This window comes from Nymphaea colorata, chromosome 6 (assembly GCF_008831285.2).
Source record: "Nymphaea colorata isolate Beijing-Zhang1983 chromosome 6, ASM883128v2, whole genome shotgun sequence".
In the NCBI taxonomy this organism is placed as follows: domain Eukaryota; kingdom Viridiplantae; phylum Streptophyta; class Magnoliopsida; order Nymphaeales; family Nymphaeaceae; genus Nymphaea; species Nymphaea colorata.
Genome location: NC_045143.1, coordinates 24,175,873 through 24,236,820, shown reverse-complemented (window position 1 = coordinate 24,236,820; position 60,948 = coordinate 24,175,873). Strand labels below are relative to the sequence as shown.

Here is a 60,948-nt window from a genome sequence, read left to right as displayed (position 1 = left end):
AAACTATTTCTCTTACCTACTTTCCAATTACTGATTATTTCTTTTTACTATCACAAGCCATCCAACACTTATAGCAGTAAAGATTGCAAGTCACAGGCCACCACCACCATTGTTATTAAGGAGGACGCAAATCTTGCATCATGGCTAACAATTCAAAGTTCATGTGTAAAAGTCTCATCAGTTGTGATTTTTTTTAATAGAGATGACAGATTTGAACTCAATTTGTTATTACTATTATTATTGTTGTTGTTAATTAACAAAAAAGTGAGGTTATACAGGCTGTCAACCAGTTCAACAGAGATATCAAAATCTCAAGGCCTCGAGGTATGATATTTCAAAATGACACTCTGAAATTTTATTTGGATTCTTTCATAAATGCCGTAATCGAGTTGATAATGGCGATTAGTGTCAGTTCTTGTCTGAGATGGACATTTTTTTTTTATTGATTTTATGTACTTGTCATCTATTTGGAGAGATATATTACGTTCCAGACTCTTTTGTTATACTCAGTGATGTTTCTTATCTTCTTTATTGACAGCATTAGACAACCTTGGATTGACTTAATATATATATATATATATATATATGAACTTGATATTCTTTTTCTTTCTTTTTTTGTGCAGGAAGGAGTGGGAATAACATATAATGTTAATGCTAGTGTGAAAAAGATTACACCTACTCAAGATACGTCAAAAGAGTCTTTCCGAGATATTTGATAGACATCTGTCATTGTTTCTAGAATGTACTTCATTTCTTTCTTACCATATGTCTTTGTTGCATAGAGAGAACAGTAACTGAATGATTTCATGTACATGATGTCATATGAATTGAATTTTGTTAGTCTTTTCTTCAACTCAAGAGTTGAATCATTTCATGTGTTTAAGTTGTTTTGATTCCATTCAAATAGTAAGTTATGTCTTCCACTCTTGGAAATGAAGAATATCATTTGATGGTAGATATGGAGGAAAATGAATCTTTTTAATTTATTGAAAAGGAAGTTGAATCCAAGAGGAAAAGAACTTCAATAGCATGGAATGACTTCACATTACTACAATTTAAGGGAAAAGAGTTTGCAAAATGCAACCATTGTGGTGAATGATTAGGTGGACATAGTTACAATGGTACGAGCCACTTAAAATGACATAGAGATAAATGGGTCGAAAAACAAATTACTGATAAAAAACAATGAACTTTGTCATTTGGAGTTAGTAAATCTGGTACCACTTCTTTATATCTACATAAATTTGATGTGGAGACTATAAGAAAATATATGACCAAGTGTACAATAATGCATGCACTTCCTTTCAGTTTTGCAGAATATAAATATCATAACGATCTTCTAAAGACTTGCAATTCAAGGTTTGTTTCATTTTCTATAAAAACACTTACAAAAGATGTTCGGTCAATGTTCAAGACTGAAAAAAAGAGATATCAAGGAGTTTTAAATAACCACGTGCAGTAGGTTTTATTGACATTTGATAAGTGGTCCTCACAATAGATATTAGGATACTTATGCTTGATAGCCCAATATATTGATACAGATTGGCAATTGTACTCTCATATACTTAATTTTATACATGTGCCTCCACCACATAATGTAAGTTACATATGTGACATTTTATCAGATTGCATTCTAAGTGGAAAATTCAATTGAAATTGTTTTTTGTTACTGCTGATAACTGTTCAGCAAATGATAGTGGAATAAGTTTACTGAGAATGAATATAGAAAGAAGAAACAATATTTCATTTCCATTGAGAGGGAATACTTTTATACTTGTTGTGGTACACATATTATAAATTTCATGGTTAAAGATAGTATGAATGATATGGATGATACAATTTCAAAAATTTGTGATAGTGTCAAATATGTAAGGGGATCACCAAACCAACTACATGCTTTCAAGCAATATGTAAAGGCAATCGATTTCAACATTAGCATCGTGTGATCCTAATTATGCATGTTTGCCTTCTGAGGATGAGTGGTCTCATGCATCTAATTTACGTCAGTTCTTAAAGCAACAAATCTATTATTTACCAATAAGCAACATCTAATCTTGTTTTTGAAAAAAATTTATCAATTTACTATCATTTGCGTAGGCATCGTAGAACATCAAATGAACATATAAGGGCATACAAAATGCAAGAAAATTTTGAAAAATACTTCAAGAGCTACAATATTCTCTTTGCAATTGCAGCCGTTTTGGATCCTAAGTTCAAGTTGTCATACTTGAAGTATTTGTTTGACGATTTGGATAAACCTGATGCAATGGTAAAATATAAAGTTATAGAGAACATCCTTCATGAATTGTATGCTAATACAAAAATATGTATGATGATAGTGACACAAGTAATATACAAAGGAGCAATGCATCCACTAGTACCATTATTACAACGGAAGAGTATAGAAGTGTGGCTAGATATGGCTTCAAAACATAATTCAGCTCCACTATCTCCTATAGTGGCTCACACAGATTTAGAAAAACATTTGATTGATCTAATGAAAGAAATTGTAACTATTATAGACTTCAACATATTATCTTTATGGAAGACAAATGAAAACAAATATAAAATTGTAGCAAAGATGGCTCGAGATGTATTAGCCATTCCTGTATCTATAGTTGCTTCGGAATCTGCATTTAGTATATCAGGAAGAATTCTTAATGATTACTGATGTTCAACTATTCCTAAAAATGTTTAATTGTTAATCTGCACACAGAGTTGGTGATGCACGCAACTTGTGTGAAACGTATGAAGTTCATAGTTCAATGCTAATTTATTTTATAGATAACATAATAGCATGCTTAAATTAATGTGTCAATGTTACAGTTCTCATGAAGCAGAGCACCATTCTGACGAGTTAATCCAATGCATGAATCATGGTATTTTTTTTTTTCAATTTGTAGTGCTTAGTATTCTATTTATGTAATTTGTGAACTAACTATTGTAAATCTTTTGCAGGTAATATCTTTTGTGGTGTGGAATCATGGATAAACTTATGATATGTTGAAATGTTGATGTAAAACTCTTGCAATGTAAAATTTTGGATATTAAACTTGTGGTTCTAAATCAAGGAAAGGATGTAGTTTGTACATCCAGCAACAACTATACCTATGAACTATGATGCCCATTATAACCTTATTCTCTTTTGCTATGGTGTGGACCACACTGAGTGGTGAGTCAGCTTAACTTATAATTAATTTCTGTGAAATGGTGAGAGTTAAGAAACCATGTAATGCTACTAGAAAACCAAGCCATGGCCCTTGGGATCTAGCCTAGTTAAACAAGTTGCCAATGTTACCAATGGTGTTGCTGGAGATGGAGAGCTTGGAGTTCTTAGCCTTCGGTTTTTTTTGCTTTTGTCGCTTCATTATGCCTGTATATTTTAATGTTTCGGTTTATAAAGATTCAACCTTGTTGTTTGTTTGTCTTTTACATCTACTCCTTCGGTGTCCCTTTTTTATTGGGTCATTCTCATGCTCCCTTTTTGTGCAGTTTGGATGCCATTGTGTTGAAGGTTTACTGCCTAGTTTGATCTAATTTTCTTATACGTAAGAATCTAAGATCCATTTCTCGTTAGGTTTAATCTGGGATTGCATGGCAATCATTTATTTGATTTCCTTTTCAACTTCATGGAAGCATGTTGTGGTGGTTAAATTGGGCATAGGCTATTATTTTCATAGAGTACTACTACTGACTGCGGTTGGCCAAATCCGGACCCAACCCGTCAGAAACTGTCCATGCCTGGCTCGACCCGTTTAGCAGTTAAAAAATGGGTCGGGCGGGGCCTCAGACGTGGTTGAGTAGGCCCAATACCCTGCCCGGCCAGCCCGTTAATATTCAGGATGGGTAGCAAGCCAGCCTGATCCGAATGTTAATTGTTGCCAGCATTTTGTAAATGGGCCAGGCCAGCCCGGCCCAGTCCGGCCCGATGCCCAGGCCTAAACCCCTTCCTTCAGCTGGAGCCTGAGATCTCAGTGCGACCAGGAGGGAAGGAGAGTTAGTACAAAGAGGAGACTATTGGTAAGGCCTTCAAGATGGATGGCAAAAAAGTTAAGTAGGAAGAAGGGAAAAGAAGGCACTTGAAAATCATGGAGTGAACAAGTTCAAAAACAGATCGCCGCCTCTAAAATTTGCTCTGATCGAACTAGATAGGAATGTAAAGCATAGGCATGAAGGCATGATGCCTCAGGGCTCGGGCAAAATGGTCAATGTGGGGTCAGTTGATGCTTCATTTGCAGGCAAGGCTTCCTTCAATCAAGGGGGTTGGAACATCAGTTAATGCAGATAGGGGACAGAGATATGGAAAGAAGCCGGATTTCAGAAGGAAGATTAAACAAAGAGAATAAAGAGGGAGACACAACGCATGGAAGAGGAGCCTCAAGTTAGCTAATGAGGATTCTTTCTTGAAATGCCCATAGGTTGGCGGGTAAGTCAGCCCAACAGGAGTTTGTGAATATGATGAGAGGCCATCAACAAAATATAACAATTATTATTGATGTTAGAATTTAAATATTCGACATTATGTAAGTATACATATGTTTCATATATAATTTGTATATATGAATATCTATGTATGCATAGGTGTTATGTATTTTATTTTATTTGCTTCCTTTTCTTTTCATGTACTTTTTAATTCTTTTCTTTTTCTATTTTTACCTTTTCCTTTTTGTAAAAGGGAACTAGCTGTTGGACCAGCTTCCAACGGCTAGATTTCTAGCCGTTGGAGCTGGCCCAACAGCCAACTCCTCCTTCTTCTCTCCCTTTCATTGTACTATATATATGGGACTGTTGTCCCTTGTTTGGTTAAGGCTTTTAGGCCTCTCTTGTGTATTCTTCTCTTGAGATTAATAGATTTGGTATCTTCTCCTCAAGTTTGAGGTTTGGTTGTGTATTACCTATTGAAGTTGTTGGGATCTTCAGGAGTGTATCTCTTGAAGCATTTGTATTCTCAAGATCAGGCCTGATTTACATGGTATCAGAGCCTTGTTTTGGCTCTTTGTGTTGCTGTCTTTCAAGCTTGAAGATCCCTGGTATTTCTCTTCCGTTGGAGCCGTGAAGCACTCCAAGTGTTCGATATATTGCTGCTTTGAGTTGACACAAGAAGGTGTTGTTATTTTACTGGCCTCTTTTGGTGATATTTATGACGGGATAAAGCTCCCTTGGTGGTGAAGATTGTGGCAGTCTTTGACGCGTCAAAAGCTTCATTTTGTGTGGCTGTTTTTCATCCTAGCACTACCTCAACGTCTCCTTTACAAGGTACACATTATGGATGAAAGAACTTCTTCTACTCCTCTTTCTAAATTAACTTCATCAAATTATGTTTCTTGGGCAAAAACTATGGAACATTTTATTAGAAGTAAAGGCCTATAGGGACTTGTTGATGGGTCTAAAGGTGAACCTCAATTAGTCCTCACCAAGACCATAGATGGTAAAGCCCAAAAACTAGATGGAGTTGAAAAAGACAAGGTTATGAATGAATATGAGAAAAAATGGGAAGAGTGGAAGATAGGACACCACAAGATTATCACTTGGATTATTGCTTGTGTTGATACTACAACCATGGGCTAAATAGCAAAACATAATTTTGCTCATGAAGCTTGGGAATTCTTCAAGAAAACCCACACTATGAAGGATGTGGCCTACATGTGCAATCTTCAAATGAAGATTGCAAGTCTCCAACAAGGAGACAAGTCCATTAAAGAATACGTTGGAGAAATGGAGCAATTATGGGACGAACTTACTTTATTTGAACCCGAATGGTATGATCCAAGAGACATTGGAGTTAGAGAAAAACAAATCCAAAGGGAGAAATTTTATAAATTCATTCTTGGTCTTAGATCGGAATATGATGGAGTCAAAACTTCCTTGCTCCATAGACATAAAGTGCCATCTATGAACGAAGCCATAGCGGAACTTCAAATGGAGGAGAATAGACTCAATTTTTCAAAAGACAAGAGTGAAAGTGTTCTTGCTACCTCAAGACCCGGTGCTCATATGAGAACTTATAGGCCTCCTCACTTTAATCGAAACTATGAGCATAGCAATAATGGCAACAAGAAGATTATATGTTTCCATTGTCAAGAAGAAGGACATACCAAACTTAGATGTCCTAAATTGAGGAGATTTGATAAAAAGACAAGTGTGGCTGGGACAATGTATGAAGAAAGCAATCGATTTGACCTAGACAAACTTGTAAGTGCCCTCCAACCAAAGCTTATTGATGCTCTTCAACCGCTTTTCAAAGGAGGAGGGACTTCTCCAATCTCCGGAGGAACCGTGGCATCTACATCATCAAGTAAGTACTCTTGGATTCTTGATTCCGGAGCTTCATTTCATATGACCCCTTGTAATTCTTTGCTTACCGAATGCACTAAGGAAGAATCATGCCCATTTGTTAAAACCGTCGATGGAACTCCTCTTGAAATCAAATGTGTTGGGAATATTGATCAAAATTTTAATTCAAAAGTTTTTAAAATACCAAAAGTTAGATTTATTCCCAAACTTAACTTAAATCTCTTGTCGGTTTCTCAAATAACAAATCATGGATGTGATATTGTCTTCTCACAAAATAAATTTTTGATACAGGACCATCTTTCCAAGAAGACGATTGGGGAAGGTTCTAGGAAAAATGATCTCTACTATGTTGACTATTTGGATCTTTCCAACCCTACTTGCAATATAGTCAAGAAGAGTGACATTCAAGTTTGGCATCAAAGACTTGGGCATTCAAGTTTAGGAAAAATGTCTTGTATCCCTTTTTTGGAAGAGAAATGTAAAGAAATGATCTCTTGTAATGATTGTATTAAAGCCAAAATTAATGCTTTACCTTTTGGAAATAGAAATTTTGTTGCAAAAGCACCTTTTGAATTAGTGCATTCGGATGTATGGGGTCCCGCTCCTATTATGTCTAAACGTGGTTTGCTTTATTATGTCATTTTTGTGGATGATTACTCTCGATATGCTTGGGTTTACTTTCTTAAATGCAAATCGGAAGTCTTTATGAATTTTAAAAACTTTTACAACATGATCAAAACTCAATTTGATGCAAACCTTAAAATTTTTAGAAGTGATTTCGGGGGAGAATTCATCTCCAATGAATTTGAAGAATTCCTAAAAGAAAAGGGAGTTATACACCAAGAGTCTTGTCCCAAAACCCCCCAACAAAATGGAGTCGCCGAAAGAAAACATAGACATATTCTTGAAACAACAAGAGCTCTTCTTATATCAAAAAATGTTCATGCCCTTTAAAATTTTAGAAAATATTTCACCTTTTCAAAAACTTTTTAATTTGGAGCCAACTTATAAAAGATTCAAAGTCTTTGGTTGCAAATGTTTCATTTTAAATGACAAAAATGATAAACTTTCATCTAGGGCTATTCAATGTGTCTTTATTGGCTATTCCGAAACTCAAAAAGGGTATAGATGCTATGATATTGAAAAAGATAAGGTGTATGTTTCAAGAAATGTGATATTTTTAGAAGAAGAAAATGGCTTTAATGAAAATAAACCCAAGCATGACGATGACTATTCTTTTTTATGGATAAATGATGATGATGTTGATAATGATGATGATGTTTTGCCTTCTTCACATAATGATGCTCAAAATGAGGTTGAGAATACTCCTTTTGATAGATCTTCACCAAGAAGTGATGGATCACCAAGAGAAGTTATAGTTTATAAGAGAAGGTCTTAACAAAACATCCAAGAGTCTCAACCTACTCTTAGGAGATCTCAAAGAGATTCTCATCCACCTCAAAAATTTGTTTCCTATGAGTCTTTTTCCCCAAAACATAGAGCTTGCTTATTAGCTATTCACTCTCATGTTGAACCTTCATCCTATCTTGAAGCCAAAACTAACCCACATTGGATTGAAGCAATGAACAATGAACTTAGAGCCCTTGAAGACAATAAAACATGGGACATTGTGTCTCTTCCTATAGGGAAAAAGACAATAGGATGTAGGTGGGTTTACAAAATCAAAACTAGAAGTGATGGATCTATTGAAAGGTATAAAGCTAGACTTGTTGCCAAAGGATATGCCCAAGAATATGGGATTGATTACGAAGAAACTTTTGCCCCTGTCGCTCGTATGACCTCTGTTAGAGCTCTTATTGCTGTTGCTTCTATTAAACAATGGTCCATATATCAATTGGATGTCAAAAATGCTTTTTTGAATGGTTACTTAAATGAGGAGGTATACATGGACTCACCCCCTGGGCTAGATGTACCTAAAGGCAAAGTTCTTTATCTCAGAAAGGCATTGTATGGTTTGAAACAAGCTCCAAAAGCTTGGTTTGATATGTTTAGCAATGTTATGTTTAAACAAGGTTTTAAATCATGTTTTTCTGACACAGCTATGTTTGTTAAAAACACAACTACAGGTACAATTGTGTTGCTTTTATATGTAGATGATATGATTATTACAGGTAATGATGCCAACGGAATTATGCAGGTAAAGGACTTTCTAAAGAATGAATTTGAAATGACTGATTTGGGTAAACTAACATATTTTCTTGGTATTGAAGTAGCTTATAGTAGAAGAGGATACTTACTCTCACAAATGAAGTTTGCCAATGACATTATAAGCAGATCAGGTATCACTGATGACAAGGTGGTAGACACTCCTGAAGCCTTACGAGTAAAGATGAAGATTGATGATGGAGAAATTCTAGAAAATCTCACTCCATTTCGTCAATTGGTTGGAGCTCTCACATATTTATCCATCACAAGGCCTGACATATCACATGCGGTACATGTCATAAGTCAGTTTCAACAAAGACCCACTTCTGGACACATGGGAGCCGCATTGAGGATTGTTCGATATGTCAAACACACAATCACTAAAGGACTTTTTCTATCCTCCTCATCAAACTTGAATATGATTGCCTATACTGATGCTGATTGGGGTGGAGATCCTAATAACAGGCATTCCACCATCGGTTTTTGTGTTTTTCTAGGCGACTCTCTTATTTCGTGGAGGTGTAAAAAACAAAATAAAGTCTCTCTATCATCAACTGAAGCAGAATATCGTGCCATGGCCACCACCACCATAGAGATTGTGTGGTTAAAAAGCTTGTTGAAGGACATTGGAATTGACTTAAATGAAGCAACCAAGCTCTGCTGCGACAATAAAAGTGCCATCTACATTGCTAGCAATCATACTTTTCATGAAAGGACGAAGCATATTGAAATGGATTGTCACTATGTGAGAGAAGAATATCTTAGCTGAACAATCGATATATCCATTGTCCCTTCTGAATATCAACTTGGAGATTTCTTCACCAAGGCACTTGCTTCAGCACGTTTTCAGTTTCTTCTTGGCAAACTTTCGGTGATCACACCGTAAGTTTGAGGGGGGGTGTTAGAATTTAAATATTCGACATTATGTAAGTATACATATGTTTCATATATGATTTGTATATATGAATATCTATGTATGCATAGGTGTTATGTATTTTATTTTATTTGCTTCCTTTTCTTTTTTATGTACTTTTTATTTCTTTTCTTTTTCTATTTTTACCTTTTCCTTTTTGTAAAAGGGAACTAGCTGTTGGACCAGCTTCCAACGGCTAGATTTCTAGCCGTTGGAGCTGGCCCAACAGCCAACTCCTCCTTCTTCTCTCCCTTTCATTGTACTATATATATGGGACTGTTGTCCCTTGTTTGGTTAAGGCTTTTAGGCCTCTCTTGTGTATTCTTCTCTTGAGATTAATAGATTTGGTATCTTCTCCTCAAGTTTGAGGTTTGGTTGTGTATTACCTATTGAAGTTGTTGGGATCTTCAAGAGTGTATCTCTTGAAACATTTGTATTCTCAAGATCAGGCCTGATTTACAATTGACACTAAACTAACAATGGAACACTTAAGTAAAATGAGGTTAAAGGTGTCGTAGTATCAATCGGCAATGAATATGCAAGAGGGTGACCTTTGGGTTGGAATGTGGACTCTCTAGAAGGAGGCAGAGAACCAAATTAATGAGATAAAAAACAACCATTATTGGGTTCGGTTGAGAGTCTTTGCATTTAGCAAAAGCAATGACATCTGTGTTACTGGTGTGTACTTGGACTCAAACTTCAGAATTAGGAACTCCTTCTTCAGGACTTTTCCATTATTGCTTCTTATGAACCAGTCCATGTGGTTTATATAAGAGTTTTCAACTCTATGATTGGCCAGCATGATAGGGGACATGGAAGCCCCCACCCTTTCAGCTTGTCTGGCTTTTTCTAGGTTCATTCACGATAATGAGATTATAAAGATTTCAGATAGTGAGATAAAGTTTACTTGGTCGAATAATAGGCCAGGAGATGTAAATGGTATGAGTAGACTTGATAGGTGCTTCGTGTCATCCCCATGAGCTAGGGATAGATAGTGGGTTATGACCTTGGAGGTTCTTCATAGACTTATGTTGAATCATATGTTGTAGTCGGAAGTCACGTATCTACATCTGTTTCAGAGTCTGATGCACAAAATCATGGCTCTTCAGAATCCTTACAAAGTGCTCAGAAGTTTGAAAATGTGGACCTGGAAAAGGCAGTTTTTCTTTCATTGGAATGGGAGAACGAAGGACCATATGAAGAAGCTGTTGAAAGGTTTCTCTCCTTATTGTCTATCTTTTATAATGTTTTGGACCTATGCAATAGCTGACTTTATTCCACTGCAGTAGTATTTGTCTTGCTTTTCTCCTATCTTTTATGTTGGGAGGCTGGGTTGACTAGCATGATGGATTATTATGGTGGACATTATTTGTTTCTCAAAATCTAATTATTATGATCTCTTGCCTGTTGTTGATATTATGATAGAGGGTAAGCTAAAACTAGAGTCTACATGCTTAGTAGGTACAGTTTCTCATATATACGTAAAGAAAAGGGAAAAATTCGTTCAAGTTTATACCATTTTCTCTTTGATTTTTTCCTTTTATGGAGAGAAAAACTCATCAAAACTTTCAGATGGGTAGCCACATGAAGGTTACTTGTTTGATATGTGTTTGTGTGTGTGCTATGTGTACAACATAAAAAAAAGACACTGAATTTATCACATAAACTATCTATAAAATTGAATTCAACACAAAACTCTTAGGAAGAAGCTCAAAATTATGCATGTTGTTTAGTTATCTATAAGCTTAGTTCTTAGGAGTAGGTGATGAATGTTCATCTTCCTCAACAAGACATATGTCCCATATGTGATTTTTTTTTTTAAATAATCTTATATTTTGCATAGAAGAATGCCCACATATACCTTTATAAAATGATGAAGCTAGTTGTTGTCTAGCCTCAAATGCTAGTTTTCTTGCTTTACGACTAACTCAACTGCTGGACCTCTTCCTTCCTGTGTGCATGTCAGGGTCAACCCCCCCTATTTTACGCATTCATTTTTCAACCCTTTGACTAATAAATTACTATATGTGTTTCCTAATTCAATTTATTGCTCCTCCGTGGAGATATTTTTCTTTACCATTGTCACAAATCCAATGGTTCTTCACCCTCCCCCGACCCCAACCCAAAAAAAAAAAAAAGCAAAAGCGGGACAGAAAGAAGGTAAAAAAGAAAAACAGGAAAAAATTTATGATATTTGAAGAAAAATGAAAAAATAGAAGTATCATTTTTTTTTATTTCCCTTTTTTCAGAAAGAGTGTTTTTTATGTTTATTTAATATTTAATAATTATTTGAATATTGATCAATCTTTTTGTAAGAAAATGAGTAAAAAAAACTAAGATATGTTATTTTTTTATATTTTTAATTGTTTGAATTCCCAAGAAAAACAAACTTCCCAATGCACACCTTAAAAAAAAACCTCGTTGTTAAGGACTCGAGAATTGTATCTATAACAACCTGGCCAGTGGATCCTAACCCACCCCCAAGCAGGTCGGAAAAAGGCTAAGAACCAGGACAACTAATCATTTAACAATTCCCTTTATAAGTCTCAAACAATTCTTTATAATTAAACTTTTGGGGAGTTACAATCTCCACCCTCCCCCCTTTAAGGCACGCGTCTTCGTGTGTATGCGACCTTAGGTTGAATGCTGAACCGACTTTGATACCACTATAACCACTTGGCTGGCAGATTCCAACATGCCCTTTAACAGTTTCGGTTCCACCTCAGAAAAGGTAGAATCAAGACAAAGTCACTTAATAACCCCCTTTATAGGTCTCCAAAGATTCTTTACAATATTGGATAAGAGACTAAGGTGTTACAATATTAAATTTTTGAGTGTTACAATCCACACCCCTTAAGGCACATGAAACATCGTGAGATGAATTCAGCAATCTCTTTTTTTATCCCTGGCCACCAAAAATTTCTTTTTATATTTGGATACATTTTGGTGCTTCTTGGATATATGGTATATCTCGATACCTCTTGATTAAACAATTTTCGAATATCAGGCATTCTCATGTCCCAACTGTTGTTTCATTCAAATTAGAATATAGAATACCCTCATGTATATGTGGCTACCCTAATAAAATCACAAAGTCTCTGTTATAACCTGATCACTTCATAGATCCAAAACAAAACAAGCATAACTAATCTCTTTCAAACACATTTAATGCATTCTTATTACTGCTGGATTCTTGATGATATAGTTTTTGTTTTAAGAAATACAGGTTGTTGTGATCTTGTTACATATCTCTAAATTTTGAGATTGCTTTGTTAGTTTTTGTTTACTCATATCTCGGATTGTAAAGAATCTTGAGGGACTTACAAAGGAGGTTGTTATGTGATTGGTTGTCCTGGTTACTAGCCTTATTCGGGCTGAAACCAAAATTGTTAGGGGGTGGATTGAGAACTGCTAGCCGGTTTTTTATAGTGGTATCACAGCTGGTTCAATACTCAGACCTAGAGTACCACACAAGCAGACACGTGTACTTCAAGAAAAGGGGGGGGGGTGGTGAATTGTAACAACTCTAAAGTGTTAAGAATATTTGGAGACTTATAAAGAGGGTTGTTAAGTGATTGGTTTTCTTGGTTCCTAGCCTTGTTCAGGGTGGAAACAAAATTACTAGGGGCCAGGTTGGATCTACCAAGTACCAACTAGGTTATTACAGTAGTGGTGACAATGCTCTCTACCATTTGTTTATATGTTGATGTACTAACATATGAAGTAATTCTCGTTAGTGTATCTCAGTGAAATGGCTTATGTTATGTCTTATGCTGTTACTGTTACTTTTTGGAAAAAATATGTTCCTCAGTTTTAGCAATAATTTAGTAACATTGACATCTTGATTGGTTCACGTTTGGTTCCTTCAGTTAGATGGGAAAGCTTGCTTTTGCTTCCAAAGTTTTCCCCCACGTCATCCTTTGTCTGATTAGAATTATGGGATGTTTATTTTAGAGGATGGAAGTTAATACTGGACCAGATGAAGTGTCTGAACTCTAAAGACATTCTGCTACTCAGATGATGCTGGTGAAAGTACACTTTCTGTTAATGAGTTGAATAAGAACCATTCTAGTGTCAGTGTCCATCATATACTGTTCAGTACGTGGCCTCAGAATCCACTGTCATTTTAATGATTTCCCACATATATTTGTTTACAGATTAATAGGTGAAGGAAAATATATGGATGCTCTTGCTTTATCTGATCGTTGTTTACGTGGTGGGGCTTCTGATCGGTTGCTACAGTTGCTAGTTGAAAGAGGTGAAGAAAATTGCTAGTTGAAAGAGGTGAAGAAAATCATTTAGCCACTGACTTGCCACATGGTTATGGTATACATAGCGTATGGAGCAATAGTTGGCAATATTGTTTGAGATTGAAAGATAAGCAACTGGCCGCCAGACTTGCTCTCAAGTATGCAGCAGCCACCCCTGTGTTACATTTCTCTTCTCCATGAATAACTTTTTATGCTTCACTTTTTTCTACCATAGATGAAGTCCTGGTGCACCTGATCACATTGGACTAATGAACTGATTTTTAAGAATGGATATTTGCTAATAGTTTTAAGTCGTGTAGATTCTCTGCTTGACTTAGGATTTGGTTCACTATCACTGCATAACCGTAATTCACCACTCAGCCCTGTAGTTTCGTTGTTGGTACCACTTAAAGTCACATAATCGTATGCATTACCTTCTGTACTTTACCAGCTTTGCTTCAAGTCCCACAATTTTTGTTCTAAACCATAATCCAGGCATTTGGACTTGTTTCTATTTGTGTATGTGCAGTGATTGATGCTGATACAGATGTTAAAACTGAAAAAATATTCTATTACATTGTCTTCATGTATTAAAAAGGGAATTTGAACAATCTACAATTTTGTAAAGAACATCATGGAGATTCGGGGACTTTTGTTAAGGTTGAAACTAATGCGGCCATGATCAATTTCCATACTAGACTTTTCTGAAGAAATTAGGACCTTTGAGCAATGTTGTCAAAATATGATGAAGCTTTTAGTTAGCATAGCCTTTTTATGCCAATTTTTTCGTACTTGTGAAAGCTGAAAATGTGCGTTGAGATGGTGATAGCTATTTCTATATCATCAGGCCATCCTAGCACGACAAGCTTTGCAGAGATATAGTCACATACTGTGTGCAGATGACAGATATAACAGCTGGCAGGAGGTGAGTCGCTCATTGTATTTTATGTTTGTGTATGGTGACTCCTGAAAGACTCTGATATCTATAACAGAAATAAATGTTTAAAGGATTTTGACTAATGGTGTTTTCCCCTTAATCTCCTGTCTGAATGAGGTTCATTCAGGTTGAAGCTGATTGCAAGGAAGATCCTGATGGTCTTGCTTTGAGATTGGCTAGCAAGGGTGCTGTTTCTGCAGCCTTAGAAGTAGTTGAAAGTGCCAATTTATCTATAGATCTGCGGAGAGAGTTGTGGGGCAGGCAACTTGTTGAGCTGCTTACTGCTGATCCTGTCAATGGTGGCGGTCCGGTAGAGGCTTCAAGATTCCTTTCATCATTCCATGAAGCTAATGATACTCTGCTATGGGTGCCATGCAACAACTTCCTAACTTGCGGTCAAAGCAACTTCTTGTATATCTCCATGTCTTTGTCTATAATTTCTTCCATTGACAGATGTGGGAGCTGAAAGAACTTATTTGGCTGTTTCTTGATATTTTCTTAAGCCCACTATTGTCCATTTTTAAAGGTGCACTTTTTTCTTGAAGAGGCGTGATGGAAATATGTCAGACGCTGAAATCTCCCAGCTTAATGCTTGGGCCCTGGGTCTACATGTTCTTGCTGCTTTGCCTTTGCCTTGGCAGCAACGTTGTTCTGCGTTACATGAGCAGCCTCTGTTGATCTTAGAAGTCCTATTTATGTGTAAACAGTTAGATTCTGCTTCTCAGGTAATGTGGTATTTCACAAAATAGTACCATGATTGACTATCTTTTCTTCTAACAAGCTATGCTGTCTGTGACTTTTTCATCTGCAGATCATGAAAGAGTTTCCTTCACTTAGGGACAACAATCTGATTCTTGCATATGCGGCTAAAGCCATTGCTGTTAACATGAATCCTCCTGTTAGTGAACAACGTGCCCCTATGGTGGTTCCCAGAACAAGGCAGAAAACACAAACGGGCATGCCTGCAAAATCAAATTTTAGTCACGGCTTCAGCAACTTGCAGAAAGAAGCTCGCCATGCATTTTCATGGACACCTCGTGATAGTGGTACTAAGAGTAATTGGAAGGAACCATATCGTAAGCGGAAAAGCTTAGGATTGCCTCCATCTGCAAATACTTCTTGGGAAGCAATGGCCAATATTCAAGAGGATCGTAGTTCAGTTAATGCACTTGATGGACAAAAAAGGTTTCCCTCTATTGCTACTTCTGAAAGATGGGTACTCACAGGTGATAAAAATAAAATTGCTATACATTGATTTTTAATGTTTTTCCAAAATATTGCATATTTTCCCCCTCTTTTCTTTTTTCTTTTTTCATTTCTTTTGTTAATGTCATGATAATCTAAAAAATATCATGATATTTATGGCTATAACTCCATGTAACACATGAAACCTTCAAGTTGGAATGGGATGATATCAGGTCTTCAGACAAGTTTTTTGCCCTTAAACCACTCTATTCATCCACCCGAAATACATGGAAGCATGTTGAGCATTTGAGGATGGAACATTACAAGAACCATGATCAGTTATGGTCTTGGGGGATGTTTTTTTCTTTGCTACCATTTTTATGATTAATCAAAACAGTTGTCACAAATATCTCCATTTTTTAAGAATATCGTTTTAGCAACTGAAAATAAGGGCAAAGTGGAAAAAAAATATTGATTTCGTGAAAATATTGCTAGAACGAAAATTTATATGTTTTTGTCACTTTCTTATTGCAATATTTTCATTTTTTCCCAAAAAAAAGAAAATATTTTGAGATATATTTTAATATTTTGGGGGATCATTTTAGCATTATATCTTTTTGAATTTTTTCAATGGTTTCATAGGAAAATTAGTAGAAACTCAATTTTTTATATTTTTTCTATGATTTTCCTGATATTTTTAAATTTTTTGAATTCATTAGACAATCAAACTTTCTAATTCGTACCCAAGAAAAACCTTGTTGAGAAAACCCAAGAATGGTGATTGAAAGTTGCAACCTGTGTCTTGTCAAACAACAAACAATGATGATACAATGTGTTTGGATTTCAATGGTTTCTAGACATGACTTATAGATGACAGTCAGTGCTTTGGAGGGCAGGGTTGGGAAGTTTTCATACTAGGCTATGCCATGTGAGACATGCCAGATGAACTCTTGACATCCTTTAACTTGGAGGCCCTTTTGGATGGCATGAGCTCCGTGTTTGTAATTCTTAGCTGGTAATAGACCATAGTTTTACTTCACTTCAAGTGATATTTTTCCTGTGATGTCTGTGCTTAGGGGACTACTTCGGCCTAAAATGTTATGTTTCTTTCTTCTTTCACTCTAGTAACCTAGTTTTGTTTTTTTTTATGTTTTTTCAACTTGATATATTATAGAACATGACTAAGCAAAATGATTATGTACTTTTGAACGATTACAAAATAATACATTTGCTTTACAAATCAAGTGTATGGCCCTTGCACCTTCATGTTATTCTAAACTACTCTCGTACTCCTGTCATAATTTTGGCTTAGAGATCTGTAACTGCTTTTCCAGTTTTAAGAGTATGAAGTAATTTGAATTTTCTATTCTGTAGAACCCAATCATTCATTTCTTGTGGTTCACAATGATGGGGAGGATGATCTACATGCCAATATCACCATTACAGGTTCTTCTTTTCAGCAAGTGAAGCAACTTAAGCAACATGGGAAACTGAAGGTCTCTTCTATTTTCTCTTCCATCACAACTTGGATGGTTGTTTGATTAGAATATTAGTATTTGCTTTGTCAACAATAAGTTGTCCTTGCCTAAGTTAACTGCATTGTTACCTTTAAAGCTGTAGCTTTCTGTCACACTGTCATTTTTTTCCTTGAAAAGAACCATACCTCAAACTTTCTCCCTTTCCCTTGAAAAGTATCAGACCTTAAACTTATTCTTCCCTTTTCTTTCACAATGTTTCACCTATTTCTGAACGGAATATTATTTCTACAGTGACATCTATATTTTGGATCTACCGTTTGGGTTAAGAATTGGGTAGAAGGCATATGTGTGTGTGTGTTTGTGTTGTGAGAGAGGAGGAGAGAGAGAGATGTAGGATGCAGCCACCAAATTGTCCTTTGCTCAAACATTAGCTGAACATTGCCATAGATGCAAACCTTCTCTCTTCTATATCTATATGTGGCGTCAGTGTGTGTTTGTACATTCTTATGATGCTTTGTAGGCTTTATTCCTTATTTGATGGTATGAGTGGATGATAAAAAGGATCTACATATGAGTATTGGCAGTACCCATAGGAATTAGGGATAACTAGCATGACATTTCCTAAGGTACTCTTCTTCATTTCTATACCATGTTTAGCTTCTCGTCTTTCTTAATTTTCTATATTTGTAGTGTAGCAATAACTTTAAATTGGAATTTGCTTATGCATGGTACATTTTCTGCATCTCTTATGCTCCTTTAGGATAGACCAGACCTGCATGGTTATCCAGGTGGACCAGTATGTGTATCATGTCGTACTATAGGATCCAAGTGCTGAAGGCCCTTTAGTTAGAATAGCTCAGAGGGAGAACTGCATTTATGAGTGTTTCAAATTTGAGATTTGAAGGCAAATGCTTATCGTATCATTTTCATTCTTTCAGGTTATCTTGCCAGGTGTTGGTTCCGAAGTATCAAAAGCAATTTTGAATGTTGGAAATGGGGAATGTGTACTTCAGAGGAAACAATCATTGAATAACATATTCCAGGACTTGCCCTTAAATGCATCTCTTGTGACACCTACTTATGGTGCATATTTCTTGGCTTTTGCTGTGCTGACAGTTGGTGGAACCTCTCTGTTGTAAACTTAGAAGACAAAGGCAGCGCCATGGTGGTGTTAGATACCAGGAGCTTGAGATGGGTTTGCCATAATCAGACAGTCCAGGCACTACCACCTCATGGAAGCTGGAATCTAGTCCAGCTGATGGCTGGGATCGAGATTGGGATGATGGTTGGGAAGATGAGGAATCAGCAACACCCAACAGACCCATGAATCGCCATGCCTCTAGAGCCACTGAAAAAGATGGATGGGAACAATTGGATGATCGATAGCCTTCTAGTTAGAGTTGGAAAAGAGAAGAAATATATGTTATTTTTTGACTGGTCAAGATGGTCCATATTTTTATTCTAGTTAAGAGGGAAGTTCTTTTGGCCATTTGAGTGGAAAGGATGTGACAATACATGAAATCAAAGCTCATGAATGCTGACATTCACCTCTACTGCTAGACGTTGAAGCCGTCGAGGACATTTTGTAGACAGTCAAAGTTCATGTGATAGCATCACTTGTCACCCCTCCTCAATACAGAGTATTTTATAATTTGCAAAATTTTGTTGGTTGAGAATTATCAGTGATAAATTAGAAGTTTGGGTGCCTAAAATATCAAAAGGTGCATCTATTAACAACTTTGAATGGTAGGAGGGCTCCAGTTGTTAACAGATTAAGGTTTTGACTTGTTTCATGTAAAATTAACAGTTTATTCGTGATAGAAGAGATTAATATTGGTAATTGGAATCTTGCATGTTTCTTGCTGAAAAGCCTTTGGTTTTCTGCCTACTTTCTTTCACCATGTTGGTCTGCTTCGCCTGTGAATGTGAAGCCACGCACACACTCTCTGAAGGGAAATATACGATTGGACATTTCTCTCTCTCACTATATATATATATATATATATATATATATATATATATATATAGTTGCAATTATCATTCTTAGAATACCGTAGCTCCATGGTCTCCTGAAATAGTCCAAAACATTGGGCAGATCTTCTGTCAAAAAATAAATTGGAATAAGTGAAAGTTAAAGGCAGAGGGAAGAGAGGTGGAGTGGAATATATTGTATTCTAAATTTGTGTGTCCTCGGAAATCATAACGTATGTCCTTAAATATTCTGGTGAAGTACGTCATTAATATTTGCTCGTCCAACAAGATAATGAAGGTTCTTCATATTTAATTGCTCAGAAAATTGAATTGCATCTGTGAAATATTAACTCTTTATTCCATTTCACTTGTTGCTTGATTCAGAAAGGAGCAAAATAATCCAAAACATATTAAGCATAGCATCCTTTTCTCTTTCAAACACCAAGTGATGGGCAACTGGTCCGGTTGAGTGGTGTGTTTGAATCACGTCCTCAGTTTGATTTTAGAAGGGTGCTATCTTGATGGTATTGAAGGGTAGTGTTGATTTTGAGATTAGGGGTGACATTAAGAGGACAAGTGAACTAGTTCTTGTCCCCTCCCCCTTTTCTTTCTCTCTCTCTTTCTCTTGCTTCGTTTAAACTTTCAGTTTGCCCCTGGCAGATCCCATTTATGGATCCATACTTGCATTTTCTTATGGTCGTCCAAATTAGTTCATGAAGTTAAATTTGATAATATTTTTTTAATTGAATGGCTTACTATCTAGCCTTCAGGGAAAGGGATAAGTTAATGGCAGTGTTGGAATTAAATCCACCAAGCTGCTGATTCAGTCATTCAATTAAATTGATTGACATCAAAATTCAATTTTGAAAAAATTATATATATGTTCAAAATTCATATAATTAAAAATCAAAGAAGTCTTCGAAATACTTAAATTGACATGCGACACTATTGAATCAACCGCTGAATTGAATTGGTTTGCCACCAACTTGAATTGGTCAATTCAACTCGACCGTGATACCATTGATTATTGTTCCTCAAGTATTTTGCAAACCCTTTTTTTTTGTTAATTGTGTACTGAAATAAAGTACCAATCATAGTTAAAGTAACAAAAGATTATATTTGTCTTAAAAGTGCGAATATACGGAACAAATTTACCAATAAGAGTGCCTCAATCTCCTATAAGTCATGGATGAAAGCCTTGGAACTGACACTTACATATAGATTCAGTTGAAAAGAAGGAAATCCTACTACCTGTGAGAGACCATCCGGGCCTCCAAGATCCAAAACTGTGTCGGTGCCTGGGTTGGGGCCTGTTCTGCCCTTAACTAATGCATCACTTTCCTTTCCATTAGAACAAAGGGTGTAGGCACCCATGCTACTCAAACCAACAACCAGCCACTAACCAACCGCGAGCTCAAGCTAATGTACGAACAAGCTACAAGCATAACTGGTATTAAGTTACTGTATTATTATCCCATTTGAAGCAAAGATAGTAACTGGATGTTTGATGAATAAGTTCATTAAATTCAACAGCAGTGGCAAAGCATGGAATTTCCTTTTTTTTTTTTTTTTTACTGCAGGGCACTTGAGTCACCATTGGATGGAGGCAGGTGTGAGTATTGTGTAGGCAAATAACCACACAAACTCGCAAAAAATCCTATTTTCAAATTGATATTTTGGGGAAATTGTCTTTATTTACATCTTTGGAGTTCCTTAAAAAATTTAAAATTTTAGAACTAGTGCCCCTTAACCAAAAGCCGGATAAATGCTCAGCTTCATTGCAATAAAATGCTTACACCAGCTCACATGTAGCTCGCTACTTTGCAATAAAATATTGACACCAACCCACATGTAACTCGGTCGTAGTTCAAAAACATGTACTTTTTCTTTTAACTTTTTTATCTTGTTTGTAGTATGGAACGTTCATAATTATTGTCTATTTTCATTCTATATGTCTCATAAAAATGTTTCAAACAAGCAGTCTGTTACAATAGAATGTCTAACGGGATTCAAACAAAAAGCCGGCACAGAATGAGAATTGTCAATAATTTATTTCACTATCCAAATTTGACACTTATTTTAACATAGATGTGGATATAATACAGTTTTTTCTTGATTTTTTCACAAGTAACAAAGTTTTTAATATATTGTGCAATTATTTCTTGTCAGACATAATATTGATAATTTTAATATTAAATACAAAAAAGTTTGTATATAAAAAAAAATTATAAAAGGTTTGTTTCCTTGTGTCTTGTTTTCGAAAAGAATAAAAGTGAACTCAGAAATCAAGTATCCATTGTATATTTGGGCATCCTTGTATCATCAAGGTCAACGATAGACGTTGAAAGCAGCAATTTTCCAGTATTATAATATGTTGTGAGTTTTCAATTTTCTTTATGTATCCAAAGTTTTGTTAGAAATGCTGAATGAATTAAAATTTTAAATTTTGAGATATAAAACAGTTTTTTTGTTTATATGGATGATTTTTTTTTTAAATTTCCTTTAGCTCTATTTGGAAAATAGGGTATAGATGTTCATTCCCCTCAAATCAGCAAATGGATGCCAAAAAAAACACTAGTCCAAGTATTCCAAAAGGGTTGGTACAACAGGATGGACAAGGGACTAGCAGGTGACCACTCTCCACTTTGAATTCCCGAGAGCCAACTTTTTATGTTGCAAACAAATGATCACCAATGCGCAAGTTGAAGCCCAACAATCCTTCTTTGAATAATGTTGTCATCATGGCACTAATGAATATTACTAACAATAGGTACCAGTGTCAAGTGGCGATCTTCCTTGTCCTCCACCTCAAACTTTTTAGCACCATCCCCCTCCATGGTATGATTTTCTTGGCCCTGCCATCCATTTCTAATAGGGATGTCAATATATCAAATTTGAATTGAATTTCCAATTGAACCGATCCGAAAAAATTGGACATGAGAAAAAAAATATCTGATTAAGAGATTTGATTAGATTCGGATTTAAGAAATGACATCCAATCAGTTTTTGATTTGAATATACATAAATATCCGATCAGATTCGCGATTTCGAAACAGATTTATTTTTAGACAAATATCATTATGTAATTCTCCCACATTTTGAAAATTGACAAAATTTTTCACATTCGGATTCATATTCATATATGAATATAAAAATCATATTCAGATTAGATTCGGTTTGTAAAAATGGATTTTGGATTTGGATATGACCTTCGTTTATTGGTATTCGAATCTGAAAATGTGAATATTCAAAAAGTGAATATGAACAAGGGTATATCCGATCCTTATCCGATTGGTTGACATCCCATGTCCAAAATATCTTTGGACAACTTCACAAACCAAAGACTCTACATTCAACATCATAATATTTATTTGCTTATGTTAGAAGCGAGACCCATCAATTGAGTTCCTTTTTGGGTTGAGTTTGAAGAAATATGTCATGGGTGTAGAAATTTTTTCACAAAGTGCAAAACACCATGGCAATTCCTTGCACTTTTTTTTCGCAAAATACAAAGAATTTCTGCATCCACCATAAAATCTCACTACCTAAGTGAGAACCAACTTTCTTGCACCCACCCCCCCCCCCCAAAATTGAACATCCAAAAAAAATGCAAATGGTCAAAAGTACACTTGCTTCGGATCTAATTCATTGACATACATAGTTGAACTTGGCAGTGTTCAAGGGCTTTTTTTAGAAAAATCTCTTGCATGATGTATGTATTTCAAATAAAGTCACCTAAGTAAATTGTGTACCTTATAGTCTTTACCTTTATTCTCATCCATTCATGTCTTAGGAGAAGCTATATTTATTTGAATGTTGAAGTGTTTTCATGGGTATCTCCTTGTTAATTAGTTACCTGCATTAAATAGTTCACCAATGATTTAGTTGTGCTAATGGTCAAAGTTAAAGAAGCAAACTATGAATTTGAACAGCTTATCCACCTCGAGGCATGTCACCAACAACTTTCAAAAGTTTGATACATACTTTCTATGGTTGAGTTTGATTATCACGGACCTGAGATCCGTAGTATTCAAGTCTCACCCACTCCTCCTCAATCTAATTTCAAATCCATGTTTTTTACATTAAAGTGTGGATTTAAAATCCATATTTGGGGTAGATGATGAAATCCATAGTCTGATATAACTGTGAATTTTAGCTATCATTGTTTTGAGATACCCTCAAATCTGGGTTCCGTGGGGAATAAAACGCATCCTAATTTTGCCCCTCTAAATATGATGAGCTTTCATGAGTCAAAAATAGATGTTTGACGACATAGATTAAGCTCAAAGCACATATCGTTTTATGTCATCAAGAGTTTTGATTCAGTAATAGGTAGATGTGGGTAGGGCTGGACCTCGGTTGTATTTCACCCTAAGCCTAGTAAAATTGTCATAAAATATACATAAAAATGTTATGTAACATATAAAAATAGAATATAACAAATAAATATAATTATTTATAATAAAAACTATTTATTTTAAATAAAATAAAAATTTTAAATAAGTTATAGAGCCCTTTGCAAGGCCTAGTTCCGAGTTGGGTAGGGTACATAGACACATGTCTCAATTTATTAATTCTGAAAGCATAATACCTTAGAAATACAAATTTCTTAAGAATTAAACATTTTGATTATAAAGTTTCATAATTACAGGTATATTAAACACCCATTTAATGTGTGAGAATATTTTGATTGCTGCTCCTCATTTCAAAATTATTGGCTTCGACCTTAATTGGTATGCACTATAGATCCATAAAATATCAAAAATCCATATCAAAAATCCAAAAAAGTCTGAGATGAGATATGAAATCCACAAGAAAAGGGGCCACCACGCAACAGAAACCTCTCTCCAACCTTACCTCTTGCCACTCGTCCCATTCTCCGTCTTCTCTTCCTCTCTTGGACCCTCGTGTTATCTCCTGCTCTTGCTGCCATGACTGCTGTTGAGGGCCTAATTTCCCATGGATGCTCAAGTTTGGCTCCGAGGGCAACCACACTTTCTCCGTCGGCCTGGCGCCAACACCATCCTCTTCTTCCTTCCTAGGGCTGCAGCGCTATTCCTCTCAGGTGCATGGACGTCAAGAACCATCCTCACCTGCATTTCCGCAATCAGTTTCACATGCAGAGCTTAACTTCTGGCAGAATGATTCTGTTTGCCACCGCTTCTCACGAAGGATCTGTAATGCTTCAGTTTCATTTTCCCTTTATGCTTCTTCTAGCTCTTAGGGTTTCGTTGCAGTCCTGGGTGTTTTGTCTTTTATCGGAGGTATCTAGGGCTCTTCTTTTCCCCTTTTGTTGGTTTCTTGCAAGAGTTTTCGAAGTTTGGGTGATTGCTGGCAACAAATATTGTCTTCAGAAGTTTGGAGTCTCCTCTGTTGCGCTTAAAATTTTGCATGGCATTGAATCATTTTAGCCTCGATTGTTTTTGACATTGGAGTTCAGCCGCTTCTTCTTGCTCCAGTCATTGCTGCTTAATTCCAGTTACATCCAAACTTGTTCGTATCTGTGTTCCTTTTCAGCTGGTTGCATGCCCTTCATTTGCTTTAGAGTTTGGAATTTGGCCACTTCTTCTGCCTCCAATGATTTGCTACTGCATTCCAGTTATGTCAATAGCTTGCATGCGTCTTCCTTGTTGGCTTTATAAGTTTGTGTCTTCCTTATTGACTGTATGTGTTACTTATTGGTTGTGTGTGTGTGTGTGTATGTGTGCTGCAGGTTTAGAATGTGTCTATCTTTTTTCATGAATCAAAAGTGGTCTTAGTTCTCTTGAGGTTCTTGGAGTTGCTGCAATAGAAGACCGCTGCAGGTGATTCTCTTTTTCCTTCTCTGGGGGTATTGTTTCGTGCGAGAGCTTTCATTCTAGTTTGACTTAAGTAGATTGTCTTCGTTTTCTTGTGGATGCCATTGCAGGAAGGTGTTCCTGAAACAATCGATCTGCTTCGGGAGGCTGGAATCAACTTTTGGATGCTTACTGGTGATAAACAAAATACAGCCATTCAGATAGCGCTCTCTTGCAGCCTAATTTCTCCTGGTTAGTCATGCCTCATTCTTCTTTTCTCACGAGCCTAGGTCACTTCGTCTCGTCAAGGCATATTGTCACAAAGAGCTGAAATGTTTTCTCTTTTTGGCATTTGATAACTTTCGTAAAGAAAATTAATAATCTTTTACTATATAAGATCATAAACTTTCTTCTGTGTGCAAGCTGTATGTGGATGTGATCAGAATGTGGTCTTAGTTCTCTTTTCTTTCTTGATGCAAGATCTTCAGTATGTGGATGAAGGGAAGACGCCCTTGATCTTGTTTTGTGCTGCTGTTGGTGGAGACTCAGGCCTGCACAGATGGTGTAGGCATACGTGAGGAAGCTAATAGGAAGACTGCTACCATCCAGATCTAATAGTATGGTTCCTTTTTGATAAACTTGCCGATGTTGTTTCTGTTGGACCTGATCCTGCTTATTTCTTGCGCTTTCTATTACAAACTACTTAGTCATGCATAAGCTATCGAATGGTAGTAGAACTTATGTCAGTTAGATCATGCAGAGCCAAAAGGACAGCTTTTGTTAATAAATGGGAGGACAGAAGATAAAGTTGCAAGGAGCTTGGAAAGGGTGTTGCTTACAATGCGAATAAGCACCTCGGAGCCTAAGGTGCAAACTTTTAACTTTAGTTGAGCTGCATGTAGGCCATATCAGCCAATTGTGCCTCATAAAATAAGCTATCGGTTTTATGTCTGCATTTCTTTTGTTGCAGGTTTTGAGGAGTGCTTTCAAAAAGATGCACATCTATGTTCATTAGGTTATTCATATGAGTGGAATGAGTAGTATATACCATGTTGCATGGATACTTATGTTACATTGGTATGGATACGAATGCCCGGTGTGGGTGTGATTGTTCAATTGAGTGTTTATTCTGTTTTTTGACGTGCTAATATCATTTGTTTTTATTGGAGGACATTGAACTTTTATTTGTAGGATCGTTTTTGAAGTAGACTAGGAATTGTAGCTGTTGTCCTGTGTTTCTGATAGAATTTTCACCAAATTAAAAATCGTTTTTAAATATGAAAACGACCTTTAAAATTTTTTGCTTTTTTTTTTTTTTGTATCTAAAACTTCTTTGGCATATGTAAAGTGGCCACCAGTTTTCAGTTGGACCAATTAGGTTGGATTTGCATCATTATTTAGTAGTCTTCATTTTTTTTAGAATTTTGGATCTTTACTCATTAAACTCACACGACATTGGTGGAAAGGTTTGCTTTGTTGTTTTCATTTTTTTTTTGAGTGAAATTTTAGATCTTATAGTTGGTAAGGGTTCAACTTAGTAAATATAGGTTCACTTCTTCATTTTTAGGACGTGTTTATGTTCTTATAAATTGTTTTATTTTTTTTGCTTGAATTCTCGATTTATTTAGCATAGGGTGCAAGGAAGGAGTGTTCAGATACGTGGGGATAGAGTAGAATAGATGATTTGTATTTGATTTTTGAATTCGATATCTCAACTTTTGAATTGGATAGTTTGATCTTCCCTACTTTTATAGGAGAGCATATGGAGTTCTTCTTCTACCCAACTGGTTTCATAAAAACTCCTCTTTTGTAGAAGGAGTTCCTACTTCCAGGTGATATGCCATTTGATGTCAAGTAGTTTTTTGAAAGAAATTTTTTTATTGTGCCTAAAAACATTCTAAAAGTGTCTTATCATGCAATGATATGCCTTCGTTTTGTTCTTACTACCTGCCCAAGCAAAAGGAAACTTTCAAGTTTTTTTTGTTGTCGATCATTAAAGGAGGAAATCTGGCAAAATCCTATGAAGCTGAGAAAGTCAAGACTAGGAGATGCTATTGACTCTAGTGATTAAGTGTCTGTAAGGGTTTAGCGAGAAAATATCCTAAGGGAGAAGCCATAATGCCTTATAAAATAGTGGCAGGTAGCAAAATAAGAGTTGAGAGATGGGCTCGGGGCTTGTGTAGTTGTTCCTCTGGGTTAATAATCAAGAGTACCGGGTAGGTATATAGGTGATTTATGTTTACGCCGTGAAGATAATGACTTATGAACATTTGGCATGTTGAAAACCCGCAAGGTGAAACGGGTTGATATGTGACAAAACTACACCTAACCACCAAAGCGGTGGAGCTTCGTAGTAGCCTTTGGGGTGGTGAGGTATTCCCTCAAAGGTGAAGGTCGGCCTGAAAAAGAAAATCAAAAGCAAGAAAAAATGAAAAGGCAAAAAACCAAATGTAGAAAAAAAAAGGAAGAAAAAGAAGCAAAACCAAGAAAAACAAAAAAGGTGCATGTCAAGAGATAAATGACATGAAGGGTGAACTCGAAGGAATTGAAATGCGACAATCTTTCATGGATGTGCGATCCTTGGGTCAATATCTGCTCTTTTTTTTTATTTTCTAAGACGTTGAGGATGGTTACTTTATGTTCGTTTTTTTGGAAATTTAAAGGCTTCCGTTCTAGAGATTCAACAACATTGATGCAAAATGAATCCCGATGCTTGTACGGTATTGAGGGTAAATGAAAGACATATCTTTTGCACAACACGAGCACTTTCTGCTTATGATTTAAATTGATGATTTATAAACTATTTAAAAGTAAGCACTTGACATCTCTTGTAATGTTTCCTGACTTCATGGGCGTATGAGGAACTCCCAACCCCTCTTTGTTTTTGAAAAATGTTGTCCTTTTTATTACCAAACCGCTAGTCCATTCATAAGGCTAGTCCCAGACCTAGCAATTTCAATGCCAAGAAAATATTTCAACTTACCAAGGTCCTTGAGATCAAACTCGATCGCCAACTGTTTCTTTAACTTAATTATTTCATCTTCATCATCACATGTAACAATCATATCATCAACATATACCAACAAAATAGTAACATTTTGTTCATTTCTCTTTACAAAGTGTGTATGATCTCCATTCCCCTGATGGTATCCACATTGTCTCATGACAAGTCTAAGTCGTTCAAACCATGCTCGAAGAGATTGCTTGAGCCCATATAAAGCTTTCCTTAGCTTGCAACATTTTTCAGGTTCCTCATATCCTGGAGACATACATATATATACTTCCTCTTCAAGGTCTCCATTGAGAAAAGTGTTCATGATATCAAGTTAGTACATCTTCCACTCTTTCATCACAGCTAAGGAGATAATGACTCTGACAGTCTTCATCTTTGCAACAAGAGCAAATGTCTCCAAGTAATCAATCTCATATTTCTGACTAAACCCCTTACCCACAAGACGAGTTTTGTATCTTTCAACACTTCCATCTCGTTTGTACTTGATGGTGTAGACTTACTTAGATCCAACCAAGTGAGCCACCTCAGGAATCTTTAAAACTTCCCATGTCATATTTCTTCTTAGGGCTTCCATCTTTTCTTGCATTGCATAAGTCCACTTGGGATCACTCTGAGCCTCAGCAACATTCCTGGGAATCATAGCGAAAGAAAGAGAAGATACAAAACATTTGTAGTCTTTGCTCAGTCTAGAATATGAAACAAAGTTACCAATAGGATGTGGAGTACATGACCAGACACCCTTTCACAGGCGATGGGAAACTCTTCACTTGCAGCAACAGTCTGACTCTCTTCTTCAACAGGTTGCTTCTAAGCATAACTTGAGTCATCTAAGGAAGGACTAACTAGATTGGGAGTAGAATTCTCACCACCTGTCATCTCATCTATACAGACTCTTCGCCTAGAGTAAACTTGCCCAAACAGACGATTGCATTCCTCTTCTGCCCCAGTAGAACATTCTTCAATTTTCTTCCGTTTAAGCACCTCAATAGAAGGACGAACAGATTCACGCCTGTAGTGCAAAAAATCTTTAAACTGAATTTCTTGACTCGGAGAATATTGAGAATACTTTTCCTTTGACATAGAATTCTCCCCCTGAAGAGGATTCTCACCAAAATAGGAAGCATATTCAAGGAAAGTGCATCTTTGGTAACATTGGCGCGACCAATGGAAGGGTCTCGACACTTGTACCTTTTTTGAGTGAGAGAATAACTTAGAAATATGCCCTTAATAGACCTTGGATCAAGTTTTTTAATGTGAGGGCTATGATTGCGAATAAAACAAACACAACAAAAAACTCTGGGTGAAAGAGAGAAATGTTCACGACTCCCCGGTAACATAGAGTGAGGCGTCTGCCTATTCAACACACGACTAGGCAAACAATTTATAAGATACGCACTGGTCAACACAGCATCCCCCCAATACCTTTTTGAAACATGACGTTGAAAGAGAAGAGCCCGAGTCATATTCAATAACTGACGATTCTTTCCTTCAGCAACTCCATTTTGAGGAGGAATATAACTACAGGAAGTCTCGTGAACAATTCCCCTTTTTCGAAAGAAGCTATCAATAGACTGACACATATACTCACGAGCATTGTCAGATCGAAAAGTCTTAATAGATGCTACATATTGAGTTTCCACATAAGCAATGAAAGTCTCTATGACAGTAAGAACTTCACTACGGTCTTTCAACAAGTAGATAATCGTGTTACGAGAATAATCATCTATAAATGTGATAAAATACTGAAAACCATGACAAGAAGGAATCCCTGAAGGCCCCCACACATCAGAATGAATCATGGCAAATACCTCATTAGACCGATGGCTAGACAACGGATATGAAGTTTTAACATGTTTGGTCAGGTGACAGACATCACAGGACACCATGGTCATGTCTAACATGGAACATAAATCAGGAAACAGCTGTCTAAGAAGTCCAAAAGGCATGTGTTCAAGGCGCTCATGCCACCAGAGAATCAACTGAAGGGAGTCCTCTCTGTTCTTCATTGCTTGGTTAATTGCCGTTATAATAACCTGAGCAGCACGCATATGTAAACGATATAGCCCGTCAGAAGCCAGACCAATCCCAATCCTCTTCCTTGTCATCAAGTCCTGCATAACACAACAATCAGCAGAAAAGATAAGTTCGCAATTCAACTCTTTCGTGATTTTGCTAACCGACAAGAGGTTCCAGGGAAGATGGGGAACATGTAGAGTATTGTGGACTAAGAACTTGTTCAAAAGTGAGAGACTCCATTTCCCAGCCATAGAGATAGATGAACTATCAGCAAGAGAAACACGTTCCTTTCCTGACGAAAGCTTATGCCCGTGAAAGACCTTAGGATCGCCGGTCATGTGGTGAGTAGCGCCACTGTTGATGATCCACTCGCCCATACGGGAATCCGCCATCACGTCGATAGAACACCCAAATTTCTTCCTGACAATGCTAGTGGCGTAGAATGAGAGAGGCTGCAGACGCAGGGGGCGACAGCCTGACGACGTAGTTGATGATCCAAGACGTGAGATCACTGGGACTCTCAGGAAAAGTCATCGGGCGCAACTCAGCTTCAGGCCTGTCGGAGAGGGCTTCACTTGAAAAATCGTATAAAATCATAAACACCTCCAAAAATTATGAAATTTGGACCACAGCAAGAGCACGAGCCAAGGAGTGGACGCTCCTAATTTGGGCTGAATCCAAGCAGTCTACACTCAGAACGTTGAGCCTTGAAGTCGTGGGTTGCCTATTGCCTGCTTCAGGAAGACCACTGATTTTTGCTAGATTCTGTCTGTCGCCTCCAGAAACACCATCTGTAATCCGATCGACGTCAAACTTGATGGAGAGGATCACCTGGATGTTGGGAATCGAATGACACTGGAATCATAAAATCTAGTGGTCCGATAACCGAAAAAGTCACTGGAAATAGGGACTGGTCGGTGGTAAAGCAGAACAATGTCTGATCAAATTTCTTGAGCTCGAATCTCACTCAATACTGCACCGATTGACACGATTCCACTTCCCTTCGACAGATTGGTTTGCTAGGAAGCGATCAAAATCAAAACCCCCAAAAGTTACAGCCTATTAAGCCCTTCATTGAAGCTCGGACAAAAACAGGCTTAGTGAGACCTGTTAAAACTGAGTATAAAGAACATGGCACGATCGTCTTCAAATGGCCCTCAAATTGGTTCTCCTTCGATCAAATCCATTGGTAGGTCCTCCACAAGTCGATGGTGAAGGAGCTTGCACAGCAAACCAGCAAGAGTCGACGGTGTCCACCAGAACTTCACGGCAGAAGATGATCACCACTCAAACGGTGATCCAATACGAGCACAAACAAGAAACTCAGAACCAAGTGGAGGAGCAGAGGGCAGCTTTGGGTGACAGCAAACTCCGACGTCGATTTGAAGAGGGCAACGATCTCTGGCGATGCATCCGGGCGGCGGTGGCAACGTCAGCGGCAGAACAAGAGCAGCGAGTGATGGGAAGGTCAGGGCCGGAACTTCACGACCGCAAAGAAAATTCCCAAACTCGTTGGCTCTAATACCATGTAGAAACACGAAAAATAGGAAAAAGAATACGATGAACATGATGTAACGTGAAAAAACCCTCAATAAGAGGGGAAAAACCACGGATGAGGAGGAACTGGTGCCCACTAGCAACCAGACTCTCTCTCTCTTAAGATTTCATTCACACCCAAAAATTATGGTTACCAAGATACAAGTAGAGTCTCAACAGGCCTAAACAGGAGCACACACTGGACCGGGTCCAAACCCAGACCCGTACATTAAAACACGTCAACACTAACTATAGATTTTGTTTTTTTTTTTCGTATAATTAAAGCTTCCAAACCAAACCAACCAAACTCTGCTTTATAATTTTCTCAACAATGAGTGACCTCACTATATCTTTTCACACCAAAAAGAGGGAAAAAAAAATCTCTACCTCTCTCCCCTTCTCTTTCTTTGTTTCTCTCTTTGTTCAATTTCTTCCTCTATTCTACCATCTTACCCAATGGGATACCAAGGTGGTATATGCTCTTTTTGCAGTTTTGTTTGACAAGTTAGAAACTGCAAAGCTCTAAACCCCGATTGTCCAATATACATGTCCATAAAGCACATATTCTAAGAAATTTCTCCACATAAACCCATGAAGTCAAACTTAAAAACTACTCTTAAAATGACAAGTATAAAAGATAAATACATGTAAAAAAATAGTAATTTCAGCACATGTTAGTCGTTATTCAAAGCCTGTGGAAAATCAGTGATTTTCATGGCCTATTTAACGGTGAAAAGTGTTGTACCTTATTTATTTATTTGTTTGTTACTATTTGTAATTATTATTATTACTTATGTTTCTAAAGTTTTCTTTTTCAATTCAATTTACTTGAACTAAGCAACTGAGTGATTTGATTATGAAATTAATTTTAATTACATTGTTGTAAACCATGTGCTTTGAAAGTTTATGTGGAAGCTACATTCAAATAGACACCTTTGTACAACTTTTTGATATAAACAACAACATAAACATTTTTGCAAACTGCTACAATAAGGAATTGAACAACTTAAAATTGCTTCCAATCTCTTCTCCAAGCAAGCATTCAACATTATTACACACTTGGAGAACTAGTGGTCTAACTGTAATGAGACAGCAACAACAAAAACAACACGACAACATATGTGAATAAATTGAAGAAAAATCTGCCGTTTTAAAAAAAAAATGATCTGCATAGAGAGTGTTGTGTTCTTTGATCAAATATTGATAAACTTTCTTAATCATTTTCTTTGATTCTTGGTTCTAACTCTACTCTTAAGTGATTGGTAGAAAAACCCCAAATTTTGAAGCCTTAAAATTCATATTTTCTCATCCAAAAACATGAAAAACTGCTACAATTCATGAAGAACACGTGTTTTCAAACTGGCCAAAATCAGTTCAAATTTGATCAAATATTAATTAGCTTAAAATCAACAGAAAATATAAGTTTCTTTGATACATAAATAGGTTCCGATGACCATAAGTACTTAAAAATCAATTGTTCAGCTCTACATTCGTATATCTAGATCTAAAAATACAAGTCTATATTGGTCTAAATATTTGTTTAGCTTCACAAGGGACGACACCTGAAAAGTATTCATGTTTTAAGCAAAGGTTAATGTTCTTTCCGATGTCATTAAATTTGATAGCAAAGGATTAAGTCCCTAAAGCGAGGGGGAAGACTGAAGCATAGACAGTGTAAGCATCATGACCAAAACTGCAAAGTATATAATATGCATAAAAAATATTTGCAACATTGAAAACAATTGCAAAAATAACAAGTATATAAAATAAAAATACATGTAAAAAACATGTTGTTCATAGCTGATGGCAAATCACTTTGATTCCATGGCATATTTAATGGGGCAATGTGTCATAGTATATATATATATATATTCCGGTATCCGTTCCAGGACACTAGAAAAGTTCATGAGTCAGAACGGCCCTCCACTCAAAGCTTCCATAATTGTGCAATTATGGAAGGCATACAATTTGTTGTATGGTCAACACTAATGACATTTGTTTGTACAGTGAGTACTAATGGTATATATTAATTTTTGCCAATTCACACCTGATTCTCATTAAGTTATTCTAATTCAATTTACATGAATTGGCCAGTTGATTTATTTGATTATAAAATTGATTTTAATAACACTGTTGCATACTGTGTTTTAGAAGTTCATGTAGAACCTACATTTAAATGGACACCTTTGTATAACTTTATGAAATAAACAGTAACATAAACATTTTTGCAAACAGCCAGAAAAAGTAATTAATATAGAACCTGCATTTAAATGGACACCTTCCTTGCAGTGATCAAATTTGTGATCAAATTTCACTTTGAAAATTACAACTAGGTATAGCAGGAACGACTGTTCTGGAGCAAAGTTCGTAAGTTTCAATGGTGAAAAGCGAGGGAGAAAGAGCTAGAGAGCAAGGGCGAGAAAGGCACCCATCACTTAAGAGAGAGAGAGAGAGAGAGAGAGAGAGAGAGAGAGAGGGCGTTGGAAAAAGGAAAAGGACTGGCTGTTCATCGGCAGTCCGAGAGATTACTCAGAGAGAGAGATTGGTTTTCAATATGAGACCTGAGGCATGCACCTCACTAAGCAATGACGCGTCACCCAGATCAGATGCCTTGAGGCGTTCTTCATGGCGATGTGCAGCAAGGCCCATGCTGAAACAATCATGGAGCAAATGAGAGAGAGAGAGAGGTTTCAAGGACCTGCATAAAAAGGAAGAACGTCAAAGTCCCACCCTGACAAGAATGGCTCAGATGGTGAAGATGTCCTTGAGCTTCTGACTGCAATTGTATCCACTAGGCAACATCCTCCACCAAGTCTCTGCAACATCCTCCACCAAGTCTCTGCAACTTTTCACTTTCGCTCTCATGTTCTATCCCCTCGTCGTGGAATCCAGGATTCTAGCCGTCGCCGAAAAAGCTGAAGTCGTGATTCAAATGAATTCGAGTGCCTTTTCTTCAGGCATATATCTTTAGAAGGTCACTTGAATTTGGTCATGAAAATGTAAGGGCCACATTCTCAAAGATTTTTTACTAGTATACGTTATTCTTGGACTTTTTGTACTGGACAATTAATATTGAAGAAGAAAATATGTTTATGTTTTGCAGCATAAATATGAAACTCAAGGCCATTTTGTTTTTTTTTCTCAGTTTAATGGTTGCACAATATATAAAGCATTCAAATTCACGCTCTTAAAACAAGCAATAATTAATTTTTGATTCACATATATTAAAATCTAAAGCTTTTGTCCTTTGTTATCGAATATATCAAGACACATGCTTTTCTACTTTTTATATATAGCTTCCGAATTTGAGTTATTTTCTGCCATAGTGCAGAGCACTGTATCTCTCATTTTTTGTCTATGATATCTAAGTTTTCAAACAATGGGATACGAAGGGGACTTCAAGTAAGCTGGACACCTGGCGAGGGCCCCATTCGGCCCAATTAACATTAAAAATAATATTTTAAATATAAAATACAATTCATTATAATTATATATATTATAAAATAATATTAAATACAAGTTATTGGGCCTATTGGACTACCTCCGATAACTTATCGGACAGGGTCGTCGACCACAATATCTCTCACAGCTTTCAGCGAACTCTATCCTCTCAAACAAAGCACACGCTTAAGTTTATAAAACTTATGTACGAATTCTCAAACTTTAAAATCTCCAGTTCATAGTGCTAAATGTTATGTGGCATCCAATGTCAACAATAATAGTAAAAATCTCCACAAATTATGTTGGCATTATGTCTTGATAGCCATATATAGCCAACGAGGGCAAGTGTGGCATATTTGGCAAACGAACCCTTTTTATAATAATATTGAAACTTAAAATTGTCACTCTTGTTACCGATGCGTCGAAACATGAGCCTTTTTACTTATATGTATAATGTTGCATGAAATGTTATTTCTTGTATCTTTGCTGCTCACGTATCATTCTTCTTTAAATTTGATTGTTGATGGACGAATTGCTACCGAGCTTGCTAACAGTGATCTCAGGGCCTGTCAACCACAGGCTTGCGAGTATATGGAAGTTGATGAAAGCATTTCTTTCACATGTTTTTCTTAGAACTTTTATGTCATATGATATGTGGTTCATGGCTCTTCTTAATATACGTTTATTGTTTTGTGATTCTAGTTGTAACCGATATGGATGGAAGTGAACACGTGCAGGAGGATTTGAGTGGCAAGGGTTTGATTATCATGAAGCAATTGGAAATGAAAACTCCCTGCATAAGCTGTGTTTCAGTGAAGTGCCCCAATCAAATCAAACAAGCGTACAGACGTCTTGTGTTTTTCCACAAACCAGCCGGATTATTGACAAGTGTGGCTATAGCTTAGGCGTACAGAGATTTTTCTTTTTTGAGGCCTTCTGAATTTTGGTTTGTCGTCAAAACGATCAAAAATTTTGTTCGCCTTTTTTTGATCCTTCGGTAGCCATTGCACCATTCTTTTTGTTTACTCTTGCTTTCTTTTGGCCCATTCACTTTTGTAAAGGAGCAAGCTTTTTGTTTCCGCTGGAACTCTAAAAATTTTTGAGCGGCTCCCTGCTGGGACGCGTTTCTTCCGCCATTGGTAGAAATCTAAGTGTTCACGGGCGTCATCGTTCGTCCCCTCCCCCGTTTCCTACCTTTGCCAACTGCCCATTATGACATGGTCTTCCTTCGAGAAGGGAATGAAAATTTAAAAAATATGATGTCAATGTTCAAAGAAGTTGTTAAGGAAGGAAACAACAGTTCTTTTGGTTCCATATTTGTTGAGGAAAAATCTGCGTATTTCTTCTGCAGGAAGACCCGAAGTAGAAAGCATCGAGTCGCTGCGGAAGATGGTTGAGAAGAAGTCAGGTATTGATCAGGGTTTTCCACAGACCAAGAATGTGAATTAGATGTGGAAACACTTTTAAGATTGTCAATTGCCGAAATTGAATGCCTAATGTTCTGGGATAGGTTTCGAACACTAACGAAATATATCATCAAACACTTTCATGATATCTCATGGCACGGTCTCTAAAGCTCAAGTATGAATCCAGTGAAACGGATGTGGACGTTTTATTGTCAGATCCAAAAGAAAAGGCCACGGAGTTGGTCAGGCGAGATGTCCGAGTCAAAACCCCGTCATTTAAGTCGAGAAGCGCGTTTGGGAGTTCGTGATTATTTAAGTCGAGAGTAGGAGCGGATGAGGTTTTGTCTGACTTCCAAACATTTTTTTCCTTGAATTGCGTACGTTTTTATTTGCAAGATTGATGTGATAGGTTCCTTGAATTGCCGAAATTGAATGCCTAATGTTCTGGGATAGGTTTCGAACACTAACGAAATATATCATCAAACACTTTCATGATATCTCATGGCACGGTCTCTAAAGCTCAAGTATGAATCCAGTGAAACGGATGTGGACGTTTTATTGTCAGATCCAAAAGAAAAGGCCACGGAGTTGGTCAGGCGAGATGTCCGAGTCAAAACCCCGTCATTTAAGTCGAGAAGCGCGTTTGGGAGTTCGTGATTATTTAAGTCGAGAGTAGGAGCGGATGAGGTTTTGTCTGACTTCCAAACATTTTTTTCCTTGAATTGCGTACGTTTTTATTTGCAAGATTGATGTGATAGGTTCCTTGAATTGCCGAAATTGAATGCCTAATGTTCTGGGATAGGTTTCGAACACTAACGAAATATATCATCAAACACTTTCATGATATCTCATGGCACGGTCTCTAAAGCTCAAGTATGAATCCAGTGAAACGGATGTGGACGTTTTATTGTCAGATCCAAAAGAAAAGGCCACGGAGTTGGTCAGGCGAGATGTCCGAGTCAAAACCCCGTCATTTAAGTCGAGAAGCGCGTTTGGGAGTTCGTGATTATTTAAGTCGAGAGTAGGAGCGGATGAGGTTTTGTCTGACTTCCAAACATTTTTTTCCTTGAATTGCGTACGTTTTTATTTGCAAGATTGATGTGATAGGTTCCTTGAATTGCCGAAATTGAATGCCTAATGTTCTGGGATAGGTTTCGAACACTAACGAAATATATCATCAAACACTTTCATGATATCTCATGGCACGGTCTCTAAAGCTCAAGTATGAATCCAGTGAAACGGATGTGGACGTTTTATTGTCAGATCCAAAAGAAAAGGCCACGGAGTTGGTCAGGCGAGATGTCCGAGTCAAAACCCCGTCATTTAAGTCGAGAAGCGCGTTTGGGAGTTCGTGATTATTTAAGTCGAGAGTAGGAGCGGATGAGGTTTTGTCTGACTTCCAAACATTTTTTTCCTTGAATTGCGTACGTTTTTATTTGCAAGATTGATGTGATAGGTTCCTTGAATTGCCGAAATTGAATGCCTAATGTTCTGGGATAGGTTTCGAACACTAACGAAATATATCATCAAACACTTTCATGATATCTCATGGCACGGTCTCTAAAGCTCAAGTATGAATCCAGTGAAACGGATGTGGACGTTTTATTGTCAGATCCAAAAGAAAAGGCCACGGAGTTGGTCAGGCGAGATGTCCGAGTCAAAACCCCGTCATTTAAGTCGAGAAGCGCGTTTGGGAGTTCGTGATTATTTAAGTCGAGAGTAGGAGCGGATGAGGTTTTGTCTGACTTCCAAACATTTTTTTCCTTGAATTGCGTACGTTTTTATTTGCAAGATTGATGTGATAATTAATATGGAATTTTTTGTTAGGCCTATCTTTTTTTTCTCAGAAAATTAAAAAAAAATGTCAGTTTCAGCTAATTTTTTAATATGAGCTTTATTTTTAAACGAAAGTTTTGAATCGAATGCCTAAAATATAATTTTGTAAATATGGGAAAAAAATATTAGCTACATTATTTTGATATTGGCTTCTATAACTAACATACACTATCGTCAATCTAGCTAACCATTTTTACCACCTAATTAAATTGAAATATAGTCCAAAGTTTTGTGTGGCAGTTTCTACCAAAGTGTGATACTTACTAAAAAAATGTAAAAGATAGTTCCCAAAAAATCATAAACAATATGATGTATGGAGATCTTGTAAACAATATTTTATGCGTATATCTTATATTTTATGTAGAACATGTCTACTATATTATATGTTGTTGTGTACGTACACGTTATAATATGATGCATGTGCTTTTTAATACGATATTTTATTCAACTAAAGTAGAGACAGAGATCAGCTTTCGCCGTGGATAATTGAGCTAGTTCAACTTATGATATATATGATCATCTCACATATGCATCAGCAAAAATTTTCACATGAACCTAACATGTTTTCAAAAACTTTTATGGGTCTAAGTGAAATTTTTTGAAAAACTTCACTCAAGTATGAACAACTGAATGGCTCCCTAACAAAACCATGGGATATCATGAAAGTGTTTGATGATATATTTCGTTAGTGTTCGAAACCTATCCCAGAACATTGGGCATTCAATTTCGGCAATTGACAATCTTAAACGTGTTTCCACATCTAATTCACATTCTTGGTCTGTGGAAAACCCTGATCAATACCTGACATCTTCTCAACCATCTTCCGCAGCGACTCGATGCTTTCTACTTCGGGTCTTCCTGCAGAAGAAATACGCAGATTTTTCCTCAACAAATATGGAACCAAAAGAACTGCTGTTTCCTTCCTTAACAACTTCTACGAACATTGACATCATATTTTTTAAATCTTCATTCCCTTCTCGAAAGAAGGCCAGGTCATAATGGGCAGTTGGCAAAGGTAGGAAACGGGGGAGGGGACGAACGACGACGCCCGTGAACACTTAGATTTCTACCAATGGCGGAAGAAACGCGTCCCCGCAGAGAGCCGCTCAAAAGTTTTTAGAGTTCCGGCGGAAACAAAAAGCTTGCTCCTTTACAAAAGTGAATGGGCCAAAAGAAAGCAAGAGTAAAGAAAAAGAATGGTGCAATGGCTACCCAAGGATCAAAAAGGCGAACAAAATTTTTGATCGTTTTGACGACAAACCAAAATTCTATAGCCACACTTGTCAATAATCCGGCTGGTCTGTGGAAAAACACAAGACGTCTGTACGCTTGTTTGATTTGATTGGGGCACTTCACTGAAACACAGCTTATGCAGGGAGTTTTCATTTCCAATTGCTTCATGATAATCAATACTTTCATTTCTCCTTCGGGATCCTTCCACGACCCTTAATAATCACAACACATCCCATTTACCCATTATCCACATAGTTTATACCAGCTAAGTTTGGTTCATGTCTGGTATGAGCTTTAACAATGTTAATTAACATTTCATTTCTATCCGAGCCCATGGTGTCAACACCATAGAGGAGGAGGCCATTTGACAAAGGTAAAGCTATCCATGGGGTTCCTCCAAACTTGTATTTTAAACCTACTAATATGGATGGAAGCACTTGTTTATGAGGTCCCACATGTTTCAGCCAACAATTAAGAAGGCCATGTCATGTTTCAGCAAACAATTAAGAAGGCCATGTTCCAGCACAGACGCTTCCACTTCCTCGAAATCCTAGCTAGTATCTTTTCTGACACCACTTAAAACGTGCTCAAATTTCAAAATCTTCAATATGGTCCAACATATTACCTGCTTCCCTTACTTTGTTGTGAGGTATATACACTTCAATTTCTAATTTCCAAATTTGAAAGGTTCAAACAGGGGTATGTTTCTCTTAACCTTTCAAAAGGTTTAGTGCATTTTTGAGAAAGCATATATTTCGTTCAGAAGAATTTTCAAGCTCGACGAAATTGTGATTTTAGTTCGAATATTCATCTTGACAAATAAATCTGGTTAGTTTTTGCCTAACGAAGTTTCCAAATTGGTGTAAATCTGGAGATATTAATGGATGTGGACATTTATGGCGGATTGAGTTGAGGTCCTTAAGGTCGAATACTATAATTCGAGTTCCCATTCTTCCATGATTGTATGTCTTTGATGATAGAAAAGAATTTGCATATCCAAAATATAAAGGGCAGCACCAATATGTAATAAATTAAATTATATGTAGGAACTAATGTGCAAATCAAATAATACGTGGGTCAGTGTGGGCAACTGGCAACACATGGCTAGGCCTAGTTCCGCCACTGCTTGGAACTGGCCAACATGGAGACAAACATGTACACGCAATATTTTAATGTTACTATGTGAATTTACTTGTAGTGATTTCAAATGATTTTTATGAAGAAAAAAATTGATAGGATAAACTTTTTTTTTTTTTTTAATCGATAGTCTTCATGGGATACGTTTAATAAAAGACTATTTCATGTCGTCGGTAGTCCTCTTCACGTATCCTTGGCTTTGTGCAAAGCCCTACGGTTAACTTTGCGAGTGCTTTCACATGGTTGAGTTTAGATTACCTAAGGTCGTTGGGAATATAGGAATTATTATAGTAATACTGAAAAGCAAAACATGATCTTTAAATGTGTTTTCAACATTCTTCCGCAACTTCCAGGGCAGGATACCGGTGGAGGGAAAAAATGTCAATCTTCAACATGTGGAGGTACTACTTTTTATCTTAACAAAATTAATTGTTTTTTACATAATGTTGAATCGTTTTTTATGATGTTTGAACCTTTGCATGGGTCGTATATATATATATATATATATATATATATATATATATAATGCGCATTGAAAGGTGAGATCCGTTGAATTTTGAAGATTTAAAGAAGTTTGCTCTTACACCGTAGTTAGTGATCCAAGCCTTGGTTCCTCAGAATTCTATTAATCACTTCCCCAATAAGATTTTGAAGAAATGAAAAACTATTGGAAAAACTGGGTGCACTCTACGTGGAAAACAAGTATAGAAAGCATCTAACACTAAAGATGGTCACTGGTTTAAACAAATCAGATGGCTATGGACTGTGCGCTTAACGTTGCACTCTTCATTTCCGATCCATCTTTACCACCTTCCCTTGCTTCACTTAGACCCCTCATTCCTAAAGCAGTTTCCTCCTCTCCTTCACAAGTTAGGACACCTGCTCACTCGCTCCAGTACCACCGCTTCACCCTCCATCCAGCACCACATCCTTGGTGCTCATCTTGTGCTAGAACTGCTGTTCTTCTCTGTGTGTGTGTAGATGTGCATGCGCAACCTATGTCTGGCCAAAGCCGACAGCATTATGCCCTTTCTCCTTCTCTCTACATGTCATTGGCAACAGATCCTGCCATCCAGTTCAAACTATAAAACCTTGAATCAGTGGCGGAGCCAGAAAACTTCTGGTTAAAAGGCATTCTAAGTTTAAATTACAAAGGCACTCGTACGTAAAAAACAAAACAAAACGAAACAAAATTAATTAAGTTTCTATATATAAATAATATACAACATAGCTCTGCCACTGCTTGAATATGATTTTTCATCCTAATCCAGCTACAACCAGGTTCCTTCTTCAATCCTCTTTTGCCCACCAACTTCCTGATGTCCCCTTGATTCCTCAAATCTCCCATTTCGTAAATATTTGCTAACATTATATAGATCTCAGCACTATCACGCTCAACTGACAGAAGTTGTTGAGCTGCAATATTCCCGACATGCAGATCCCCATGTGCCACACATGAAGAAAGGAGGCTCCTCCATACTACAACGTGTGCAACAAATGGCATCTCCCTTATCATTCATGCTTCACTTACTCTACCTGCTCGTGGTCCTAGAATTCATTACACCAAAGTACTTGAGCCCATCACCAACAAGGCCACTATGGCTACAAGATGTTAATATTGCAATGAATGTGTTGTGGTTTCAGGTTTGCTATGTCCAAAACTGTGTGCAGTTTCCAATGCCTTTCTTGGACATCCATTTTGTCCAAGGCCTAAGATCAAAGCATTCCATGACACAATGTCCCTGTGAACCATGAACTCCCTAAAAACTTGTTCAGATTCTAATATGCATCGACAGTTTGACTACATGCCGATTAATGAATTGCCCACAAAAACATTACTACCATATAACCAACCTTAATAAACTTTGCATGAATTTGTCTCCCCTGTTCCAGTGCTGCTAAAGTAAAACAAATAGTTATAACAATAGAATATGTTGATAGGTTTGACTTCGAATCTGACCATGATTGCAGCAGGTGTACAAAAAGCCATAGAGCTTCTTCACCATGATCGTTTTCTAGCAATCCTGAGATCATATATCCCAAGAAATAACATTCTTCTCTTTCATTTTGTCAAAAGATAATTCGGCATTTATCAATTGAATGATGCTAGATACGACCATCCATGATTTGATTGAATGACACCAAATCCTTCTTCTTCAACCTGTCCAAGCAGAAAACTGTCAAGAAACAGAAACATGATTTTGCACTTTCAAGCTAGATGTAGCGCTACATTAGTAATTTAGTACCAGTATTTTGAAAACAAAATGTTAAAATCACATACCTTGAAAATGTTATGTTGGCTCTAATTTGATGATGATCCAGGCCATTTGGGTCCCAATTAGGCACGTCTGCCACCATTTAACCATAATTGTATAATTGCGGCAGACCCAAGAGACGTTTAAATTTAAAATAGCAAAGAGAAGGGCAGATAAATTATGGAGAGAAATAAAAAAAGTTTTGTCCTCCCGTTTTACGGGTGAGCATGGAGACGGTAAAAATACAAAACTACAGCTATAAGGAGATCAAAACATAAAGAAAAATATTTTCAAAGAATCTCCATTTTGTTAGATAGTTGTAATTATGACCAATGTTATCCGTATCGTACGATACGCACGCGTATCGTACGATACGTATCGTATAGGTCGAAGAAACCTATATGATACATGTTCAATACACGATACGCGTGCGTATCGTACCCGTATCGGCCGTATCGTACGATACGGGCCTGTATCATACGATACGGGCCTGTATCGTACGATACAGGTGATACACCCCCGTATCGTACGATACGAGAGAAAACATAAAATTCTTTATTTTTTAAAAGTTTAAACGCTCATTCTTCTCTCTCTTCTTGTATTTAAAGACTCCAATAGACATAGGAGGGAGAAATTTTGCGTATTTTCATAAAAATTAACCGAGGATTCATTGATTTAGGAGATATCATCGTTGAATCATGAAATATGATAACTGTATGTTTGAACTTATAAAATTCTGATGTAATCTAAGTCCTAAAACTCCAAGACTTAAGACTCTAAGTCCTCAAATTTTATAAAATTTTCAAGTTTAAAATTGTGATAGATGTTTATTATGTTAATTTGAATATTTGATTTCTTATTTTTGAATGTGTTGTTGATAGTATACACATGAATGTTCCTTATGTATGATGATCTTTTTTATATCTGAAAACATTTTTTATTTTTCTTGATTTCTGATTTTTTGTTCATTGTTTTCAGATTTTTGAGAATTTTTGTCTATTTTTTCTGATTTTTAAATATTTTTTAAAATTAAAAAAATAATTTTACGATACGTTACGCTACGTTTACGATACATTACGATACGGCGTATAGGTCAGCCCGACCGATAAGCGATACGCTACGCCTTTTATAACATTGATTATGACATTAACCACGACACAATCAGGTTAAGCTGATGTACAAAAATAACATGTGTTATCTTTTCAAATTAAGACATTTTACCATCTAAGACACGACGTTAAAATAAAGTAATTGCAAAATATCGATATCTGCCACTGGATAGCTCATAAACAAGGACGAGATACAGGTGGCCACCTGTGAAATATATTCTCCGTCTCACCAAGATCTCCACATTTAGCATACATATTCATAAGCGAGTTATAAACATAATCGGACTCCTTCTCACCCTCGCCACAGTTGGGATTTACTTCCACTGCATGAATCTGCATTCTATACGCAATGGATTTCAACTTCACACATGACTTCATTACAACGACGAAAGTGAAGCCATTAGGCGTCTCCCTGTCATCCCACATGCTGCAGTGTAAGAACGAGAAAAGGTTTAATGCAATGAGATGATCACCATTATGTGCCAGTCCATCGATCATTGCAGTCTACAAGACCACATTCCGAACAGTGCGGGCATTGAATTGAACGTGTGAGTGCATCTGACGCAGACCCACCTCGAGACAAGCGATTGATCATGATCAAGTACAAGGTCGAGTTTCTTTCAGGCATTTCCTCGAACAAGTGACCGGCAGGCTGAAGTTGGTCCGAGCTCACCTACGCCAAAAGCATCGAATTCCCAGCAACCTGCTTCCTGTGAAGCATTTCTTCGAATAAATCGATGGAATTCTAAAGACGCCCGTTTCTACCGTATCCGAAGATCACCGTTGTCCAGGATGCCTTATCCCTTTCCGGCATGTCGTTGAACAGCTGGCACGCTTCTTTCAGCCGGCCGCCATCGAAACAATCGCGTAGCCTCTTGTTCCACAGTGAGACGGACTTTTAAGACGTGTAACTGAAAGGTTGGTTCTTATCCAGGCAATTCGTCGAACAGTTTAGATTCAGGAATTGTCCACCAAGTTGATCTGGTGGTACCAACATTCTCCTGTAGAACTTCACCACACATGGTTCGACTTACAAGAGCTATCGAATGGCGGTGAACTTGATGAATTCCTCAACCTGGATATTGCCACAAATAAAGCCTTGCTACAAAATGCAGAAACGAGATAATCGCGATCACCTAGCGCAATGTCGCCGGACAACTTCTGTCTCTTCCCCGCCTCTTGAGTTTCTCAACTGTCAACACTCATACCTCTAACCTTTCGTAGGATCCGGCGGACCGACGCCCAAATGGCCCATGTTCTTTATTTTGGGGTTCAAGAAATAAGTAGATGAAAATACGATACCTTGTGCCGCCAAATCATTAACGTAATTTTTGAGAAGAAACATACTAGAATGTATCCAAGTACCATTAAACAAACTAACTAATTTAATAAAAAAGATATCCAAACGTGAGAAAATTCAAAATCTGAATACTTTATTTTAGTTTTTCAAGATTATTTTCCCAAATTATCAAGACTAGAAGCCCAGAAAACAAAATTATCGTTTTAAAACTGAACATGTCATTAACCATTAAATTAGAAAAAACAATGTGTGGTTGAGATGTCCTCAACGAAAAAGGAATTCTCATTTCCTTTTCAACATCCTTTCATAGAATATCTATTTTGTTGCCTTCTTTTCCACTCCCTTACCTAATGACCTATGGTTAATTGACATAGAAAACTAATTTCATTTCAGGTTGCCCTAACTCGTGTGTTGTCCTTTTAGGCTGAAATTGGGCCAATACCAAAGAACACTCCTATATCTCTACTTATTTCTAATTTGTGAGGAAATGATGCAACAATTTCATCCAAACGATGATGATGGGTTTAGAATATGGTGGCTTATATGTTATTTTTCTTTTCATTATAGTAATGATATGTTAATTTGCCATTAGACATTTCAAAATAATCTTTGGAATTTCAAGTTTGAATGTTAGTGAACAGTGAACCATTGGCAGAGATACATGGGGGTTGATGGTGGGTAGTGGCAGACACCAGCCACAAAAAATTTCTCTAAAAGGACGTGAAATTATATTATGAAGATTCAACAATTGCATGGAGTGTCTACTAGGGCTGCACAACGAGCCCAACCAACTCGAGCTCGGCTCGAACTCACTCGAAAAAATTCGGCTCATTCTCGACTCATTTATAAACGAGTTGAGTTCGAACTTACAAAGATAAGCGAGTCGAGTTCGAATTTCAGGAACTCGACTCATTTATACTCGACTCGACTTGCAAAATGGTATTTTATATCATATTGCAAAAACTAGTTCACCAAATCACCAATTTTAATTTTTATGGTAAAAGAAAATTTTCACAAGTTACACGAGTTAAAAGTTTATGTAATGTGCGACGTTCTTGCAGGTTGGATCGGGTCAGGGTCCAGATCCAGACCCGAACCCCTTTGTCGTGACGAAGCCCGACGCGAGGGCTCCTCCATTGCCTTTCCCTATTCTCCATCGTCGTTCTCCTGGTGGTCTCTCGTGCCAGCACAGAGAAGAAGAAGGGGCAGCGGCTGGACCGGCGGCAGCGACGGCAGTGGCAGAGGTGGCGGCGGCGGCAGCGTGGGTGAGCTCTCTCTCTCTCTCTCACCCTCTCTGTTCGTTTCTTCTCCTCCCTCCCACGCAGCCTCTTCCCCCTTCGTCAGCTTCCCCCTACCGCATGATTTTTTTTCCTCTCCCTCTCTGCTAGAGCTCCCTACTCGTTCCGCCCGTTTTTTCTTCACCGTCTCTTCCCTTGGCCGCTTGATTTTCCCTCCCCTCTACCGTATTTCCCTTTCAATCCGAACCCTCCTTTCCTCACTCTCTCTTTTCTCCACCCCTTTTTGACAGCACCCTCCCCTGCCCTCACGTTTCCTACTTGAGTTTTTCTCCCCATTTCCTATTTGTTTTTCCATTTTTTCCCAATCGAGCACTCTTCCTCATTGTTTTCAGCATGGTTTGTTAGGTTTCCAGCTTGGGGAACGTGTTTTTCCCCTCTTAGCAGCGATTAGGCGGTGTTGGTGGTGGCGGCACTGCACGATTGGTGCCGTTGAAGTTTGATTGAACGTTTGAAGGGGGCTGTCGGAAGCGTTACAACAGTTTGGACACTTGGATTGGGGTGAGCAAGGCCTATTTGAGCTTAGATTCTTGAATTTTATCTATTAGAGCATGTATAATTATTGTTTGAGCATGCTAGGGCTTAGAATTGATGTTTTGGGACGCATGTTAGCGATTTTGTTTTTTGGGAAAAGTTTAAGATTATGTTAGAAAGCATTGATTAATGCCTATAATGATCATTTAAGCATGATGAGTTGATTTTCGATGCAATAGGGAAGCATGGTAGAGTTAGAGAAGTTGTGGAGAAGCATAGGACCGCCTTTGGGGAATGATAGGAGCAACCTTGATGTCGTGGGTGGTATGTGCAGTAGGAAGAGGGCGTGCATGTTGGGAACACGTCTCAACTAAAGGAAAGGTTATGAGAAATGCGTGAAGAAAGGATTGATCGAAGCATTGGGGTTTTGACGTTGGGTGGGAACGGCAAGAAGTTGCTTAGTGGCCTATTAGAGGGCTTGTAGATCAACACTACCTGTCGACACCCTCTTGAGGCGATGACATATGCCTCAATGATTTTGTTTTGTATTTATTTGGAATGTCAAGGTAACTAGTAGAAGTCTTACCTTTTGTTTATGTCTGCAGGTACACCGGGCACGTCCCGTCGACCTTGAGTTCGAAGCTCGAGGAATTTTGAGGAGTTTTGTGAGCGTGCCACAGGTATGGCGACATTCCAGGCAAATCCATGCTTGGGCAAATGGGCGATTGTGTGCTCCTAGGATCATGGGATCCTAGGATTGTGCTGTGTCTTGATTGATTGTCTTGTGAATGAGTATATGTATGTTTGTTCATGCGTTGACATATGATATGAATTGTTTTGAAAGGTTATTAGTAGTTGTTTTGAAAAGGTTACGCAATTGCATGTGCATGCTAGAATTGATATCTGTTTAGGACAGATGAGGCGGCGTATCGAGTCGAGTGTCTCCTCGACCCCAATTATGCATTAGAAAACATCATAGAATGATAACTGCATAGGATAGTTGTGGGTCAATCGTAGATTGAGACTACAATCTATGGTTTGTCTAAGTTTTTCAAAGATATAATTGATGTGATAATTGGTACGAATGTTGTGTTTTGTTGCATATTCGTTGCTGTGGGCAATAATGCAAATGAATAGATTGAAGGGTAATTGTACCCATATTGTTTGACGGCTAACTATGACTGTTAGTGTTATGTGTAAACCTCGTGTGGAGACAACTGGAGGTGTGAATGCACTCGTAGAGTGTACCAATCTCATGAGCTAGCCAGTCAGCTTGTGAATGCATTATTCTAATGATAATAATGAATGATTAAGAGATGAGAGACCAGTGGGATGTGGCTGTGCGTTTGGAAGACGTGTCCCGTTCTCGCCACTGGTCTCGCCTGTCGGAGCGCAGGCGGTGCAAGGCCCCATGGTACTGTTGTGTGTTGTGCTTGTAGCGTTGGGCTCCCGCCTTCCCAACCTGAGTGTCATAGGGAAGGCTGAGTATCTCTCCTTGGACTTCACACATCTATGGATGAGTGCTCTACCGCTGCAGTGGATGAAATGGATCTATACTGTTATGGGCCACCACGGGGGTTGTCTCTCGGCTGTAGGCCACCCATGATGTGCACGTGCCTGTGTTGCACCCACAGGAACTGTTAATTCACTAAAGTTAATGAAAATGTAATGTAGATGATTGTACATGTGACTGATGTGCATGTGATAGATATGAAAGCATGGTACTGTGGCCATTGAATGGCTTGTACGTGTCGTGCTCTGACACGACATAATGATGAATGATTTTGATAATTGTTTTCTTATTTGAGCCATATCTAAGAGGGTTTGGTATTTTCCTGGCTTGTTGCCATACTGTGAAGGCTAAGCCTTCAGTGGATTCCTTTTTCAGGTTTTGGCAGATCCAGAGTAGCAGGTTGAGCAGATGGCTTCATTCACGTCCTACTGGGGAGGTTTTGGGATGTGTTTTTTGTAGTGTCGGCGCGTCTTATTTTGGTTTTATTGATGTCTTGTTTTTGTTAGGCATCAATTATAGAGTGTGGGGCATTTTTGTTACACATAGATGTGATTTTGTATGAATTGAAATGATTATATAAATGAAAGTTTGCCCCATTGTTTTGAATTGCTTGGCTCATCGTCTTTTTGAATTGTTGTGTAGTCACACCTCGTTGCTTTATGTTTAGAAAAAAATAAATAATGTTTGAGTGTTAAAAGGTCGGGGTGTGACAGTTTTGGTATCAGAGTCAAGGCAAACCCCAATAAGGATGTGAGTTAAAGCCTATCTGTGAAGCCGTGTTGCCCAGGTACGCATTGTTTGTTATTGTAGTTTTGATTTTTCAAGTATGAGTACCTAATGTAAGCGATGTTTTGAACTTTGTGTTAAGGCACGTTGTGAATTGATTTGTGAGTTTAGTCTTAAACGTGATTTGAGAATAAGGTTCTTGTTTGTACAGATGGAATATCAGCGTAGGGGTAAGAAGTGCATTGAGCCGTCTATAGAGGCACAAAGAGAGCCAAGTCCGGTTCGTTCTGATGCACGTGCCCCAGTGGATGACCGTACATCAGGGCAATAGAATACCCAACTGGGTGGGGGTTCTCAAACCCCACCGAGACAGACTCCGCTTGCGGATCAACAGACTATATTGTTGACCACATTGCAGACGCTGACCTTGCTAGTACAGTCGATGGTCAGTAATCAGAGGAGTAATGCATCTCCTTCAGGAGACACCAGTGCCCCACTTCGGGAGAAGGCAACGGCGGTGTCGTACCAACAGTTTATAGCGATGCAGTCGCCTACCTTTTCAAGAGGGGGTTGTCACGACAAGGCAAAAGAATGGATTGAGGAAGTGGAACGCATTTTTGGGCTTCTGAAGGTGCCAGAGGAAGATAAAGTGAATTATGACTCCTATCTGTTGAAGGGTGATGCCAAGAATTGGTGGCAATCGACTAGTGAGATCCGGTTTGCGGGCCAACTGTCAATCTCTTGGAAGCAGTTTAGAGATTCCTTCTTCAACACTTACTTCCCAGTGCATGTCAGGGACAAGAAAATGCAAGAGTTTCTCCATTTGCAGCAGAATCAAATGAGCTTGGAGGAATATATTGCGAGATATCGGCACTTGGAGGTGTATTGTCCGCACCTCTACACTACATATGAGGCCAAAGCAGGCAAGTTCGTGTGCGGGCTGTGGGACGGACTGCGAAGCAAAGTTTTGACAAGTAGACCTCGTGACTTAGACGAGGCGGTCACCATGGCTAGATGCATAGAAGAAGAATGGGCTAGGACTCAGAGGGACCATCAGAAGAAAACTACTCAACACACTCAGGGTGGGCGTATGCTAGTCAAGCACCAACATCCTGTAGGCAGGGCAAAGCCTTATGAAAGGTGTGATGACAGAACATTCAGGCGAAATAGGCCAAGCCGTTGAGACCACTCAGGGGTCAGTGGCCTCTCCGACTTCATCGAGGTGCCCCACTTGTTCTCGTGTGCACCCCGGAAAGCCATGCTATCGAATGACTGGGGCTTGTTTGCACTGCGGAGGTATGAGACATTTCATCAAGGATTGCCTGTTGAAGAAAGAAAGAGAATTGAAGAAGCCTGAGGCCGGTTCTTCTAGCGCGCGACAGACGACTGGACATGTCTATGCTACTACCATGGAGGAGCTTCAGGCACATGACCTCGTTGAAGGTACTTTACTTGTTGGTTCTCATATTGCTATAGTGTTATTTGATGGTGGGGCGACCCATTCGTTTATTTCTAGTCGATTTGCTACTTCTCTAGAAGTGTTGGCTAGGAAGATGCCATATGTTTTAAAAGTTGTTAGTCCTATGCATGCTCAAGAGCTGTGTCGTGAGTATCTACCTGATGTGGACGTGGAGATCCATCAACATCACTTACCTGCATAGTTGGTGATCATAAGTCTCAGTGAGTTTGATGTGATTTTGGGTATGGATTGGTTATATGCGCACTATACCAATATAGATTGCAGGAAGAAGCAAATACAGTTGTTGACTGATGAGATGCAACCTGTGGAGTTCCATGCTCGTAAGGCCAGTCGAACTAATAAGATAATGGTGTCTGCATTGAAGGCTAGACGGTTGATAGAAAATGGAAGTGTTGTCTTCTTGGTCAACGTGTTGACCAATGAGGTGGAACCGGTGAGGTTACAGGATGTTGCCGTTGTGGGTGAGTACCCCGATGTGTTTTCGGAGGAACTGTCAAGTTTGCCTCCAACACGAGAACTGGAATTCAAGATAGAGTTGTTGCCAGGGACAGTTCCCATTTCTAAGGCACCCTATCGTATGGCACCAGCAGAGTTGGAAGAGTTGAAGAAGCAATTGCAGGAGCACTTAGACAAGGGTTTCATCCGACCTAGTGTGTCACCGTGGGGAGCACCAGCGTTGTTTGTTAAGAAGAAAGATGGGACAATGCGCTTGTGTATAGATTACCGCATGTTGAATCAAGTCACCATCAAGAATAAGTATCCGCTTCCAAGAATTGTAGACTTGTTTGATCAGCTTAAGAATGCAAAGGTTTTCTCCAAGATTGATCTAAGGACAGGGTACCATCAACTCTTGATACGGGAGGAAGATGTTTCTAAGACTGCTTTTCGAATTAGATATGGGCATTATGAATTCAAGGTCATGCCGTTTGGGTTGACCAATGCTCCCGCAGCGTTCATGGACCTCATGAATCGGGTTTTCCAAGGGTTCTTGGATCCATTTGTTATTGTTTTTGTTGATGACATTTTGGTGTACTCAGAGAGTGTGACAGAGCATAGAGATCACTTGAGAAGTGTATTGGGTCTTTTGCGCAAGCATCAGTTATATGTCAAGTATTCAAAATGTGAATTTTGGCTAGAGAAGGTAAACTTTCTGGGTCACGTTATATCCAAGCATGGTGTGTCCGTCGATCCGGCGAAGGTGTCAGCGGTACAGGATTGGAGGACACCTTGCAGTGTAACTAAGGTTAGAAGCTTTTTGGGTTTGGCAGGATATTATCGTAGATTCATACAAGACTTTTCGAAAATAGCTACGCCCATGACTAAGCTATTGAGAAAAGGAGTGAAGTTTGTTTGGAATGAAGAGTGTGAGAAGAGTTTTCAAACTCTGAAGGACAAGCTTACTTCTGCCCCTATCCGACGCTTCCATCAGGTCATTCCGGTTTTGTGGTGTACACAAATGCTTTGGAGATCGGATATAGTTGTGTGTTGATGCAGCATGGTCGTGTGGTGGCCTATGCATCAAGGCAGTTGAAGGTCCATGAGCAACACTATCCCACTCATGAGTTAGGAGCAGTTGTATTCGCATTGATGATGTGGAGACACTATCTCTATGGTGCAACATTTGAAGTGTTTACAGATCACAAGTCTTTGAAGTATATATCCTCGCAAAGGGATCTCAACTTGAGGCAAAGAAGATGGATCGAATATTGAAAGGATTATGATTTCACCATATCGTATCATCCAGGCAAGGCGAATGTGGTGGCAGATGCGTTGAGCAGGCATGCCAAGGCAACATTGTGCAGTATGTTGACTCGTTCTTGGACATTATTGCAAGATGTGATAGCTTGGCAGCCTTACATTTGTGATGAGAACAAGGCAATAATGACGGCCTTGATTCGGCATCCTTTGATGGAAGAACTTATAATGAAACAAAAGGAAGATCCAGAATTTGCTAAGAACATGGAAGAAAGCAAGAAGACAGATTCTCTTTGGCATCAAGATGAAGATGGGACATTGCGGTTTCGGCAGAGATTATGGGTTCCTAGAGATGAAGGAGTGAAGCGTCTGTTGCTTGATGAAGCTCACAAATCTAAGTTTTCTATTCACCCTGGCAGTACAAAGATGTTTCAAGATATGAGAAGAAATTTTTGGTGGCCTGGAATGAAGCGTGAAATTGCAGAATATGTGGCAAAGTGCTTAGTTTGCCAACAGGTAAAAGCAGAGCATCAACAGCCCGAAGGCTTGTTGCAGAGAATAGATATCCCAGTGTGAAAATGGGAAGACATTACGATGGATTTTGTGGTTGGATTGCCTCATACCCGAGGACGACATGATGCCATATGGGTGATTGTTGATCGACTGACGAAGTCTGCTCATTTTCTGCCAATCAGAATCAGTCAGTCCCTGGAAAGTCTCACAGAGTTATATATTGGCGAGATAGTGAGACTGCATGGAGTGCCAAAGTCTATCATTTCGGATCGAGATCCACGTTTCACCTCTAGGTTTTGGGGGCAACTGCAGAAGGCATTGGGTACCAAGCTTAGGCTAAGTACAACATTCCACCCCCAAACGGATGGGCAATCTGAGAGGACCATTCAGACCTTAGAAGACATGTTGCGTACTTGTGTCTTAGAGTGGAAAAGAGAATGGGATAAACATGTGAAACTGGCAGAATTTGCATATAACAACAGTTACCACTCTAATATTGGGATGGCACCTTTTGAGGATTTGTATGGAAGACCGTGTAGATCGCCAGGTTGTTGGACCGAATTGGGTGATGGTAAGAACGAAAACCCTTTAGTATTGCAACACTACACCGACCAAGTGCTATTGGTAAGGAAAAAGTTGTTGACTACTCAGAGCAGACAGAAAAGCTATGCCGACATTCGTCGTAGAGAGTTGACCTTTGAGGTTGGTGATCATGTGTTCTTGAAGATTTCCCCTACTAGAGGTGTTTTTCGTTTTGGTGTGAAGGGAAAGTTGAGCCCGAGGTTCGTAGGACCTTTTGAGATATTAGAGAAGATTGGAGAGATGGCCTACAGATTGGCACTACCACCAGACTTGAGTCATGTTCATGACGTCTTTCATGTTTCCATGCTTCGAAAGTACGTACCAGATCCGACACATGTGATTGATTTTCAAGGTATTCAGGTGCAAGATGATCTGACAATGGAAGAAAAACCTATTAGAATTGTGGATCGAAGAGAGCAAGTGCTTCGCACGAAGAGAATTCCTTTAGTGAAGGTGGAATGGCAGTACCATGGATTGAAGGAGAGCACATGGGAACCTGAGGAGGACATGCGGAAGAGATATCCACACTTGTTCTTGCATTGAGGTATGATCTAAATTTCGAGGATGAAATTTTATTTAAGGAGGGTAGGATGTAATGTGCGACGTTCTTGCAGGTTGGATCGGGTCAGGGTCCAGATCCAGACCCGAACCCCTTTGTCGTGACGAAGCCCGACGCGAGGGCTCCTCCCTCGCCTTTCCCTATTCTCCTTCGTCGTTCTCCTGGTGATCTCCCGTGCCAGCGCAGAGAAGAAGAAGGGGCAGTGGCTGGACCGGCGGCGGTGACGGCAGTGGCAGAGGTGGCGGCGGCGGCAGCGTGGGTGAGCTTTCTCTCTCTCTCTCACCCTCTCTGTTCGTTTCTTCTCCTCCCTCCCACGCAACCTCTTCCCCCTTCGTTAGCTTCCCCCTACCGCATGATTTTTTTCCATCTCCCTCTCTGCTAGAGCTCCCTACTCGTTCCACCCATCTTCTCTTCACCGTCTCTTCCCTTGGCCGCTTGATTTTCCCTCCCCTCTACCGTATTTCCCTTTCAGTCTGAACCCTCCTTTCCTCACTCTCTCTTCTCTCCACCCTTTTTTGATAGCGTCCTCCTCCTGCCATCACGTTTCCTACTTGAGTTTTTCTCCCCATTTCCTATTTGTTTTTCCATTTTTCCCCAATCAAGCACTCTTCCTCACTATTTTCAGCATGGTTTGTTAGGTTTCCAGCTTGGGGAACGTGTTTTTCCCCTCTTAGCAGCGATTAGGCAGTGTTGGTGGTGGCGGCACTGCATGATTGGTGCCGTTGAAGTTTGATTGAACGTTTGAAGGGGGCTGTCGGAGGCGTTACAGCAGTTTGGACACTTGGATTGGGGTGAGCAAGGCCTATTTGAGCTTAGATTCTTGAATTTTATCTATTAGAGTATGTATAATTATTGTTTGAGCATGCTAGGGCTTAGAATTGATGTTTTGGGACGCATGTTAGCGATTTTGTTTTTGGGGGAAGGTTTAAGATTATGTTAGAAAGCGTTGATTAATGCCTATAATGATCATTTAAGCATGATGAGTTGATTTTCGATGCAATAGGGAAGCATGGTAGAGTTAGAGAAGTTGTGGAGAAGTGTAGGACCGCCTTTGGGGAATGCTTGGAGCACCCTTGATGTCGTGGGTGGTATGTGTAGTAGGAAGAGGGCGTGCATGTTGGGAAGACGTCTCAACTAAAGGAAAGGTTATGAGAAATGCGTGAAGAATGGATTGATCGAAGCATTGGGGTTTTGACGTTGGGAGGGAACGGAAAGAAGTTGCGTAGTGGCCTATTAGAGGGCTTGTAGATCGATACTACCTGTCGACACCCTCTTGAGGCGATGACATATGCCTCAATGATTTTGTTTTGTATTTATTTGGAATGTCAAGGTAACTAGTAGAAGTCTTACCTTTTGTTTATGTCTGCAGGTACACCAGGCACGTCCCGTCGACCTTGAGTTCAAAGCTCGAGGAATTTTGAGGAGTTTTGTGAGCGCACCACAGGTATGGCGACATTCCAGGCAAATCCATGCTTGGGCAAATGGGTGATTGTGTGCTCCTAGGATCATGAGATCCTAGGATTGTGCTGTGTCTTGATTGATTGTCTTGTGAATGAGTATATGTATGTTTGTTCATGCGTTGATATACGATATGAATTGTTTTGAAAGGTTATTAGTAGTTGTTTTGAAAAGGTTACGCAATTGCATGTGCATGCTAGAATTGATATCTGTTTAGGACAGATGAGGCGGGATATCGAGTCGAGTGTCTCCTCGACCTCAATTATGCATTAGAAAGCATCATAAAATGATAACTGCATAGGACAACTGCGGGTCAATCGCAGATCGAGACTAGTCTCTATGGTTTGGCTAAGTTTTTCAAAGATATGATTGATGTGATAATTGATACGAATGTTGTGTTTTGTTGCATATTCATTGTTGTGGGCAATAATGCAAATGAATGGATTGAAGGGTAATTGTACCCATATTGTTTGACGGCTAGTTATGACTGTTAGTGTTATGTGTAGACCTCGTGTGGAGGCAACTGGAGGTGTGAATGCACTCGTGGAGTGTACCAACCTCATGAGCTAGTCAGTCAGTTTGTGAATGAATTATTCTAATGATAATAATGAATGATTAAGAGATGAGAGGCCAGTGGATGTGGCTATGTGTTTGGGAGACGTCTCGTTCTCGCCACTGGTCTCGCCTGTCGGAGCGCAGGCGGTGCAAGGCCCCAGGGTACTGTTGTGTGTTGTGCTTGGAGCGTTGGGCTCCCGCCTTCCCAACCTGGGTGTCGTAGGGAAGGCTGAGTATCTCTCCTTAGACTTCACACATCCATGGATGAGTGCTCTACCGCTACAGCGGATGAAATGGATCCATACTGTTATGGGCCACCACGGGGGTTGTCTCTCGGTTGTAGGCCGCCCATGATGTGCACGTGCCTGTGTTGCACCTACAGGAACTATTAATTCACTAAAGTTAATGAAAATGTAATGTAGATGATTGTATATGTGACTAATGTGCATGTGATGGATATGAAAGCATGTGATTGAATTGTGTACTGTGGCCATTGAATGGCTTGTACGTGTCGTGCTCTGACACGACATAATGATGAATGTTTTTGATAATTGTTTTCTGATTTGAGCCCTATCTAAGAGGGTTTGGTATTTTCCTAGCTTGTTGCCATACTGTGAAGGCTAAGCCTTCAGTGGTTTCCTTTTTCAGGTTTTGGCGGACCCAGGTTAGCAAGTTGAGCAGATGGCTTCACTTACGTCATACTGGGGAGGTTTTGGGATGTGTCTTTTGTAGTGTCGGCGCGTCTTATTTTGGTTTTGTTGATGTCTTGTTTTTGTTAGGCATCAATTATAGAGTGTGGGGCATTTTTGTTATACATAGATGTGATTTTGTATGAATTGAAATGATTATATAAATGAAAGTTTGCCCCATTGTTTTGAATTTCTTGGCTCATCGTCTTTTTGAATTGTTGTGTAGTCACACCTCGTTGCTTTATGTTTAGAAAAAAAAAAAATAATGTTTGAGTGTTAAAAGGTCGGGGTGTGACAGTTTACGTGAGTAAAACGAGACAAGTTAATGCTTACACGAGTTAAAAAGTTAGTGCTTACATGAGTTAACACCTAAACGAGTTAAATGGGTTAAACGAGTCGAGTTCGAGCTCGATTTTTTGCAGTCGAGTTGAGATCCAGCTTGCTATGAGGAGCTCGACTCGAGTTCGAGCCGTATGCAGCCCTCGTGCCCACACCAGACATGAGGGATTGCTTGAATGCTCTTCAACAAAAAAATCTTCGCTCTGCCACTACAGTGAACATGTCTATCTATGTACACATGATGAACAACGCAAAGCTGATGTTTCTTCATCTTAAATTCTTTACAGCTTATAAATCATGTTAACCAAAGGGAACATCTTGTAGGGATTTGTTTATGCTAAACTTTTGAATATGTAAAATGTTTAAACAGCAATCTCTTCAATCCCCTGAGAAAGCATAATGGGGAGCACCATGGTTACTTTTATTAGATGCGGTTTTCTAAATATTAAAGAGTTCTCTCAACAAGAAAAGAATTTTTTCATCATTATAAAGTAACAAAATCACATCTATCAGCAAAAAAGGATGTTTACAATCTTCAGAAGAACTCTTAAAGGGTATTTGATGGAAAGAACACTGTTAAAACAGAGATAAGAGCATGTTGAAAAACAAAGCAAGGAAAATGGCAGACGTAAAGAGGAAGACAAGGAAAATTCTGCTAATGGATTACCCGGTGCCTTGATCATTATTGACAGATATTTATATACACTTACAAGGAAAATGAATCTACTTTACGAACTGTGCAGAATGGAATTTAACTTTACATGTATGTCAATGGGTCCTTCAAAAAGATCAACAATGTAAAAAAGGATGCCAATGGGTTTCCAAACGGGTCAAAGGTGGATTGAGTATTTTAACACTTCCATGGCAACAACATTGCAAAAAAAAAAAAAAAAGTTTTCATAAATTTTAGGATAGACCTAATTCTAATTTATACAAGTTCCAATAAGGTGACGCAAGTTTCTACAAAAATGTCAATAAGATGAAATGTCTCAAAAATGCATTGAAACGTTATCAAATCCAATTTTAAATGTTGGAAATAACCACAGTCAGAAAAATATCTGAGGACAATCTTCACTATCTAAAGATTAAACTCAAAAACTATTATAGCATGCAACAGAGCAAAGAGTGTCTAGAACATGATGCACCATGTTGCAAGATTAGGGTGTCTCATGACACTAGTACCATATCAGACGGACACTACTCATTGAATGCACCCTTGTGGTCTGTGAAATGAATCAATACAATGTGTCTAAAACTGCATTTGAACATTCCATTTCATGTTTCCAACCTCACGAATCAAACATACACGAAAAATACTGTCAATGGTTATTTGCCAAAAGACAAACGAAAAAGCAGCCTTACTTTTAAGGTTGTAATTGGAGAAAGAATGATTGAGATACACTCTCTCATGATTGCATGTCACTACAAGAGTTCTCTTTTGCTTTGGCATATGAATGGTTAATTTTGACAAGAAGCCTGTATACTTTGGAACAAAAAATTCATGAACATGTTCCAAAAAATGGACACATTCAAAAGTTTTAGAACACATTCATGAGACATTATGTTCCAAAATGTAATATTCTTGTTGGGAATTTCCTCTTAAGAGAAGAACGGGACCATGATTAATTCACTAGGACAAACTACCAGAGGAGGTGGGCTTGTTCTCCAATGAACAACTGAGGTGTGTCATAGACAACACATGCATGCCCACCCAGAGGCGAATGAGTTATATATGCCACTTCATGTACATAACAAGCTTACGTTGAAGGTGGAACCTGCTATCAATATGCACATTTACTTTATTACATCAACATTACATCTATACCACAAATATTTTTAATTATGTCATTATCTCATACCTCTATCATTATCTCATACCTTTGTCATTATCTCATACTCATTATCTCATACTCCTGCCATTATCATACTTCTGTCATTATCTCATACCCCTATTATTATCATACCTCTATCACTATCTCATGCTCATTACCCCATACCACTGTCATTATTGTTTCCATGTCATTATTTCATACCCATTATCTCATACACATAGTGTCTCATCGTCATTATCTCATACCTTTGCTATTGTCATACTCATGTTGTTATCTCATAGTCATGTTATTATCTCCTACTTGGGGTACGATAGGAGATACTGACAGGGGTATGAGATAATGATGAGTATGAGATAACGAGTATGAAATAATGACTGATGTATGAGATTTTATGTATAAGATAACGAAAGCGGTATGAGATAATGACAATGGTATAAAATAACGACATGAGCGAGACAAAAAAATAATGACTTTTCTTTACCGTTCAAATAGATATATTGGTTATAACGATATGCATGTATACATACTGACACGTTTGAGCTTTATGAAATTTCAAAATCTTTCTTTTTGTTTTCTTTTTTGTCCCCACAAAAGTTTTCTTTCTTATATTAATCAGGGGTATTTTTGTCATGATTAAATTGACACGTGAAAATTTCATACACACCATGGCGTATATAACCCACTTCGCACTGAGAAGTGTGTGGCATCACAATGCATCCTGTTATCTAGCACATGATTAAGTTGCATCATAGGCGTATATGACTTCCATTCCCTGGTGCAATATCCAAGTGCATCAAAGATACAACAACCTAATTCTCTTATGCAACGCCAAGTGCCAACTTAAATCTCTTGTCTCTTAAGTTGCACATGTTCTGCTGCAATGAATCACAACTATTTCACTACAACCCAACATGAAATTTATTTTCCTCTTGTTTTTTCCAAAGTTACAAATATCATTTTTGTGTTTTAGATGGCAAGAGTTTTTTGGGGTAAAATACAAGTTTGATAAAATGAAAAATATGTAAATTTTTTAAAAATTAAAAAATCTTAAAAGTTAGGGAAAATAAAACAAATGGGTAACTAATAAGACAACACCAGAAAATAAGGGGATAAGCAATAAATAAAAATTAGAAAATGGAAGCAAACAAGTTGGCATTAAAAAACAAGAAAAATCACCTAAACCAAAAAAAGGGAAAAACGGGGTTTTGGCATTTTTTTACCATTTAATTATTTTTTACAATTTTATTTGCCCGACTTACTTTTCGAGTTTGAAATGCATTTTTCAGAAAAAATGCTTCTTCACTAGCTTTCCCTCTTTCTCGTGTTTTGTTCTCGTTTCCTTCTTCCCTCTTCATTGCCATTAAATCACAAGCTCTCTTCCATTGATGATAGAGGTACACACAGACACTCTTTCTTTCTCTCTCTCTCCATCATATTAGAAGGAGAAAGAGGGAGGAAAACGTTGCTACGTTGCAGATGGTGATTAGCCCCCTCTTTCTCTCTCTCTCTCTCTTTCTTCATATATATATATATATATATATTATCTCTCTTTATCATTTGCTTTCCAAGGCATTGCAGAGGGGAGGCATCTTTGCCATAGTAGCAGATTTTCTTGTTGCTCACTATTATTAAGGTCTGTGCCATCTCCGCTTTTCCCAAAATTAAATTGATTTGAAGCAGCCAACAAGTGTGGAAATTTATAACTTACAGCTTTGATACTAGATCTAAAAGTTTCTTTTATCAGTTTTTATATCATAGGGTTAACAAATATGTGTGGAAATGTTATATATATATATATAGTACCATTTCATTTCCTTTGAAACCCATCTGGACCATGGATCTCAACTGCTCTATATTTATGATGAAGGTAGTTAGTTTTTATTAGAGATATGTTAGCTTGATTTTCTCTAAGTACGAAGGTGAGATTATGCTGTTGTAATTGCATTTCGCAGTTGCACCTGTCACCATCAGCCAAGTAAAGTTCA

General features: G+C 38.2%; 1 protein-coding gene and 1 long non-coding RNA gene across 4 annotated transcripts; both read left to right on the top strand.

The window, feature by feature from the left end:
- Positions 1-305: 305 nt before the first annotated feature.
- On the top strand, positions 306-19,063 carry LOC116255704 (uncharacterized). Of its 2 annotated transcripts, none has more exons than XM_050078264.1 (9): positions 306-324; positions 624-2,879; positions 2,959-13,781; positions 14,471-14,548; positions 14,688-14,971; positions 15,106-15,285; positions 15,372-15,786; positions 17,120-17,241; positions 18,162-19,063. In XM_050078264.1, the coding sequence occupies exons 5-9, from the start codon at positions 14,924-14,926 to the stop codon at positions 18,360-18,362; spliced, it is 966 nt and encodes a 321-aa protein (XP_049934221.1). In that variant the 5' UTR covers positions 306-324; positions 624-2,879; positions 2,959-13,781; positions 14,471-14,548; positions 14,688-14,923; the 3' UTR covers positions 18,363-19,063. The 2 variants fall into 2 exon arrangements, with proteins under 2 accessions (XP_049934221.1, XP_049934222.1); XM_050078265.1 differs by having other exon boundaries at positions 307-324; positions 15,087-15,285.
- Positions 19,064-24,034: 4,971 nt separating this feature from the next.
- LOC116255690 (uncharacterized) lies at positions 24,035-26,915 on the top strand. 2 transcript variants are annotated; one of them, XR_007573588.1, is made up of 6 exons: positions 24,035-24,371; positions 24,908-24,998; positions 25,103-25,223; positions 25,452-25,588; positions 25,723-25,838; positions 25,942-26,915. It is a non-coding gene; the product is annotated as an uncharacterized LOC116255690 (long non-coding RNA). The 2 variants fall into 2 exon arrangements; XR_004172914.2 differs by having other exon boundaries at positions 25,732-25,838; positions 25,942-26,908.
- Positions 26,916-60,948: the final 34,033 nt, after the last annotated feature.

Bases quoted from the DNA above. Each gene is read 5' to 3' on its own strand.
- LOC116255704 (XM_050078264.1), top strand. From the start codon at position 14,924: ATGGGTGCCATGCAACAACTTCCTAACTTGCGGTCAAAGCAACTTCTT. The intron at 15,787-17,119 runs GTGATAAAAATA...TCTATTCTGTAG, and splicing joins TGAAAGATGGGTACTCACAG to AACCCAATCATTCATTTCTT. The intron at 17,242-18,161 runs GTCTCTTCTATT...TCATTCTTTCAG, and splicing joins AGCAACATGGGAAACTGAAG to GTTATCTTGCCAGGTGTTGG.